Genomic DNA, 72089 nt, shown 5'->3' with positions numbered 1-72089 from the left:
GTTCCACGACTGTAAGGTAGACATCGCCATCCCCATTTTACAGAGAAAAGCACTGAGGCTAGGAGAGGTTCCCTGGCTCCGCAGAGTGCTGGAGCTGGGGACGACAGGCCTAGCTCCTGCTGCCTGCCACACCTGCAGAGGCTTCGCACGTTTTGTTTTTTTTTAAGTTTATTTTTTTTCTTTTTTTCTTTTTTTTATTGTTGGTTGTTCAAAACATTACATAGTTCTTGATATATCATCTTTCACACTTTGCTTCAAGTGGGTTATGAACTCCCATTTTTAGCCCATATACAGAATGCAGAATCACATCAATTACACATCCATTGATTTACATATTGCCATACTAGTGACTGTCATGTTCTGCTACCTTTCCTATCCTCTACTATCCCCCCTCCCCTCCCTTCCCCACCCCTCTTCTCTCTCTACCCCCTCTACATAGCAGCTCAATTCACAATAGCAAGACTGTGGAACCAACCCAGATGCCCTTCAATAGACGAATGGATTAAAAAAATGTGGCATTTATACACAATGGAGTATTACTCTGCATTAAAAAATGACAAAATCATAGAATTTGCAGGGAAATGGATGGCACTAGAGCAGATTATGCTAAGTGAAGCTAGCCAATCCCTAAAAAACAAATGCCAAATGTCTTCTTTGATATAAGGAGAGTAACTAAGAACAGAGTAGGGACGAAGAGCATGAGAAGAAGATTAACATTAAACAGAGATGAGAGGTGGGAGGGAAAGGGAGAGAAAAGGGAAATTGCATGGAAATGGAAGGAGACCCTCAGGGTTATACAAAAGAACATACAAGAGGAAATGAGGGGAAAGGGAAAAATAATACAAGGGGGAGAAATGAAGGCTTCGCACGTTTAGCAGGACTCTCTTTGTTGGTATTATTTGTAAGTTCCAGTTCTGCTGCTGGGGCCACAAAAAGAAAAAAAGAAGGGGGGGGGGGGCGGGAGGAGAGTCTATTTCCTCTTCCAAACAAAAGCCCTTCAGAAAGGCAGAGCCTGCTCCCACCGCCCAGTCTTCTTTGCAGGGACTAATAGGCCCCTGGGCATGTTAACCTCCTATCACTTCCCCTAAGGGACACTCCACCCTGGCTGGAGCCTGTCTCAGAGGTCGATCTAGAAATCCGTGCAGTGGGAATGCAGGGGTAGGGGTTATGTCTCCCTTTCCAGCCCTACGTGTCACTGCATGTGGGAGCGCACAGAGTATCAGAACCTGGAACTGGTAGGGTTGGTGCCATCAACCCAAAAGCTCTGCGTCTTATCGCCCTTCTGCCTTTCAGCGGAATCTGTCTCTAAGCCAGAGAGCGGTAACGTGGGCTCCTGCGCCCTCTTGTGGCCAGGGAGAGAAATCTACGGGAAATGAGAATCAGGTGGACCGGGAAGAATGGGAGAAAGCCACCGAAAGCCACTGATTGCCACTGATTGTCTTTGTAAAAACAAACAAAACAAAAAAACACGTCCCGCCAGCTAGCGGCCGTTTGTTTTGGTCTCTTGATGCGTTGGTGTGAGATGGCCGATATCCCTGCAGCCATCTGTAGGTAAGTCTGCTGCTATTTCTCATGTCAACCTGGAAAGAGGTAAGTGTGAGTCCTTTCCCCAAGGCCTGACTTTAGTAAAATCTCACTTAGCAGGCTTATCCCCACTGTTCTTCCAACTGTGCTGAGGCCATAAAGAGAAAGTGTGTGTGTAAACACCTGGGCCCAAGCATCCTAAGTAAAGATATGCTCCCTTCCACCTCTGCTCCATCAGTGAGGACAGTAAAGAATATGAGAGCAAGGAAGGGTACACCTGGGGCAGTAGTGGGCAATAGCTAAGAGCATAGCGAGATCTGTGCACCCAGGGTTGCTGAAATACCCACCACTGGTCCCACTTCCCTGCTTTATGCAAATGTTATCTGGGAGCAGTTCTTTCTCTACCAAAGCTCACTGGGGTATTGATGAAGGAGGTGTCATAGGTCCCTCCCTTCCTAATAGTCATTGAGTTCTAACATACAATTTTCACCAGATGGATTTCAGCCACCTAGTAGACTCCTGAGGGACTGAGCTACAGGATTGCTGTGCTTCTATAGTGAACAACGAAATAGAAAAAGAACTAGCATCAAGTACCCTGCAGTGCTGAACAGATACAGTGCTGACACCATGATTTTCTTCCTTCATTGGCTTCAACAAATCAAGAATGAATACAGAATGTGGAGTTTTTAATTGCTGTCCTTTAGTAGCCTTATAGGTAAGGGAGCCTGTGTGTAGGAATCAGACTCAAAAATTGTAGTTGTCTCAGCTCTCAGACAGGATTATAGAGGGACAGCTATCCCTGATTAAACCTCTTCGGTTTATCAATGTGTCATGAGCCACTGAGTTATAGTCTTGGTTGTAGTAGCTGGGAGAAGAACATGGCCATCATAAAGATGGCCCAGAATGGCTGCCTTGGTCATCTGTGTGCTCATCTCCTTGGTTAGACCCTTCACACCTGTCTGCCATTTCCAAAAGTCCATTCTCTGACTGATATTGTCACTGTCTATGGAACCAATGGTGGTAAATGAAGCTGGAATGGCCCACAGCTCTGCTGGAATACCTTCCCTCTTGCAAAATCCCCCAAAGTGATCACCAGCTTACACAACTTGCTGCTGTTTTGGCTAGTGCCATCTCTCCTGCCTGGATCTCCAGGCTCTCTGAGCACCCACGAGCTGGCTGTGCTAGGAGGATCCATTTACTGGTGTGTGTGGAGGGGAGAAGGAGGAACAAGAGGAGGAAAAAAGAGTGAAGTAAGGGTGACTAGACCAAAAAAGACAAGAAATGGGGAGGAGGAGAGTAACAAGGAAGAGAAGAAAAGGAATGATGTGAGAAACACAGCTATAAAATTATTCCAAATATTTTCATCTGTTACCATTCAAATATTCTCAACTGTTCTTTGATTGACAGTTCAGAGATTTTTCTTTTTCTTTTCAGTGATGGGGATGGAAGCCAGGGCCTCAAGCATGCTAGGCAAGCACTCTACCACCCAGCTACATCCCCAGCCCTGGGAGATCTTTTTGAAACCAATGCTTTTTGGAGAAGGAAAGAAGGTCGAGCACCACAAACGTTTTTATTGAGAGCTGTGGTATTAGTTTCAGATAAGCTATATCAGGTTTGTCTTTGTTGTGTTAAAGTTATATCTGCAGATGGAGATCCCAGGGCAAAATGACCAGCACTGCTGCCTGTTCACATTCCACTTGTTCAGGAAAACAAAGAATGATTCTTGCAATAGGAGTTTGTGACACCATGATCTGGGGAAATCTTGGGGACATGAGACATACTAACCTGACAGGCTGGCAGATTGTCTAGCAGTTTGTCTTTTTACATGCATTGAAAAAGCTTCATCTTCAATCTTGATCGCAGTACACAAATGATTAGATTTCTTATTTATAGGGAATACTAATAAATTAGATTTTCTAGTCTGACTAAAAGACCAATATTTTAATATTTAAAATAGCATAATCCCTCCATGTCCACACCTAGGATATCCCATTTCTCCTTCAGCAATAGGAACACGAAATGAACTTTGCCCCATACTTTAGACACAAGAGGCAGAGGCTTTGCTGAGTATGTTTTCCATCTCATTCAAAATCAGAGCCCAGAAAGCCCAGCCTTGCACACAGATACACACTCAGAGACGGCACACACAAAGGCCAGAATCGGCTGCAGGAGGCAGATAACAAGGCAGGTGCAGGCAAGCAGAGGCTGCCACAGCCTGGGAAGGAGACGCCAGCCCCTCGAAGCCCTTGATAACAGAATCCCCATCCCTGCTGCTTGTGGGAGGCCATGTTAATGCAGCTTAAGGGTTATTTTCTCCTTTAAAGAATAGGTCGAGTTTTAAAACCCCATCTTCTTCCAGCCGACAAGCTCATGCTTTGCCAAGCTCTGTTAAACACTGACTCATTGGAAAGGAACAGCCCTTTCCAAAGAGGAAATTGGATGTATATTTGTGTAAACCTCCTTTAAGAGGTTTGCATAAACCCCTTGTGATTACATGGCCTGGAGATTTGTTCCTGGCTTTGTGGATCCTCCAGCAAGAGCTTTCTTTCATGGTTATCTCAGCTCATTCTTAAAACTCGTGTAAGCTTTTGTATCTGGAGTTCTCAGCCTAAACCAGAAACTGCATCTGCTCAAAGGCTAACTGGCTCAGAGATGGAGGCCAAGGTCATATTTCAAGGGGAGTAAAAAAGGGAAGCTTGGGTGTACATTGTAAAAGCAAAATGACTGGTGTGGGGAGCAGTTTTGCCTGAAGAGCTTAGATTTCCTTAATCCAAATAACTTGTGCTTTCAACCACCCACCCCGACACAATCTGTGACATGAAGGCTGTGACTACATAATGAATAAACCACCACCCAGAAAGTTAGAAAGAAATCAATCAAAGGTGTTTGGTGATATGGATAGAAGTTTATGTTGCTTCTTTTTTCCCTCCAAAATGACTTCAGCCAAATAAGTTGGTGTGTGAAGACAGCCAGAGATAGCCTTCGTTTTCCTCTATTACCAGTCACTCTTTTGCAAAGAGCATTTGCAAATCCAAATGCTCTTTGTATTTTTGTTGTTTGTTTGTTTGTTTGTTTTTTGTTTTTAATCAGCCCCACTTGAATCTTTTCTGGTAAAACCTACTTAGTCCCTACCTGCCACCATTGAGTTGTCACATTTGCACTTAATACATGAGATATGTCATTAGAGTAGAGCACTATAATAAACAGAATATCACTTTTGAAGTCAGAGATGTGTCTGTCTTTGTTTCCTAGCTCTGCTATTTGTCAGCTGCATGATCTATCTGCTCCTCAGTCTCTAGGTCTGTAAACTGGGCCCAGTAGGAATGAGAAATATTTGAAGCCCAGGGCTGCTGTGTTGACTCAATGAAACAATACAGTAAATACTTTTAAGGTACCCAGAACAGAGCCAGCCTTTCATAAATGTTTTTATGAACAGATGATGAAAAGAATTCCCTGGGAGCCCTTTCAAAGGAGGAAAAGTTGAGGATAAAGAGAAGAGCTGTAATGAAAGGTTGATTCACCATCATAAAAAGACTGGGCTGAGTTATATTACCACCAGACTGAGAATCAATCTTAATAAATATAATTTCTCTGTGCCATTATCTTGCTCCTGGACCAAATAATGATCAGACAGCAACATGCAATCTTGTCCATCACCACACTTCCCAAATAAATCAACCCTGCATGATATGTGTGTGTGTGAAGATATTCACTTCCCAAATAAATCAACCAAAAGCATGATTTCACAATTTACACAACTAACACCAAATCATGTCTCATGATCCTCAGAATTCACATATGTTCCTGGACCATCACATCAAGTTCATCACAGCTCTCTTCTGCCATTCCACAGATCCCAGAACAGTCACACACAGCAGGCACAGAGAAGAAGCATTTGGAGATGGGCAAGTTGTCTAGACAGAAGCTAGACAGAAGTTGGACCAATCTGACAGTTGGTGACCACTCATTATACCATTTATTCTGTGTCTTTTCTCACAAATGTAATAAATCTCTTCTTGTGTTGGTGGCATGCAGTTGGAATAATCAGCCTTCTGAACTCTGTTCCATATCTACACTCACTCTCTAGTTGATTTCATCTATCTGTGGGTTTCTGTATCACCTACATCTAACATTTCCCAATTTATATTTCCAACCTAGCCCTCTCCTCTGGCTACAGCTATCCAACTCCTTGTTTGACATCTTCATTTGTCTGCCTAAGAGCTGTCTCAAACTTCACAGTTCCAGAAATGAACCTCCCAACTCTCCACCACCATCACCGCTCCAAACCTTCTGGAAGAAAATGGCAATTTGGTTAATCCTGAGAGTCACTCTTCATTCCTCTATTTTTCATATATATCATATTTGTTCTATCAGTAAATCCTATAAACTGTCATCTCAAAATGAATCCTATCTGACATATTCTTGTGATCCTCCAAATATCACTCTGGCCTAGGCTCCCATCATCTTTCATCTATATTATTACAATAGACACTTAAGTAGTCTCATGTGTCAGTATTGTCCAGTCCTAATAAAAAATATCTCCCCACCTAGCATGAAAAGTTCATCTCTAAAGATGTGAGACAAACATTGTATACAATCAGAGAAATAAAAAGTTGTGCTCCATTTGTATACAATGAAATGAAATACATTCTGCTGTCTTGTGTAACTAATTAGAACAAATAAAATAAATAAATAAAGACACTTGCTATTAATTGTAATAAATAAATAAATAAGAGGTAAGACAGATCATGTTTTTCCTCTGCTTAATACCCTCCATTGGCTTCCTATGACATTTGGAATGAAAAAACCCAAATTTTGCTATATGAATGTAAGCATTTCTTGAGCAAATTTGTAATATGGAACATTCATTCTAATTTTTTAGAGAAAGAAAATCAGGATCTAAGGAGACATTCGTCTAATTGGTAGTCAACCAATGTAACTTTTCTGTATTTGGAAAACTTCCCATATGATGCAAAACCATCTTCACAAAGTTAGAAGCTGGGACTCAATTTTCCAGTTTCTCCTACAACTAGAATAGAGCCATGTGCCCAAGGCTGTGCTCATTAGTTGCAGCTTTGCAAGATTTTTATTTACAACATAAATTGTCAGGAAGTAGGCATTGGCTGAGTCCATTCATAGAACTGAAAGGTAGAAAGAGTGGTGGTGGTGAGCTTCCAGAGACATCAGCACTGACATCCCACCTGGAGTGTTCACATGCCAGGTCCTGGCGGAGGCGAGATGGATTCCAGCAAGGCAAATGGGTGTTGTTCGGCCCCTGTGCCCTCCGGGGCCCTTTCTCTATTCAATTTGGAGACTCTTTGATCTACCTAATATGTTTTATACATTTTGCTTAAACCAGCTCAGATGACTTTCGTTTATTGCCATGACTGATCACACACCAAACACTACTCAGCATGTCAAAAAAAAAAAAAGATTGCCAATACTTTCATAAAGAGACACATTCTTGGGCCAAACAGACATAAACTTGTCATCATTAATATCTGATCTTACCTTTCAAGTTAGGTATCAAACAACAAGTGATTTCAGGTATCAAGTAGCATAAGTTAGGCCCATTGGTTTTCTTTATAAATTCCTATTATAAATTAAAATTTGTAAAGTATTGTACAAGAAAAATGAAAACAGAAGTTGGCTTTTCATGAGAGATTGTATGTTAAATCCTCATATGTAAAGTTTTCCAATGAAAATGTGAATGCTGTCTTGTGTCCTTGGTGAGGAAATCTGCCCAGAGGAAAGGTTGCTTGTCCAGGACCAGAGAGCTGTTCATTGGCTTCTCCAGGGCTTGAGTCCAGGTCTCGACTCCCAAGTCCACGCCTTCTGAGTTTCAAGATGATGTCTTGATTGAAAACGGGACTAGAACTTACATACCAGTGTTCACAAGAGCCAAAGGTGAAAGCAACCCAAATCAATAGATGAATGGATAAACAACCTATAGCATATACATAAATGGATTATTATTAAGGCACAAAAGCATCGAGGTTCTGACACACGTCATAACATTGATGTACCTCGAAAACACCACACTAAGTAAAATAAGCCAGAAACAAAATGGCAAATGTGTAATTCCTCTTTGACAAAACATCTAAAATAGGCAAAATATTAAAAAACAGAAAGTAGATTAGAGGTTTCAGGGATTGGAGGAGAGATATGGGGGTAAGTTATCATTTCAAGGGTATGGAGTTCGAAGTGATAAAAAAAATTTGGAATTAATGTCAATAGTTGTACAAAATTGTAAATATAATTAATATCCTGAATTGTACACTTAAAAATGATTAAAATGTCAAATATCATTATGTGTATGTATATATTGCTGCAATGTAAAAATTAATAATATCCAAAATATTGAAGTGTACACTTTATTTTTTTAAATTTTTTGTAATTGTAGATGGACAGAATGCCTTTATTTTATTTGTTTATCTTCGTGTGGTGCTGAGGATCAAACCCAGTGCCACACACACACAGCATGTGTTCTGCCACTGAGCTACAGCCCCAGCCCTGAAGCGTACACTTTAAAGGGGTAAATTGTATGTGAGCTTAAACACATATAAGTTTGTGAACTATATCTCAATAAAGCCATTTTAAAATAAAATATTCTGGATAAAATAGAACAATTTTCTAAAGTATCAAAACAGAAAAATATGTTGACTCATCCGTTCTCGCTTATTAGAGACATTTATCAGTTCATTAAGAAAAATGAAAAATAATCTCATTTTGAACAATACAATTCACCCATTAAAACAAGGTTGCAAAAAGCTAGAATGGACTGTTCTTAGGTGGATGGAATAATTGGTTTGTTTAAAGGTCCTACAGTGGTGCCAAATGTCCTGCACTTTTAAACTTGTGGAATAGTGGCGACATGGTGTTCTGCTCCGTGGTGGTCCTGGGGATATTGAGATTTCAATCCCAACTCTACCATTTATTTAATGTACTGCATTGTGTCTTGTCACTTGTATCACTGTTCAGTTACAGCATCTTGAGCACGTAAATGTCAGTCTCCACAGAACCCAGGGCTTTACTCTGATTCTATTCCCATGATTTGGTCCTTCTGAGATTAATAATTTACTCTTATTTGTTTAGTTTCCAATATCAACAACTCTAATTCTTCACTAGCTATCTATAAGTCAACTCTGAATAGTATTCTTCATAAGATCAAATGGCACATATACTATAAGACCTGTTATTGCTCTGGAGCTACTCCTTTGAATCTCTTCCCTGGTTCCTGTTCCAATGGTTGTCCTCAGCCTGCTGCATGGGTGCCCTCTGGGGCGTTCCTTTGTTGCTCTCATGGTTTGAGTTCCAGGATCAAGAGTCATCTAGATTATATATTTATATATGCCTAGGTCTATCCCTTTTTTGGTTTTGGTTTGGTTTGATACAGGGAATTGAACCCAGGGGCACTTAACTACTGAGCCAAATCCTCAGCCCTTTTTAAATTTTGAGACAGGGTCTTGGTAAGTTGCTTAGGACCTCCCCAAATTGCTGAGGCTGGCTTTGAACTTGCAATTCTCCTGCCTCAGCCTCCTGAGCCATAGGTCTACCCCCCAAAGACTCATTGCAACATAGCCTTACATAGCTTCCTAGGCAGTAATTTTTGCAAGGTAAGTAAATTTTGGAAATGTACATTTTTGTAAAGTCTTATTCTGCCTTCATCTTTTAATGACATAGCTTTATTGAGATATAATTCACACACCATAAAATTTTCCCATTTAAAGTATACAATTAAATGTTTTTAGAGTATTTACAAAGTTTTGCAACCATCACCAAAATCTATTTTTAGAACATTTTGTGACTCCAAAAAGAAACCCTATATCCATCAGCATCACTCCTTATTTTTCACCTTACCCTACCTCAGTCACCATGAATTTATTTTTCTAGAAATTTCATCTGACAGCAATCATATAATATATGGTCTTTCTTCCTTTAGAGAGGTTATTGAGGTTAATATATTTTTCTAGATTTATTAGCATTTTATCTTCCTTTATTGACAACATTCTATTATATGGCTATAACATTCTGATTATCCATTATTGGTTAAACATTTGGATTGTTTATACTCTTTTGTTATTCTTAATAATATCTATGAATATCTACATACTGATTTCTACAGTGACTCTAAATTTAAGATTTTTGAGGAAATTTTAGATTGATTTCCAAAATAGATGGAGAATGGTTCATTTTTGTAACATAAAAGTCACTGAAACCTATGGAAAGAGCAGACGTGAAAAGAAAGAGAGTAAGCTACATGATAGTTCTTCAATGAGCAGGAGTGACCAGCAGCTAGCTGGACAGTGAATCTATGCAGCACAGCAGGGTAGAGTGGGCTGGTGCTTCAGAAGAACTGTGATGTTGTTGGAAAAAGAGAGAGAGAGAGAGAGGCCACAAGGAACCACGGGACAACTGCTACCTCCAATTCCAGTTCTACAGAGGGCATGAGAGAAAATAATGAGCTAACAGGACTGTAGCCCAGTGACTGTGGGGAAAGCAATGTCCCCTGGTTGAAGCTGGTTTCAAGTAGAGCAAGAAAGCAAACTTTTTATCATTCAGATAAAAAGGTTAAGGACATGGGAGTTTTGCTAATGGTAAATGGTGAAATCCACAGGGCAGAGCAGAAGCGTTGGGTGTGAGGTTTTTCAAATCAGTGGAGACACAGAAAGGTCTGGAGATACAGGTCCAGGTAACCTGGGATGAGCCTGAGACACTGACCTCTGGTGGCAGCATTCAGAGTAGCAGGGCAGAATGGAAGTGGCCGTGAGAGCCTGTTAGCAGAAATCCAGTGATCAGTCCTAATTTTAGCCTTCGTCTTAGAGGTGTTATTTGGCAGCTCTTAGTAGTAAAGAGAGAAATATTCAGAGTAGGAAACCTTATTGTCTCATCAGGAGCACAGAGCTCTGTGTTCCTTCCCATCACCGTAAATCCTGCCGAGCAGGGAGCCAAGACCGTATGCCTGGCATTGCTCTGTGGGCTTCCAGCTTCCAGAAGGCTGATGCCATTGTTTTATCTGATTCTTTGAGTGTTACTTATGGAGTATTTTAGGGTCATTTGTTTACCATGATGTTCTGAAATTGTAAAGTAATGTGCCTCCATGTAGATCTTTTTGACCCTTGATACTCAGTGAGCCTATAGTGTGTGTGTGTGTGTGTAGGTGTGTAAATCTTTATCATAGGGAATTTTCATTGTGATTAAAAAAGATGCATTTGAAAACTGCTGGAAGATCTGTGTGCCTGGGTAGAAGGGAATGGAGAGTGTCACTCCAGACTTTGATTAAACCCTCCTCATTTCAACATGGCTCCCCACTCTCACAACAGCTCTGCCAGGCGGTCTCAACTTTGGAGGCTTTATGATTCAGCTTCTCCACAGGACACACATGCTACTTCTTGGCAGAGTAAAGAAGGGATAGCTACCTGATGGCAAAGGACACTAGAAAGGTGTGGTTACATAGAAGTAGAAAGAACACGACATTCTTTTTAGCTTCATGCCTCACCGCCCCCATCCTTGGCAGTTGATCCTTCAATTTCTACCTCTTTCCAAGGTGCTGCAGTATGAATTGAATTTCTTTTTGCTGTCATTTCCCTTCTGCAGGTGCTGGTGTTCAGCCCTTGCCTCTGTTAATACCTTTCTTGTTTTTCCCTCCACAGACCAGTTATCTATTGTCATGTTGAACAAACCGTTCCAAAACTTGGTAGTTTAGAACAAAAACAACCATTTTCTTTTCTCTCATGGGTTCTATGGGCCAAAATTTCTGGAAGCACTCAGGTAGGGTCTTTCATGCAGTTTTAGTCCAACAGTGCTAGAGCAGAAACGTTGGGGAAAGCCAGGCATCTCTCTCCACGCATCTTAGGACTTCTCCATGTGCTCTCTCCACATGGGTCACCTTTGGTGGCCCAAGATGGTAAAGCCTCTCTCATGGTGGCTAATGTTCTAAGAGCTAAGCAGAAGCTACAGGCCTCCTGTGACCCAGCTTCAGACGTCACCAAATGCTACTTCACCTACCAGCTTTTAATTTGTTCTACCATTTACCAGATTCCAGGGGAGGAGGCATGGATACTCCACCTCTTACTCAGGAGAGTTAGGTAGTTCCCAGCATGATTGAACTTCTGCATGCCCTTTAGAATTATTTTTTACTTTTTGTGGGTTTTTTTTTCAAGAAGAAGAGGTTAGAAACAGCTGTCATTCAGAGCATGAATGTAAGCTGCCAGCCTTTGAAACAGCAGGTAAACTAGTTACAGTTGGAATTAATTAGCATTTAGAAAACATGAATGCTGTATTACACCAATGTGAGGAAATTCCTGTTGTTCCTTGCAAATTGCTTCATCTATTAAAATTAGTTTGTGTACAAAGACAAAAACATAGCCAGACGCTTCAACATTCTAAAATCAGTCCCCTGTTTTGTCTAAAATACTATATTCATACACATAAGCTGAAGTGTAGAATTTTTAAAATGCCAGAGTTTATTGCATTCAGGAGCATAAAATAATTTCAAATTCAGATGGGCCATTCAGTGTTAACTTTCTCATGATCATCACCAGCACCACCACATACAATGACTCTGAAGAGGTTTGGATCATTTTTTTTTTCTTTTTATCTTTTATTTGAAGATTATTTCCAACTTAGAATAAAGTTGTAAGATAAAAATAATACATAGAACATACTTATACTCTTTATTACCATTTTGACTAATTTGCCATTTGTTTTATCATTTGAGTGTACTCTCTCTTTCTCTCTCTCTCCTCATATGTATACAGCTAGGTAGACAGTATGCATCCATATATAATATCCATATCTATGTACATATATCTATATATGTGCATGATATTTTTTCTAAATCAAATGAGAATAAAATTGCATAACGTTGTATATATAACACATGCACCTCTCTCTCAAATCCTTCATGAAACAGACAGACACATACACACAATGTCCTTTATAATGTTTTTCCATGTGACATCTGTTTAGTTTTCTTTAAACTGGAACATTTCCCCAGCCTTTCTTTCTCTTTAAACCATTTACATTTGAAGACTAAAGCCAAACCCCTCTCCATTGTTTTTTTTTTAAATAAAACTTCCTCATTTCAAGTGTATCTGATATTCCCTCAAATGTAGATTAAGTTTATATAGTCTAGACCATAATACTGCATCAGTAATGTTGGATCATTTTCTGGGTATTAAAATCAAAGGCCTAGGAATGTGCCCCTCATTGATGACATTTATTTTATTGCACAGCCCAGGGGTTGCCTACTGTCTACAATGTGAAAAGCAATTAGTGGAGAGACACTTTAAGATTATGCAAATACCCTGCTCATCACCTTGTCCCCTTAGATTTAGCATGAATTAAAGATTCTTGCTTGAACCATTCATGATTCTTGCCTGAACCAGTCTTTATTCTCATAATGTTGTAAAATGATGAATTTTGGAGTCCATCCCTCCCTCCCATTAGCATTCTACTGGAAGCAAGAGCACTTCCTTATCTTCATATATGTCTGAGCACATACATACACATGTAAATATACATAAGCTATATATATATATATATATATATATTAGAAATCATGAGACAAAACTGATACCTCTAATTCTAGCCCTTCTCCAGAGGGCTTTCATGAATTCCTTTGTTTTTATATTTCCATATCACTTCTTTCACAGTGAGAATCTTGGTTTACCTCCAAATCAAGGCTTGATCCTATAATACCTTTAAAATATTTCAAGAAGTGCTTTGCCCATACCTCTGCAAAACAAAACAAAAAAACGAATCTACTAATTGGAGTTTAAAATTGGTTTTGCATTTCCCCTCCCACTCGACCCTATGCAAGACTGATGATACACAATCAACTATTGTGTTCTTGCATTACTTAAGTGAATTATTTTCCCCCTTCAGCATGATTATTTTATTCATTTGAAATAAGGTGACACCTTCATTTACCCTTTTTTACTCCTTGTCATCTATTATCTGCTATCTTCTCCTTTTTCATGTCTATTTTTATAACTTTGCTCTCACATTAGTGGAGTTTGGGGAGATATTAAGATAGATAGGTGGATAGATAATTATCTACCAAATTAACTGAACCTAGGTAATTTTTAAACATGTAAATCAAATTAAATTTGTATTTGTCAGAATAAGCTTAGTTGTGCTCCAACAATTCCAACATTTCAAACTTAGAGTCTTGTTTGTTTTTTCTCAGTCACTGTACATGTGCCGTGTGGATCAGCTAGGTCATTACAGTGACTCAGAGATTGAGAATGATGGAGAAACCAGGACAACACATACTTTGACAAGTGACAATCTAGGGAAAATGAAATGTGATAAATAAGACACTGATTCCCAAAGCTTTTACTTGAGTGGGACACATGTCACTCCTCACATTCCGCTAGCCACTTTGAACTTAAAAGTAGATTGGAAAGTATAATCCTACCATGTGACCAGAGGACAGTCAAAACATTCACGAACAGAACTCTGGGCTACAGCAATATTCCTGGTCCCAAGCCCTCCAATGTCCACCTGTCACTCCTAAAATAAAATCTGCATTCCTTACTATGGCCAAGATCTCTGCACAAGATGATCTTGCCCACTGCTGGGGATTCACCTAGCACTCTCTCCCTTGGCCTACACTCTAGCTGTTTTTCTAACTTACAAATGTTTACCACAACAGGAACACTTTGCAGGGCTTCCCCCACCTGGAATGCTTTCTCCAAGTCTTTAGTATAGCTTTATGCCTCTGTGTATTTAGGCCTTCATTCAGATACCATTTCCTCAAAGGGGCTGTCCCTGGGAATGTAGCCGCCCCCTCCCAACCCTCCCCCACACAGAGATTGCTGCCTTTTTCTGTTTACTTATTCTACATAATTGTCTTTCATAGCAATTTTCACTGCCCTAAAAAAATTTTTTTCACATATTCATCTGTTATCTTTTAATTTGCTTTTTCCCTCCAGAATCAAGGTAGTTTGTTATGGTATCTGTATAATTCACCACTGAAGCCCCAGGGCCTAAAACAATGTCTAGCACAGAGGAGGCTCTCAAGAAATACATGTTGAATGCATGATGGATGCTTCCCACACTCGTTTCCATACCACAAGCCCCACCTGGACAGGTGCTGAGGGTTTGGTGAGCTTACACCTAGAGTACGTGCCTGGACTCTGACAGTCACAAATGGTTTGACCTTCTTCACCTATTACATTTTATCTCACCTGTACTCTCCCATCAAGAAGAACAGCTGAGCAGGCTATAGGAGCACTGTGCCTGAACCTTCTAGGTTTTCTCTAACTCTACACTCTTATTCCTGTCAACCCTCTGAGTATACAAACTTCTGAGTTTTACTCTCTGCAAGGTAAAGTAGACTTTGGTTCAAGTAGACTTTGAACCCTTTTTTTGTGCTGGGTTCAAAGTCTACTTGAACCTCTCTGTAGGTGAACATTTGTTTGCTTATTCTACTGCATGAATGCACTTAATCATTTCTATGAAATGCCATTTTGTGTACATATATCAAAATATCACACCCTATAAAAGATACTATTATGATTTGTCTATCAAAGTAATATTAATACAAATTTTAAATAAAATAAAATGAAAGTTAATAAATACATACTTTTTAAAAGCAGGAGGGACCATGTCATGTTCACTACTATATTCCAAGTGCCTCTGTGCATTGGATGTGGCCTGATGTACCGTTGTGGCTCAACAGATTTACTGGATGAATGAACACATGAAGGAAGGGGTAGATCCTGACTTATATTTGGTATATATAGACTGAGAATCTATTTTCCTAATACTTTTGCAAGATATTGAGGACTCAGAAAATAAGCTGTCTCCAGTCTAGAGTTGTTCCTGATTCCCACTGTTTTTGCCTTCTCTCATTCTGCCTGAGTTGCTAAGCAGCAGTCTCCCACATCAGGAAGGATCTTCCTAATACCCCTCTCAGCTGTCCTCACTGCCTCCAACACCAGTTAGTGGATGCCTGGTAACTTCACCTGGCATTCTGCAAGTTGGCATCTGGATTCCCCACCCCTAACAAGTCCCATGCCTCCTCTTGAATCTGCCATTGCTAAGCACCAGCTGATGATTGCCCAGACAGAAGCCATCTGCTGGTTATTAAGGAAAGTTAAATAAGCAAAGGAGCTCCAGGGAAGTTTGGGGGGAGTCGGGGAAGACACCATATGCACAGAGAAATGGCAATTGGTTTGCCCCTGTAACACGGGGTTCATTATGGTGATGGTAGGCATGCTTCCTTCAGGATTACTCAGTTTATTGGCTCATGAGAGACTTTCTGAGAAAGCCTGCCCTCATGCTCCTGCCCCACAGAACTTCATTACTTCTGTCAAGACATCACTACTATCCATGTCAGGACATCTGAGTCACAGACTCACTGGGGACCAGGGTGATCTTGGTTAAAGGTGCCAGTTCAATTCAGACCATATACTATTTACTGAAGTTTGTATTGGATAATCAATGTGAGCAAAATAGACAGTGTCACTCTTTTTATGGTGATTATAATAGAGTGGTCAAAGCCATAGTTTGGGTGGTTAAAAAGGAAAGCAAAGAAGGAAATCCAATCAAAAGTGTTTCTCAGAGGGCAGGAAGGGTCAAAATCAAGAATGTCAGAATCAACACTTAAAAGCTGAGCCAAAGCTCTGATAATAAGCTAAAGAATCAAAGTTAGCTTGAAATGGAATGGGGAAATAGCAAGTCAGGAAAGAAGCCAGAAAGGTTCTGGGTAACAAGACTAATATTCTTGGAGCTTCCTTTTAATGAGCTTACATTTCCTTGTGCTGAATGTTTTTGTTTTGTTGTTGTTGTTGTTGTTGTTTGTTTCAGATACAAGGCAGACTAGTTCATAGGACTGACTATTCCTTTAGTATTTGTCAATTGACTACCAGGCACTGTATCTTACAGCATGTGATCTGAGATAGAGGCATAAAGATGACCAAAGCTCAGTTGTAGGGTTCTTATAGGCAGATGTGAAAGATAAGGAGCACGTACACTAAGGTATTGAGACACACAAAGAAGGTTCTGTTTTAATTATCGTGTTATGTTTTGGTTTGGTTTGGTGTTTGCTTTTTTGCTTTATTTTCTTCATGTTAAGAACCTTAAGAGAAATGCTTTGGAAGGTTGAGTTGGAGGACTATTCATTTTGAACTTAACTAATAGGAAATGTGGCATTTTCTTAGGCCTTGGTGCTATGAAGTAGTTTTTCACCTGAAAGTCATAGGGCAGACAATAGCAGCACTGGAACTGAGGCCCTGAGGCAGGACACACAGACGTTTAGTCAGGGAAATATTAGCAATAAAAAAGAGGAAGTGGCAAAGCAAGATAGTATAGTGGAGAGAACCCACCTGGGGCAACTGAAATGAGCAGGGTCAGCTGTTGACCCTGCTACTTAGCAGTTGGGCAAGTAACTTAGCCAGTTTCCTTGTTTGTGGGGATCATTTTCAAAAGCAGCCATCACAGTGGCTCCTGGACTCCTTACAAAGCGATGGCTCTATTCCTTTCTTCAAGAGGAGGAATCCAGTTCCCTCCTGCAGTTTGGGCTGGTCACTTGCTTTGAGCAATAGAATGTGGCAGCGATGCAGTACCAGTCCAGGCTCCTGTGTTAGGAAGCCTCACAGCTTCCACTCCCTTCTGCCCTCTAAGAAACCAGCTGCAGAGAGAGACACTCCAGCTAGACACCTCAATGGTGGACAGCCACGTGGACAGAGAGGTAGTTGGAGGAGAACTGAGGAGCAGCAGCAGACAGCCAGCACCAAGGAGACCCACTTGGATCTCCCCATCTCAGATGAGCCACGAGATTGTACATCACAGACCTGAGATGAGCACTCTTGCCAAGCTCTACCCCAAATCCTGACCTGTTGGATTGGGAAAAGTGAAATGACTGTTATTTTAAATCAATAAGTTTGGGGTGATTTAGATGCTGGCTACAGCTGGTGAATAACCCAAGTATCAAGTTCATTCTATAAACATCACTACCACAAGTAGTGGCAGAGTTTGGTTAGCACAACAGAAAAACTCCATGTGTATCCAAGTGTAAGGGACTTACATACCCCTGGAGAGGCTTGGTGGGCAAACGTCAGGGAAGCCAAAACTGAAGACAGCCTGGGGAATGGACCTGGGCTCTAAGGAGCTCATCATGGGCTGACGAACCATCCAGAACTCTGAGAAGCTCCTGCTAGTGGTGCGGGTATGTAACAGCAAAGCAAATGGTTTTGAGAGTTGCAGGGGACCCTTTGGGAATTCTGTATCTGCCCTTCTGCTTCCCAAATGTCCTCCTAGTGCTGCTATTGGCAAGTTGTAACTCAAAACCATATGGAAATGGAATCCTGGGAAATGCAGTCCATGGTACCTTAGAGCCCTTAGAGCTAGGGATGCTGAGTTGACAACAGACCATTCAGCCAAGGTGCAATTCATTGATTATTAGAATCAACTCTTAATTAAGACTTTGAATTGGACCACATCCCTTTCCATCCCAGAAAATCAAGTAAAATCAGATGTTACAGAATAATAACAGGGTTTAAAAAAATACAAAATATCTAACACCGTCAGCGGGGTATTTCCTTCCTTTTTCACCTGAAAATCATGGGCAGACAATAGCAGCAGTGGAACTGAGGCCCTGAGGCAGGACACCCCCAGTGACTGGGACCATTAAAAAGAAGACCCCTGCAAAGGAAGAACAAAAAAAGGCTTCCAGACACAGGACATCATGGTCTTGACTGAAGCCTGCCCCTCTAGTGAGTGGAGGTGACAAGGGCTTATTCCTGGTGGAATTGTGCAGGAGACTTAATGGTGGTCATTGGCATTCACTTATTCACTCCACAAATAACCATGAACGAGGAGGGTGTCAAGGAGATACAGTTTCTTTCATCAGGACAAGTAGGAAATTTAGACAAATAAACCAAAAATCCATAATACACTTTAAAAAAATAGTTGAGGGGAATGTAAATGTTATCTCAGCCAGGCATAGTAGCGCACACCTATAATCCCAGTGGCTTAGGAGGCTGAGGCAGGAGGATCTCGAGTTCAAAGCCAGACTCAGTGAAACCCTGTCTCTAAATAAAATACAAAATAGGGCTGAGAATGTGGCTCAGTGGTAGAGTGGCCTGGATTCAATCCCCAATACCCTCCCCCCCAAAAAAGATATTATCTAAGCACTAACTAAGGAAACAATTGATTCTAGGGGCCAGTGTTAAGATTTGGAAAACCTCAAAGACAAATCGATTTTATAGTCATACTTTTGAAATGTGTCTAGACATCCGTAGCAGACATGGGTTGGAGGACATTCCATGCATCTGCAGAGGCATAGAAATGGGGCTTCCATGGACCCACAAGTTGTCCCATAGGTCTGAGGTCAAATATGTCAGGAATGGATATGACAGTGTTCAGAGACAGGGTGGAAGGTAGTTAGGGCCAGGCTTTGAAGACTTTTTAGAGTTTGGATTCTGTTCTTTAAGTAATAGTTTCCAATGTGGATTTGTATTTGCACCAAGAGTTGTACAAGACTCCCCAAAGGAATGCTGACAACGTTTTTGATAATGATAACTTTGGCACAACAGCCATTAAAATGAGTATACAGATAACCTGAAAGTGGAACACAGTATTGAACCACAAGCTTCAAAAATATGAAGTACATCCAATCACTTTGCTTTCACCAAAAAAAAAAAAAAAAATGACCATTCATACAATAAGGATTTTCAGACTATTAATAAAATATTTAAATATGTTTTATTTTTATTTTAGTTTTTGTATATTTTTAACATATATAATACATAGTAGTACAAGTACCTAAATAAATCTATATTGTGAACGCCTGCTGAAAAGTATTTTACCAATAGATGTACATAGTCAAGCCATGGATAGCCATTGTAAAGTTTTCATGTAAAGTAGTAACCTATTGATACTGGTTTTTGAACAACCTATTCTCACAACTACTTGAATAATAACAGAAGAATAAAAGAACAGAAACAAGAAATGCATTTCAGTAGTCAATTTGGAAAAAAGGGTGAGCAAACTGGTTGTTTTCAGTTGTTCAGAACTCTTGGGATAAAATGTAATTTAGAATATTTGAAAGCAAGGGGTACCAGCTTTCTAGTGCGTTAGACATTTCTAGGGTTTTCAGTTTTTAAACTGTACACATGCAAAGCCAAAAGAAGTGCTATATTTCTCCCCAAAATAACTCAGGCTCTTGGTAGTAGAGATACAGAGACACACAAAAGATTTTAGATGGGTTTTCAAAGCTTATGTAGATTTCTTCAATTATAGAAGGAGGCGAAAGGCATTCCAGACCATGAGATCATGCAGAAGCCAAAAGGATGAGCACACTTAGAGTGTACAGGAAGAAATAATGCCCTCAGGATAAGAAGATAAGCAGGCCCCAGACCACAAAGGACTAGGAATACTGTGCTTTCTAAAGAATTTGCACCTTATATTGTATCCTTATCAGTTTAATCAATGAATGTTTCCCACAAACAAATGCCAGAGCCAGAGTCTTGTCAGTATCCATGTATCTGGGGACATAGTGGTTGGAAGGAAACAAGAATACTGTCTAGCCAGTTCTCCCAGCAGCTAAGGAAGTTGGTTTACTTATGTAGTTGCAAATTATCACCACATAGGGGCGATAGCAACCCATTGAATCCCAGAAGCTCTTAGGCTCTGCTCAGAACTTCAACCTATTTACATCTGAGCTGTCATTCACTGAACTGGATTGCTGTTCTGTGTTGCCTATCTTTGGGAGAAAGGACTTTTTATAGAAAATAATGGTGTTTTATAGATTTCCACTAAATAGTCCTTGAGATTCCCCAGATCAACTTCTACTCTGTTTTTGTTGTTGTTGTTTTGTTTTGTTTTTAGTTTTCAAACAACACGGATGACATTGGAAGGGCAACTACTGACAGACCCTGTGAACACCATTTCTTTTACAAAATTCAGCACACCATGTAGCCTAACCCCATGCCCTCCATTTTACAGATAAGAAAAATAAGCCCTAAGGAGGGGCATGGCAAGAAAAAAACTAGTATAGTTAGGAAAAGTAGCTAGAGAGTTGGAACCGCATAGTGACCAGGAAACTGACTGCTAGGTTAGAATCCTGTCTGCACCACTTGATTCATGAATAATTTGGGAGCAAGACCTTTTACCTCTGTGCCTCAGTTTCCCATCTCACCTTTCTCAAACTAGTTTCAAAAAATGCTTTTAAAATGTTTCAAAGCTTGCCAGTAATCAATAAGAACCACACTCATTAGATGTTATCATTATAATTTCAAAGATTATATTTTTATATTTAGAAATTGTGCTGGTGCTATTGTAAATATAAAGGTTTTTTGTTACGTGTAAACTATTCCATTTTACCTTAAGAAATCTACTCCTTTATCTTTTTAAATATTTGACATACTTACCTTAATGTCTCTTTCAGATTGTTCTGTCACCCCCTTCCCCCTCCCCCCATTGCTTCCTACAGTGCAAATTTTTCTTGTTTTTTTTTTCTTTTAATTCACTGACTCAAGCAACAAATATTACTTGGTTTTACTACATGCTAATTATTGACAATACAACAGTGAACCAGAGCAGATATCCTGCCCTGCTGGAGTTAACCCACTAGAGGGGAGAAGAGGAAGAGAGAAGGATTAGAACAAGTGATATACTGCATGGGAATTTCTGCTCTAGAGGAAAACTGGAGCAGGAAGGGGAGGAATTGAGGTTTACACAGGGTGACTGTAGAAATCCTCACTGAGAGATACTTTTTGAGCAAAGAGCCAAAGGAGAGCAGGCAGCAAGTCATATAGATGTCTTGGGGTGGAACTTTATAGGCAAAGGAGAGCAGGTGCAAAGACCCTGAATCAGATGTGAGCCTGGCACACTGGAGGCGGAAACATGACTATAGGAGACTGAAAAAGGATGAGAGCACAGAAAAGATCGGAGAGATTGCAAAAGCTTATGAGGCCTTTCAGGATTGGGACTTTTACTAAGAGAAGAGAGGCCAGTAGGCAGCCATCTGAACGATTTATGACATGATCTGATTTTGTTTTTAATAACTGCTCTGGCAGGGATGTGCATGATGTTCACAGGGCAACCACAGAAGCAGGTAGACCTGGATTTTGCAACAATACAGCCGAGAGGTCAGGGTGAGTTGTGAAAGTATGTTAGCTGTGGAGATGTGAGAAATGATTGGACTCTGAGTGTTTCAAAGGTAGACTCAACTGGATTTGCTGATTTACTTTTAAAGCATAAGAAATAAAGGAAACAAGGATGATTCACATGTTCTTAGTCTGGGAAGTTAGAAGGATGGTCTTCTCATCTCTGGGATGTGGAAGACTGAGAGGAGCAGGTTTGATATGATCCTAGCTAAGTTACCACCAGAACTTTTTGTTATAATTGTCTAGGCCAGATGATTCCCACAATTACAATGAAAATTAAAATTAAAAGAAGAGCCATAGGGGCTGGCGATATACTTCAGTTGGTACAGTTCTTGCCTTGCATGCACAAGGCCCTGGGTTCAATCCTCAGCACCAATCAATCAATCAATCAATCAATAAAAATAAAAATAGAATAGCCAGGAAAAATGTGAAAAAAGAAAAGGTAGGGAGTAGGGGAACTTGGTCTGAAATCTATTGAAGGTAATAATTAAGCTTCTGAAATTTCAAAAATGTAGATTAACAGAACCACAAGAGGGCCCAATATCATAATATAATTAGATAGATAATAGACGATAGAGGATTTTACTAATAAAGTTTGCATTTCAGTTCAATAGGAAGGTAGATTAGTTAGCAAATGGGATAGCTATGGGGGAAATGAAGTTAGATCTCTGTCTATTTCTTTCTCATAGCAAAATAAGCATCAGATGGTCAAAACTATGAAAGCAAAAATTCAACCAGAAACGAATTCAAAGAAAATGTAGACATGATACAAGCTGTGAAACAAATTGAGAATTATGACTACATTTTTTAAAACAAACACTTCTACATGATAAAAAATACTATAATTGAAATCAAAAGATAAGGGGAAAGATGAGAGAAATCCTAGCAACATAACTGCTATACAGACACCCCCTTCCCTTAATGTGTGGGCATGCATGAGTTGACAAGAGCCAACTACCCTATAGAAAAAAAAAATCTGGGTGAAAAAATGATTTAGGGGAAAAAATGCAAGCAGCTTTTTAAAAAAACATCACAACATCGCTGTTGTGATCTAAAATAATGCGATTAAAAAATTGAAGTCAAGAGCCGCCTCCCGCGCCTGCAAGGTGGGCAGACCTGCGACCCACCAGCGGAGCAGGCCCTGCGGCCAGCCAATGTGGTAAACACATTGCCCCAATTGGAGAAGGGGCGGAGCAGAGCTGCAAGGTGGGCAGACCTGCAGAGCAGGCCCAGCGGCCCGCCACATGGTGGACACTTTGCCCCAATTGGAGGAGGGGCGGAGCAGAGCTGCCGCCCCCCCTGCAAGGTGGGCAGACCTGTGACCAACCGGCGGAGCAGGCCCAGCAGCCTGCCAGCATGGTAGACACATCGCCCCAATTGGAGGAGGTGCACAGCCGCCGCCCGCCCCTGCAAGGGAGACTTTTCAACTATACAAGAGCAATATAAATATATAGGGGAAAATTCAATAACACAACAGTTTCACCAAGCAGAAAGAAACACAAGCAGTATGAAAAGACAAGGAAGGAAAGGACCACAAGCAATGCAGGTCAACTCAACATTAGAAGAGGAAATAGCTGCAGCAGATGGAATGTCAGATAAAGAATTCAGGATTTACATGCTTCAGATGATCTGGAGTCTTAAGGAAGACATTAGACAGCAAAATAAGACAATGAAAGATTACTTCAACAATGAATTACATAAACAAATCCAAGAAGCAAAAGATCAACTATTTAGGGAGATAGAGGTTATAAAAAACAAACAGAAATCCTAGAAATGCAGGAAGCAATTAACCAACTTAAAAACTCAAATGAGAATACTACCAGCAGAGTAGAACACTTAGAAGATAGAACATCAGACAATGAAGACAAAGTATTTCAACTTGAAAAGAACATAGACAGTTCAGCGAGACTGTTAAGAAACCATGAGCAGAACATCCAAGAAATTTGGGATAACATAAAGAGACCAAACTTAAGAGTCATTGGGATACAGGGAGGTATAGAGGTCCAAACCAAAGGAATGAGCAATCTGTTCAATGAAATAATACAAGAAAACTTCCCAGACTTGAAGAATGAGACAGAATCCCAAATCCTAGAAGCCTACAGGACACCGAATGTGCAAAATCATAAGAGATCCACACCTAGACACATTATAATGAAGATGCCCAACATACAGAATAAGGAGAGAATTTTAAAAGCTTCAAGAGAAAGGAAGCAGATTACATTTAGGGGTAAACCAATCAGGATAACAGCTGATCTTTCAACACAGACTCTGAAAGCTAGAAGATCCTGGAACAACATATTTCAAACGCTGAAAGAAAATGGGTTCCAACCAAGAATTGTGTATCCAGCGAAATTAAGCTTCAGGATGGAAGATGAAATTAAAACCTTTCACGATAAACAAAAGTTAAAAGAATTTGCAGCTAGAAAACCATCTCTTCAAAACATCCTCGGCAAAACATTACAGGAAGAGGAAATGGAAAATAACAATGAAAACCAACAGTGGGAGGTAGTACATTAAAGGGGAAAAATAATCAAAGAGGAAAAACAAACCATGTTAAGTAACATAAATAAACAAATACGGCTGGAAGAACAATCCATATCTCAATAATAACCCTAAATATTAATGGCTTAAACTCAACAATTAAGAGACACAGGCTAGTAGAATGGATCAAAAAAAGATCCAACAATATGCTGCCTACAGGAGACGCATTTGATAGGAAAAGACATACATAGACTGAAGGTGAAAGGTTGGGAAAAATCATATCACTCATATGGACTTCGGAAACAAGCAGGAGTGTCCATACTCATATCAAATAAAATAGATTTCAAGCCCAAGTTAATCAAAAGGGATAAAGAGGGACACTACATACTGCTCAAGGGAACCATACACCAACAAAACATAACAATCATAAATATATATGCTCCAAACAATGATGCAGCTATGTTCATCAAACAAACTCTTCACAAGTTCAAGAGTCTAATAGACCACCATACAATAATTATGGGAGACTTCAACACACCTCTCTCACCACTGGACAGATCTTCCAAACAAAAGCTGAATAAAGAAACTATAGAACTCAATAATACAATTAATAACCTAGACTTAATTGACATATATAGAATATACCACCCAAAATCAAGCAGTTACACTTTTTTCTCAGCAGCACATGGATCCTTCTCAAAAATAGATCATATATTATGTCACAGGGCAACTCTTAGACATTATAAAGGAGTAGAGATAATACCATGCATCTTATCTGATCATAATGGAATGAAACTGGAAATCAACGATAAAAGAAGGAAGGAAAAATCATGTATCACTTGGAGAATGAACAATAGGTTACTGAATGATCAATGGGTTATAGAAGACATCAAGTAGGAAATTAAAAAATTCTTAGAGATAAGTGAAAACACAGACACAACATATCGGAATCTATGGGACACTATGAAAGCAGTTCTAAGAGGAAAATTCATTACCTGGAGTTCATTCCCTAAAAAAAGAAAAAACAAACAATTAAATGATCTCACACTTCATCTCAAAATCCTTGAAAAAGAAGAGCAAAACAACAGCAAAAGAAGTAGAAGGCAGGAAATAATTAAAATCAGAGCTGAAATTAATGAAATAGAAACAATTGAAAAAATTGACAAAACTAAAAGTTGGTTCTTAGAAAAAATAAATAGGATCAACAGACCCTTAGCTATGCTAATGAAGAGAAGAAGAGAGAGAATTCAAATTACTAGCACACGGGATGAAAAAGGCAATATCACAACAGACACTTCAGAAATACAGAAGATAATTAGAAATTATTTTGAATCCTTATACTCCAATAAAATAGAAGATAGTGAAGGCATCGATAAATTTCTTAAGTCATATGATCTACCCAGATTGAGTCAGGAGGATATAGACAACCTAAACAGACCAATATCAATTGAGGAAATAGAAGAAGCCATCAAAAGACTACCAACTAAGAAAAGCCCAGGACCGGATGGGTATACAGCAGAGTTTTACAAAACCTTTAAAGAAGAACTAATACCAATACTTTTCAAGCTACTTCAGGAAATAGAAGAAGAGGGAGAACTTCCAAATTCATTCTATGAGGCCAACATCACCCTGATACCTAAACCAGACAAAGACACTTCAAAGAAAGAAAACTACAGACCAATATCTCTAATGAACCTAGATGCAAAAATCCTCAATAAAATTCTGGCCACTCGGATACAAAAACATATCAAAAAAATTGTGCACCATGATCAAGTAGGATTCATCCCTGGGATGCAAGGCTGGTTCAATATACGGAAATCAATAAATGTTATTCACCACATCAATAGACTTAAAGATAAGAACCATATGATCATCTCGATAGACGCAGAAAAAGCATTCGACAAAGTACAGCATCCCTTCATGTTCAAAACTCTAGAAAAACTAGGGATAACAGGAACATACCTCAATATTGTAAAAGCTATCTATGCTAAGCCTCAGGCTAGCATCATTCTGAATGGAGAAAAATTGAAGGCATTCCCTCTAAAATCTGGAACAAGACAGGGATGCCCTCTCTCACCACTTCTGTTCAACATAGTTCTCGAAACACTGGCCAGAGCAATTAGACAGATGAAAGAAATTAAAGGCATAAAAATAGGAAAAGAAGAACTTAAATTATCACTATTTGCAATTGACATGATCCTATACCTAGCAGACCCAAAAGGGTCTACAAAGAAACTATTAGAGCTAATAAATGAATTCAGCAAAGTGGCAGGATATAAAATCAACATGCATAAACCAAAGGCATTCCTGTATATCAGCAACAAATCTTCTGAAATGGAAATGAGGACAACCACTCCATTCACAACATCCTCAAAAAAAAAAATATAAAACACTTGGGAATCAACCTAACAAAAGAGGTGAAAGACTTATACAATGAAAACTACAGAACCCTAAGGAGAGAAATAGAAGAAGATCTTAGAAGATGGAAAAATATACCCTGTTCATGTATAGGCAGAACCAACATCATCAAAATGGCGATATTACTCAAAGTTCTCTATAGGTTTAATGCAATGCCAATCAAAATCCCAACAGCATTTCTTGAAGAAATAGACAAAGCATTCATGAAATTCATATGGAAAAATAAAAGACCCAGAATAGCAAAAACAACTCTAAGCAGGAAGTGTGAATCAGGCGGTATAGCGATACCAGACTTCAAACTAGAATACAGAGCAATACTAACAAAAACAGCATGGTACTGGTACCAAAACAAGCAGGTGGACCAATGGTACAGAATAGAGGACACAGAAACCAATCCACAAAACTACAACTATCTTATATTTGATAAAGGGGCTAAAAGCATGCAATGGAGGAAGGATAGCATCTTCAACAAATGGTGCTGGGAAAACTGGAAATCCATATGCAACAAAATGAAACTGAATCCCTTTCTCTCGCCATGCACAAAAGTTAACTCAAAATGGATCAAGGAGCTTGATATCAAATCAGAGACACGCCATCTGATAGAAGAAAAAGTTGGCTACGATCTACATACTGTGGGGTTGGGCTCCAAATTCCTCAATAGGACACCCATAGCACAAGAGTTAATAACTAGAATTAACAAATGGGACTTACTCAAACTAAAAAGTTTTTTCTCAGCAAAAGAAACAATAAGAGAGGTAAATAGGGAGCCTACATCCTGGGAACAAATCTTTACTCCTCACACTTCAGATAGAGCCTTAATATCCAGAGTATACAAAGAACTCAAAAAATTAAACAATAAGAAAACAAATAACCCAATCAACAATGGGCCAAGGACCTGAACAGACACTTCTCAGAGGAGGACATACAATCAATCAACAAGTACATGAAAAAATGCTCACCATCTCCAGCTGTCAGAGAAATGCAAATCAAAACCACCCTAAGATACCATCTCACTCCAGTAAGATTGGCAGCCATTATGAAGTCAAACAACAACAAGTGCTGGCGAGGATGTGGGGAAAAGGGTACACTTGTACATTGCTGGTGGGACTGCAAATTGGTGCAGCCAATTTGGAAAGCAGTATGGAGTTCCTGGGAAAGCTGGGAATGGAGCCACCATTTGACCCAGCTATTCCCCTTCTTGGTCTATTCCCTAAAGACCTAAAAATAGCATACTACAGGGACACTGCTACATCGATGTTCATAGCAGCACAATTCACAATAGAAAGACTGTGGAACCAACCCAGATGCCCTTCAATAGAGGAATGGATAAAAAAAAATGTGGCATTTATACACAATGGAGTATTACTCTGCATTAAAAAATGACAAAATCAGAGAATTTGCAGGGAAATGGATGGCATTAGAGCAGATTATGCTAAGTGAAGCTAGCCAATCCCTAAAAAACAAATGCCAAATGTCTTCTTTGATATAAGGAGAGTAACTAAGAACAGAGTAGGGAGGAAGAGCATGAGAAGAAGATTAACATTAAACAGGGATGAGAGGTGGGCGGGAAAGGGAGAGAGAAGGGAAATTGCATGGAAATGGAAGGAGACCCTCAGGGTTATACAAAATTACATACAAGAGGAAGTGAGGGGAAAGGGAAAAAAAACAAGGGGGAGAAATGAATTACAGTAGAAGGGGTAGAGAGAGAAGAGGGGAGGGGAGGGGAGGGGAGGGGAGGGGGGATAGTAGAGGATAGGAAAGGCAGCAGAATACAACAGACACTAGTATGGCAATATGTAAATCAATGGATGTGCAACTGATGTGATTCTGCAATCTGTATACGGGGTAAAAATGGGAGTTCATAACCCACTTGAATCAAAGTATGAAATATGATATGACAAGAACTATGTAACGTTTTAAACAACCAACAATTAAAATTTTTAAAAAAAGACTAAAAAAAATTGAAGTCAAGGCCATCATTTTTCACCTGTTCACCTGGCAAAAATGATCACAAGCTTGGAATCAGCAAACAGGGGAACAGATATCCTGGTGAGCAGGCAGCAGGGACTCTGGGCAGAGAAATTGAGTCAAATTTATCAGTACATTAAAAAAAGAAAGAAAGAAAAGAAAATGCCCTTCCACCTAAATGTTCTACTTTTATGAATTTGTCCTGAAAACATACAAGAATTTTTGAGAATGTAAATACAACACCTCCTCTGGAACATTGTTTGTAATATTGGACAACTAAACACGACATCAGTGCTCACCGGATGAGGTATTATCTGTAGTCATTTACAAAAACAGAGCCAGTCTACACCTACTTAAATGATTGCTGAGACATTTTACTTATTGAAAATGGCTTGGTTTAGAACCATGGCGTTAGCAAGAAACAATATGTACCTTCAAAGAAAAACACCCCAAATCTGAACGCAGCTGGAACTCCATTAAGTTCTCAGTGGCCATCTCCTCTCCAGCTTCCATACACTCAATGCAGCACAGTCAGCCTTCTCTCTGGCCTCGAGCTGGGTACTTGGAGATCACCAGGACACCAGGACTTCCACATTGACAACTCCAACTGTCTTTTCTCTGGTCTTATCTGCCTCTGCCTCCACAAATCCAACTCTCCAACCCCTCCATCCTAATTAGAAATCTGTTCTTTTATGTCCTTTGTGATGCAAGACTTTCCTTTTTTATCTCCTACACCTTGAGGGGGGGAAAAAGTCTTATTATCTTTATTTTACCATTTTTGCAGGCTCTCCTGCCGGCCCCAGTCATGCTATGTACTTGCTCAGATTTGCTAAAAATGATCTGCTTCCTTGCTATATTTTCAATTCAGTACATACTTTCCAGGACTTGACCTTTAAGCTGTCAGCTTCTGAGAACTCTTTTGAATCTCTGCATAGCCCCAAGACATATTCCTGTCCCTCCATCCCTAACTTCTCATTCTCAATCCATGCAACATAACGCATGTTAGTCACCAGGGGTGGGAATGTCTGTCCTCTTGATACCTATGAAGATCTCCCTCCTTGTTTTCCATTGGACTAGTCTTTATTTCAGAACTCTGGTTGGCTCCTTCTCCTCTTTTTGATTTATGGAAAGCAGGCTGTGCCCTGCTCTAAGCTATGTCATGATGAATAGAAGAGCTAGTTTTCAGGGTGTGCCTAAGCCTGAGTTACTCCATTTTACAAAGCAGTAGTTTGCCCTGAGTTACTTTATTTTGAGATTAAGTGCTAAGGCAGAATGACTCTACCTTTTGTTTGTACAAGTCAACAACCACCATCTGCCTAGCACAACCATAAGGTACAAATTGATAAATATATCAACTGTATAATAAAAATGATACCTGTGAATTACTGAATTAATTTTGAAGCACGTGGATACAAGGGTGTGTCAACCCCATATGAGAAAAGCCAGGGCTATGAGCTTATTAAATACATCAGATCTCAGAATGAAACAAAGCCCTCACCTGAGTCCTGTAAAAAGAGGAGCACTCCAAGACTGGATAGGGCGGTACACACCAACCCAATCTGATGTAGGGTCTATGTGTGACACCATAACCAGACACAAGATCAGCAGGCAATGTACTTCCAACTTTGTTCCTGGGTTTTAGCTCAGCTCCATCTCCCTGCTTGATGTGGTCCATTCAGAAACTGCCTGCAATTCAGATCCCTGCTTCGAAAAAAGCTCTATGCTCTGATAGCTCTACACCTGAATTAAGTTCTTCAGCTGGATTATAGTCCTATCTGATACCAACAGTGACTCTTTCTCAGCTTTTCTGTAAAAAAAAATATATATATATATATATATATATATATACACACACACACACATGATACAAATATATATATATATATTTAATTGCATATTATATATATTTATATTTAATGTGTAAACTGTGATTGGGTGACTTGAGTGTTATACATAGTAGTGGTTAAGACTGGAATAAAAGAACTTGTGATTGCCCAGTTTATGACTTCCAGTTGACCCACAAGTACTCATTGAATAGCAACTGATGAAAATAATGTAGCTTATGAATTCGCTGTTATTCAGTAAATTATGACACTATGAAAAGACAGAATATGTTTGGTCTATGTTAATGGCATAGCTTACTCAGGACAGACTTCTAGGCTTTGTTATATCCAAGACTCCCCTAGGATGTCTTTATTCCTCTACGCATCCTCTTCCTAGGTGATAACCACTTCCCAAAACACCAGACATTAAGGTTTACTTATCTGTTCAACATGTCCACTTGGATAGTTAATATATCTAACAAGTGCATCAAATTTAACGTCTCCAAAAAAATTATTTATTTTCCACCCAAACCTGTTCTTCCTTCATTTTTCCTCATTTTGACAAACAGCAGAACCCAAAATTGAAATATTACCCAATTTTTACTTAGTTGTTAAAGTTTAGTTCACCTTTCAATTTCTCCATTTGTAAAATGGGATTCTAGTAGTGCCTACCCCAGGGTATGGTTAAGCAGACTGAGTTATCATGTGCCCACAAAGCCAACTCTCAAAAGATATTATCATCCTTTCAATCATTTCTTTTTTATTTGTCTCTTCTCATTAAGCAGCTTATTTCAACAACTCTACTTTAAATTCCATCTGTTCTCCTTGGTCTCTAACATCACTGATCTAAGCCACTGTCATATATCAGCCTGTCCACTATGAGGACCTCCTAACCAGTCTCCCTGACTTCCTCTCTTCTAGTTACAATCCACAGTCTTCAAGGAAGATGGGGAGAGTTAAATGAAAAAAAAAACAGTTAGATTATCTCAATCTTTGATTAGAAAAAAAAAGACTTTCAGTGACTTCTAATCAAACCAAATAAAACTCAAATTCAGAAAAATACTACATGGACTTACTCATACATGGAGTCTAAATAAAGTTGATCTCCTAGAAATCAAGAGCATAATGGTGGCTACCGGATGCTGGCAGAGCAGTGGCATGGAAGGGAGAGGGAGAGGTTGATCAAAGTACTTCAGTGAGTAATAGATATACTCATTCTAATTTGAAAAATCCCTTGCCCTACTGATCTCTGCCCTCCAACTGCCAAATATCACCTGGTCCTCCCTCACCTTCACCCATTCAGCCTGGTCATGTGACCATGCCAAGAGTCCTCCCATTTTAGGTCTTCACACTATCTAGTTCTTCCATGAGGAATTCTTCCCTCTTCCCTCAACTGTGATGGGCATTTCTGGATACTTCTTAGCATTCAGATATAAATTACTGTTCCTGTACAGGGAGATACTTCTAGGCCACCAAATTTCAAAGGGCCACCAGTCTCTATCTGTCACATTACTCTATTTTTCTAAATAGTGCTTAGGACTATCTGATAGTTCTTTGTTTGTTTGTTTGTTTGTTGGTACCAGATATTGAACAGACAGATACTTAAGCATCGAACCACATCCCCAGCCTGTTTTATCTTTTATTTTGAGACAGGGTCTTGGTAAGTTGCTTAGGGCCTCACTAAGTTGCTGAGGCTGGCTTTGAACTCATGGTCCACCTGCCTCAGCCACCCAAGCTTCTGGGATTACAGATGTGAGCCCCCATGCCTGACTGATTGTTTTTTAATAGTTCTTTATGAGCTGCCTCCAACCAGAGTGAAAGGTTCACAAAAGCTGGGGCTTTGACTCCTTCCCTGCTGTATCTTCAGTGTCTAGAAGAGAGCTTGAGTGATACTCAGTAAGTGGTGTAAGGGCAATGAGTGAACAAATTCTCTTCTTATCAGCTACAGCCACACTGGCCCCAATGAACCAGGGCAAAGTCAAAAGAACCTTAGCACTTCCTCAGGAGTTCTGAAATGAGTTGCCACTGCAGCCTTTTTATCTGAACAATATGGTAAAACACAACAAACACTGATACCAGTCCTCTAGCAGCACCCACCCATTAGCCTGCTTTTCTATTTTATCCATTTCCATTCTTCTTGTTTTGATTCTTGTCACTTTCTAATATTTTTCACATTGTATGATGTAATATGGACATATGTGTATGTGTATATAATGTATGTGTGTATAGTAGTATGTTATATATGCATATAGTCATCAATTGATTTTCAAATATTGTGGCCATGCATATTTAGGAGAAATTCCACTTGTTCATCATATGTAATTTTTTGTATATGTTGTTGCAATAGACCTGTTACTACTGTGTTGAAGACTTTTGTATCTATATCCATGAAAGGTATTCGTCTTGGGTTTCCCTTTCTTATCTCTTCTTTTGTATTAGAGTAATGTTAGTATCATAAAGTAAGTTAGAAAAAGTTCCCTCTGTTCCTATTTTATGGAAGAGATTATAGAAAATGGGTATATTTTCTTTAAACATTTGGTAGAATACACCAGTGAAAACATCTGAGTCTGGTGCCTCCTGTTTTGGAAGTTATTAATTATTGATTTACTTTCTTTTAAAAAATGAACCAGTTCACATTATCTATTTTTTCTTGTAAGTTTAGACAAATGATATCTTTTTTAATATTTATTTTTTTAGTTGTAGTTGGACACGATACCTTTATTTTATTTATTTTTACATGGTGCTGAGGGTTGAACCCAGGGCCTCACACATGCTAAGTGAGTACTCTACTGCTGAACTACAACCCCAGTCCCTAGACAAATGATATCTTTGAAAGATTGTTCTATTTCATTCAAGTTATCACATTTATAGACATAGACCTGTTTATAATATTTCTTTATTATTTATATGACCATGGAATCAATAGGATGGTCCTTCATTCAGTTGTGGTATTAGTAATTTGTCTTCTCTCTTTTTCTTGGTTATCCCAGCTAAAGATTATCAAAATTATTGATCTTTTCAAAGAACCAGCTATTGACTTTGTTGATTTTCTTCACCATTTTCCTATTTTCAGTTGCATTGATTGCTACTCTAATTGTTATTCTTTCTTTCTTCTACTTGCCTTAGGTTTTTGTTGCTCTCATTTTATTGCTCTATTTTCTCCTGAGAGCTTATCAAATTGTGAATTATAACTCTGTCAGTTTGTTGAATATCAATTATACTTCAATAACACTATTTTTAAAAAGACTGGCATGTCATATATAAATTGGAAAAGGGAAAGAGTTTGCTTCATGACCGGGCCCCTGACTCTAACTAGTTTCAAAACCAAGTAAGACACGTTGGTGAGGATTTTTTCCCATAGATATCTACATCACCATGGAAACACCCTCCTCTATCCCCAGAAGGTGACAGTGTAATGACTGACATTATAGAATAATTGAGATTAGTGAATAAAATGGCCAATCCACACTAGATTCTCATCTATGACTACCTTGGAGACAACAGGAGCTCTCAGGGAACTTTAGGAAGATGGACTAATCTTGGATCTAGGAACTCCCGTTCTTTGAAGCTTACTCATGCAACCTCCAAGAAAAACAGGGACTTACCTATTTTTGCTCACCACTGTGTCTCATTTGCTAGTCCAGGATCTGTCACATCGTAGAAATATGGGATATGATCAGGTAGTTAAGTACCCCTGGGTTTAATCCCTGGTACTCCCCCCAAAATAGAGTCTGGGTAAAGAAAATGCTATATATAAACACAATGGAATTTTATAGAAGACACAGAGGTAACCCACATAAATACAGTTATTTCATACTAGAAAAAGGCATCATAAACATATATTGAAGAAAAGAGAGCCTCTTCAAGAAGTGGTGCTGGGAAAACTGGAAATCCCTATGTAGTAGAATGAAACTGAGCCCCTATCTCTCACCCTGCACAAAACTCAACTCAGAGTGGATCAAGGAGGCATTAGACAGATTTACCCTGTGCTTACTAGAAGAAAAAATAGGCCCAACTCTCCATCATATTGGCTTAGGAAATGACTTCTTCAATAATACTCCTAAAGTGCAAGAAATAAAATAAAGAATCAATTAAACTAAAAAACTTTTTCACTGCAAAGGAAAATATCAAGAACGTGAACAGACAGCCTACAGAATGGGAGAAAATCTTTGCCACCAGCATAACTCAGATTCAGCATCTATCTCCAGGATATACAAAGAACTCAAAAAAATAAATAAATAAGACACCAAACAAATAAATAAAGAAGACAAATAACCCAATCAATAAATGGGCAAAGGAACTGAATGGGCACTTCATAGAAGAAGAAATACAAATGGTCAATACTATGTTAAAAAAAGTTCAACATCTCTAGCCATTAGAGAAATACAAATTAAAACTACACTGACATTCCATCTCACTCCAGTCAGAATTCTGATTATCAAGAATACAAGTAACAATAAATGTTGGTAAGGATATGGGGAGAAAGGTACTCTCAAACATTGCTGTTGCAGCGGCTACGGAAAGCAGTTTGGAGATGCAGTATGGAGATTCCTCAGAAAACTTGGAATGCAACCACGATTTGATCAGTTTTCTCACCCCTTGGTCTATACCCAAAGGACTTAAAATCAGCATCCTACATTGATCCGGTCACATCATTGTTTATAGCAGCTCAATTCACAATAGCCAAGCTATGGAACTAGTGTAGGTGTCCTTCAACAGATGAACAGATAAAGAAAATGTGATATATATACACAATGGAATATTGCTCAGCCATAAAGAAGAATTAAATTATGGCATTTGCTGGTAAATGGATGGAGCTGGAGAATATCATGCTAAGTGAAATAAGCCAGTCCCAAAAAAACAAAGGCCAAATGTTCTCTTTGATATGTGGATGCTAACCCACAACAAGGGAGTGTGAGGAGGGGAAGAATAGAAACCCGTTGGATTAGAAAGGGGGGAATAAAGGGAAGAGAGCAAGTCAGGGTAACACCACATCATGTACAACCACAAGAATAGAATCCTGAATAGAATAAGTTATACTCCATGTACGTATAATTTGCCAAAATACACTCTACTACCATGTATATCTAAAAAGAACAAATTAAATTTAAAAATTAAATTTAAAAAAAATGAAATTATGTCATTTGCAGGAAAACAGATGGAACTTGAGAGCATCATGTTAAGTGAAATAAGCCAAACTTAGAAAGTCAAGATTTGTGTGTTTCCTTTCATAGGTGGAAACTAGAGAGAATAAAGGGGGGAAGGGGGAGTCTCGTAAAAATAGAAGGGAAAACAGCAGAGTACAGGAAGGCAACCCAGAGGGAGAAAAAGAGGGAAAGTGGAGGTACTGGGGAACAAAATTGACCAAATTATATTTTATATTTTGTGCATTTATAAATAAATGATAATGAATTCCACTATTATAATAATAATGCACCATAAAAATGCACAAATAACAAAAAAGAAAAAAAAAGAATATTGTCCAAGAGTGATTCAGTGAGCAAGGTCAGAGATTTATTGCCTGTTCACAAACAGGCAAGGGCCCAGGAGATAAGAGACCAAAAAGGAACACAATAAACTGGGTGGTGACCAAAGGTCAATTGGTGCCCAAGTAATCCTATCCTTCACTTTCCTGAGAGTAAGCCACACTCTACCCTGTCCCAATATACTTGAGTTTATTGATATATTAAACTAAAAAAGTAAAAGATTCATTACATTTAACCTGGGGAAAAAAAGGAACATGAAGGTAACACTTGTTAAATAAAATAAAAAGTGGACATAGGAGGCAGAGGGTAAAAAGTAGGGAGTCTTTAAGGACTGATTGTTCTATTATTTTCAACAATGCCCTGGGGAACAAATTGTAGGACAGTCTGACCCAGTTAAGTTCCCAGCCCTTCTCACGTCAGTCCTTGAATTTTGTTTGTCCTCCAGAAGGCTCTTTTTAGCTGTCTTTTCCCCAGATTGACCCTGGAAAACTTCTAGCTAGCCAGCAGTTTAGCGATTGTTTTCATGGAGATACCAGTCTCCTCTTAATTGCTTGCCACACCCATCTCTGTTGTGTATGGCATTCAGGATCTTTGAGGTTAATCTTTCCCAGAGTTGGAACTTTGTGCTATAAACCAGCTGGGATGAAGCCAATCTGGCCCAGTATTCTCATCCTTTTGAGAAAAAAATTCCTGCCCTACAAGTGGGGGCCAGAAGGAGAAGGATATTCCCAGACTTCTCTGTCACTCTTGCCTAGAATAGAGCTTTTGTAGCATGGAGTTTGGGGGAAGAGTATGAGAAGAACTGATAGCCTTTCCCCCTCAGAGAGATACTGTGTCTATCAACTGGGATTTAGGGACAGTGCTCTTGGTTTCACATGCCTAGAACAGAGCTTCTGGCCCACTGACCTGGGACTTGAAAAGGAAAATGATTTAGACTCTGGCTGCTTTTTACCAAGATTTAGTAGATTAAAAAAATAAATTTCTTAATTTGTTCTATGCCCTTAAATTAATGTTCAAAAACTTAAAGTGGTTGGGATTTTATAAATAATTTTTTTAGATATTATGATTTTTCCATAAGAAGAGGGTCAGGAGAGCTCCTCAGGGTGACATTATGCATTATGCAGTTATTCCCCTGTAGCATTATTTGTAATGCAAAAAAAAAAATTAAAAAAGGAAGAAATGAATAACAAACTTAAATACCCATTGATATGGAAATAATAAGTAAAGAAATTGTGAGGTAGTAATGGAAGATTGCCTGGGTTTTCCCCTGATTGACTCTGGAAAACTTCTATTCAAATTGAATGAATTAATTTCATATGTAAAGCATTCAGGATAATATTACATAATACAGAGCTTAATTTAAAAAAAAAACAATTTTAGAAAATTTCTTCCAACATATGTAAATATAGAAATATCATATGGGTATATAGTTACTGTATTAAAACAGGAAATTTTGGACTGGGAGAATACAAAGTAAGCTCTAACTACCACCCCACCTTCTTCTCCATATTGGAAAGATAGGAAATTCTCCTTTATTTTTTAAGAAAAAAAGAATAGAATGTGTATTTTTACATTTAGTACACGATTAGTATTCCAGAATCATGCTGCAGGTTTTGAATATCTCACAAATGGTGAGACACAGGTAGGCACCATTGGATGACATGGAAGGTTGGTTCCTGGAATCCTAACACTCTTGGGGCTTCTGAGGGATCTTCACAGGGCAGACCAAAAAGAATCAGGACTAAGACATTCCTAAACAAATGTTAATTAAGCTCCTACTGTGGATGATACTCAGTGCTAAGAGCTTTGATGTAATGCTTTTGAATCTTCAGAACACTTTCAAATACAGGACCTTCTTAGATGTGTTTTAGACCTGTAGATTGTCTTATTCACCCCATGTTCTTAGTACTTAACGTTAGTACTTACTGTTTCCTCAACTGCAAGATGGAACTAACAAGATCATTTCCTGCATAATTCTATCGAAGCAAAGTGATTTATGTAAAGAGTTAAGTGTGCTTTATGGCGTATATTAAGAAGCCAAGAAATGTTGGATGCTGCTGTCACTTCTGTTTACTAGATATAGTTCTGGTCACAGGGTGAGAGGGTGTTTGGAAAACAGCAGCTCAAATGTTTGTGGCGCTCTCTGAGATGCATAACCTGAGAGAATCATAACCTAAGAATCTCAACGGTCTCCAAGAAAGGAGAACTTTCTAAATCGAAAAGAAACCGGTCCTAGCCAAGTATTTTTCAATTATGTTGCAGCCCAAGAATCTCAGCTCCAGGCATTTTCACTGCCAAGAACTGGGCTGGGTAAAAGGCAGAGGGAGTCAGGGGGCGTGGCTTGACTTGGCGGAGCACTGGAGAAGAGCCGGAAGGAGGGGCCCTGGGAAGGAGGGGCCCTGGGAAGGAGGGGCCTGGCGGAAGGCAGGGCGGAAGGCAGGGCGGAAGGCAGGGCGGAAGGCAGGGCGGAAGGCAGGGCGGAGGCGGGGCGGAAGGCAGGGCGGAAGGCAGGGCGGAAGGCAGGGCGGAGGCGGGGCGGAGGGCGGGGCGCAGGGCGGGGCGTAGGAGCAAGGGGCTACACTGACAGCAGGAGACAACTGGAGCAGAATATTTGCATTCTAGAAGAGCCCGCAGCTTTCTGAGCCATGCTCGCGGAGGTGGTCTCTCTGGCGACCGCCTTCTGGGCAGGGCTCCAGGCCCGGACTTTGCTAGTGGGTGCTGTCGTCTTTCTGTTGTTTGCTGTCTTCAAAAGGCGGCGCCCAAAGAACTACCCACCAGGGCCCTGGCCTCTACCCGTGTTTGGCAACTTATTTGAAGTTAACATGGAGAATTCGCACTTGGATGCTCAAAAGGTAGGAAGGGGCGAAGGTGCCCGACTGCGTCCATATGCTAACCCTGACTTGCAGGACAAGGGACATTCTGGGGACCTGGGGCAAGAGGATGGGTGGCTGGGCAGCTAGTGCTGCTAACCTGCTAAATCCCACTTTGAGCTTTGTTTACCTTACCAGACATGTGGCATCATTCTACCTACCTGCCCTTTCTAGTGGTGCAGGAGAATTAAATGTTTACTTTTTAAATGTGCTACCTAGGTTACCTTTCTTCTTAACTCATTTGTTTTCTTCTTAAACATTATTGAAATTCTTTTTTTCTTGTAATGTCCTTTATCCCTGGTAATTTTCTTTTACCTAACTTTATTTGATATAATATAGCCATATCAGCTGTCTTTTGATTATTATGTGAGTAGTATTTGCTTATTTACTGTCTTACTTTTAACCCGCTTTATAATCATATTTGAAATGAATTCTTGTAGAAAACATATACTTGGTTGATTTTTTAAAAAATTATGCCTATCTCTATCCTTAAATAGGTCAAGGTAGGACATTTCTATTTAATTTATTCATTGCTGTGTTAGTGTTTAAGTCTACCATTTATTTATTTTTTTCCAGGGTTGTTTGTTTGTTGCTCTGTTTTTCATTCTTGTTTCCCCTTTCGTGTCTTTCTGTGAGCTACTTGGAACTTCTCTTATAAGTCAATTTTTATTCATCTGTAGTGTTTTGAAGCATATTTCTTTTTAAATGTGGTTGCTCTAAATATTATGAGCTACATTAGTAGCTTAACGGAATCCACCAATGCAAGAATTTTCCACTTCAAGTGAAAGACAGACATAACAATTTTGGACCCTTGAACTTCACACTGTATAATTGTCTTAAACATTATATGTACATGCACTGAGAACCACAATATTATAATTTTGCTTTTAAATGTCAGATGCAATTTTAAAAAAGCAAGAACAGTCTATTGTACTTATCCATTTATTTATACAATTTGTTGCTTTTTCTTCGTTTCTCTGGTTCCAAGTTTATAATTTCCTTTATGATGTGAAGAACTTTCCTTAGCTATTCTTTCAGAGCTGGGTTGCTGGCAAATAATTCTCTTAACTTTCTTTCATCTCAAAATATGTTTATTTCACCTTCCTTTCTGAAGTCTATTTTCACTGGACCTAGAATTCTAGGTTGGGAGTTTCTTGGAAGAACAGGTTTTCTTGGAAAATAGAGGCAGAAGGGAGGTACCCCAGGAATAAGAAAACTTCTGCCTTTCTTCAGAGGTAGAAGTCAAAGGTCTTCCCACATCTGTACCATAGGGAAGAATAATTCCTTATCACTGTAGGAGAAGGTGGAGATTAGAACTATGTCCTTTAGAGACTCTTTACTGGAGTTCAGGGGTGAAATCACAATTCTGCGGAGATATGACATAAGGAGAGGGTGAAAGATGAGGTTGTACCATGCTTTCCACTGCAGCTACACCCTTCAGGGGCAAGGAAGGCCACATCTTCATGATGTTTGCCTCCAGGACAGAGAATTAGGAGACTCAAATGTTTCTGTCCTGTTGGGCTCCTCTTTTCCTAGTCTTTTGGCTAAAGGTAGTAGGATTATCTTGGAGTTTTGTCTGTGATAATTGTTCTAGATTAAGAAGTTTGATCTATGTCCTTCTTTTTCTATTAGGATAGATGGGACTAGAGAAGTTAAATGATTATCCTAATGTCACAAAACTGGCTAATGAAGAGCTGTAATCCCAACTACTCATAAGAAGGATTGCAAGTTTGAGGCCAACCTGGGCAATTTCAGTGAGACTCTGTCTCAAAATAAAATATAAAAAGGGATGGAGATGTGGCACAGTGGTAGAGTTCCTCTGGGATTAATTCTGAGTACCACAAAATCAACCCAAAACTCTAGTCAGTTGATGAAACTGAGACTGGGATCTTATTCCCAGTCCAATGATTTTTTTAATCACAATTTAGTTTTTATTTTATTTAGGTTTGCATTTTTATATTTCTGATGTAAAGCAAATAAAATTAAATGGCATAATTTAGTAATAATACTATTAAATTTATCTTCATGAAATTGGGAAACAATAAGTATTAAGGTCTTTTTTTCCACATTTTTATTGATAGATTATATAGTTTTGTATATAATAGAACCTGAGAGGTCTTGTGTCAGAATTTTTAAGTTCCTCTTCGTTTAACCTTCATGATAGGTTTAAATTTTAGGTACCATCTGGTGGCATTTCCATTTTACCACTGAGAAAACTGAGAACAAATGTAATGTGATTTTCCCAGGTTATTCAGAGGATAATGGCAAAGCAAGGTCTTGAATCCAAGAATATTTGACTTAAAACTTATTGTCTCCTATGCTACTGGATTCTGCATGATGTTAGTAGAGAATAATTGACTTTTCATGACATAGTTTTAAGCTATTTATTTGTACATGTATTTCTTCAACAAACATTTATTAAGTAATTACCATGCCAGGCAGAGCCCAAGACAGTGTCTGATGAAGAGAGTTTTACAAACTCCTGTAACCCAAATGGATACTAGGAAATGGGATCACTGTGGATGGGAAATCCTGAAGACAACCTTTTGTGGAATGTTGGAATTAATTGGATTGAATTTTAAAGGAATTTCGGGCAGGTGAATGGATTAAAATGATAGGATATTTTAAATGGGGATGTGGCATGAACTAAAACACAGTGAGGAGACCATGAAGAAACTGGCCTGTTTGTGTGGCATGTGGGGAACTTTGCTTTCCCTCCCCCTCACACTTTGTAAATTTTCTCCATCACTGCTAGATGACTTATTATAGGAACCTGTATTTAAATGAAAGAAAGTCTTATTGGGCTAAGTGGAAGAACTGTACATAAGATGGGTCAATTTATTAGTTAGCAGGCACAGCAAGCTGCTTTTAACAAAGAGACCCAAAATACAATGGCGGCAACAGGATTGAAATTTCTTTCTCTCTTACAAAAGAGTTCAGATATAGGCAGGAAGTCCAGGATAGAGAGGCTGTTCTGTACCACATATCATCCAAAATCTCCAGTTCCTTCTATGCTGTTGCTCTGGTCCTTCACCAACACTATCATGTGCGAGTTCTGGCTCATGAGAAGGGGAAATGGAGGTGGTGAGCACGCAGCTTTCACTTAAGGCTTTCACCCAGGAGATGCACACATAACCGCTACTCACATCCCACTGGTTACACCTAGAGAGGCTGAGAGGTATAATTACGATGCCAGCTAAAACCTAGGCAGCTCCATCACTGAGAGGAACAGAAAGAAAATATCTTTATCCTTTCAATGAAGGATGAGTCCTACTGAGGGGACTGTAAAGAGCCCAACCTTTATTTCCACTAGCTATGTGCTAAATCTTTGTGCCTCTTTTTTTCTGAAAACTAGGTATACTATGTGGGATTATTATAAGTATAAAATAAGTTTATGAATATCAAGTGATTGCCAGGATGCCTAGCATGTAGATGTGCTTATTTCTGTATTTCTATATTTTTTATTCTTCCCTTTTCTGAAATAGCTTATAGAAAAGCTAGTTGTTGGTTACAGGCTGGGCATCATTTATCTGTCCTGGTTGCTGGATGAGTCCCATCAGCCCCCTCTCTGGTCTCTGTCCCTCCATTCCTTAGATGCTGCCATTATCAGAGCCCTCTTCCTTAATTATACCCCCTGAAAAATTAGTAGTAATAGTTTCATTATTAATTTTATTATTATGGTTACTTATCACAATAATCCTAAAGATAGGAACTAGTAATATTCCCTATTTTATAGAATTAGAAACCAAAACACAGAAAAGTTAAATAATTTATCCCCAAATTACACATGAAATAAGAAGCAGACCTGCATTCAAACAGGTTGTGTGACTCCTAAGTCCAGACTCTTAGCGCACTTCACCTCTCCTACTCAGATATTTCCAGGCTCTGTTATCTGTTACCAAGTAAGATCCAAATATTTCACTCCTGTGTCTAAAGATTACCACATCAGCACTGTCACCCATCTTCCTTGGCACCTGAGAAGAAACTCTTTTCTCTGTGTGCTTCTATACTTTCCCACACCAAACAACTTAAGGATGGAATAGTAACAATAAGAACTTATCTGTATGCTCTGTTAGATTGTGAGCTTCTTGAAGTTAAGGACTTATTGAATCCCCCAGTGCTGGGCCTAGACCTTCAGCATAGGTCATGCTCTTCAATGAACCTTTCACTCCAGTCAGACAGAGTGAGTCCTTTCTTCCCAGACACCCACATTTTCTGCCTTTGCATTTGTATGTGCAGTGCCCACAACGGAAAGTGTCTCTGTCTTCATAATGAATGCCCTTTTGCTGATATCCTTGCCTTCATTTAAGATCTGGCTCAAATACAATTTTCAATATCTGGCTCAAGTATTCTCTGATATCTGTGGTGGAAATTCATCTCTTCCTGCAATACTTCACACCCCTTTCTGCCAGCATTACAGCATATTCATGTGCTATGCATTGCACTTTTTTTCTGTACAGTGGCTCTTTCTCAAGAGGTAACCTGTGAGACCATTATGCTTAGCAAGACTATATACAGTCATGCACAACTGTATTTAGTTGTACAAGGTTTTACTGGAAAGCAGATCCATGACATATACTAGATTTTCAAAGATTCCATACTCAAAAAAATAAGAACCACTATTATAAAACTTCATTTCTTGTTTCTCTAGGTTTCTCTTTTTCTTTATGGGATAAAAATGCTTTTCAGTTATAAAGGCAACACATACACACTAAGAGAATATTGTGTGTGTGTGTTTGTCTGTGTGTGTGTGTGTGTGTGTATTCATACATTACTTAAGGTAATGTCTATCTCATTCCTCCAACTTTTTTACACCCCTTTCCCCCTCCCTCCCCCTCCCTCCCCTTTTCTCTATCTAGAGTTTGTCTAATCTTCCCATACTCCCGCTCCCAACCCCACTATGAATCAGCCCTCCTTATATTAGAGAAAACACTCAGCATTTGGTTTTTTGGGATTGGCTAACTTCACTTAGCGTTATATTCTCCAACTCCATCCATTTACCTGCAAATGTCATGATTTTGTTCTATTGTATTGCTTAGTAATATTCCGTTGTGTATATATCCCACATTTTGTTTATCCATTCAACTACTGAAGGACATCTAGGTTGGTTCCACAGTTTAGCTATTGTGAATTGTGCTGCAATAAACATTGATGTGGCCGTGTCCCTGTAGTATGCGGTTTTTAAGTCCTTTGAGTATAGACCAAGGAGTGGGATAGCTGGGTCTAAGGTGGTTCCATTCCCAGTTTTCCAAGGAATCTCCATACTGCTTTCCATATTGGCTGCACTATTTTGCAGTCCCACCAGCAATGTATGAGTGTGCCTTTTCCCCCACATCCTTGCCAACACTTATTGTTATTTGTATTCTTTTTAGCTGCCATTCTGAATATTATTCAGAGAAATAAGACCTAAAGCACTGAACACAATGGCTAACATTTATTGATTACTTACAACATCAAGTTCTTTAGTGTTTATGTATTATATAATTTAACACTCATAGAAACTCTATGGGATAGATACAATTATTGCCCTCTATAGGACATTAGATTATATTTCTATATTTGTACATAATAAAGATAAAATTATATTAGTGACTTTTTACTAGGGGTTCTATGTATCAATAGGAAAAATGTTGAACACCCCATACAAAAATGTTTGAAAGTTATAAACAGATGATTGAAAAATACAACATGTAGATAGAAGGAAAAATGTTATATCTGAGAAAAATACAAAAGCAGCATGCATTTTTGGATGATACACACACACACACACACACACACACACACACCACGTGCACACATGTATGGCTCAGTGCTAGTGGCAATTTAAAAATAAAACCTCTTATCTTCTGCTGCTTGAAGTGTGAATTGGTACCCTGGTCCTTTTCTTTCTCTTCCCGTCTTTTAGTGTCTTTGTTCTGCTGTCTCTTATAAGAACTTGGATTAAGTTAGAATCTTTTGGTCATAGTAGTTCAATCTCTTGTCTCACTAACCTTTCACTTTAATTTTGTTTATTGTAAACATTCGTTTAACTACACTTTGTTTTGTAAGCTTAATCCTACAGTTGGAGTTTTTATTCCCACTATTGAATTTCCTGTCCCCATTCTTTTTGTTTGCCTTTTATAACTTCTAAGTCAATCCTTTTTCTATTTTCATTTCTCATCTTAAGCCTATTTGAGTCTTCTGAACCATCTCATAAATTTTAACCTCTTTTCTTCCGTTACTCTCTGTTTAAATTTTTTTTAAATGACTTGTTTGATGATATCTATTGAAAAGTTCGCTCTGCCTTATGAAATCTCAGGTGCACTCTGGATCATTCAATCAATATTGAGTTGGTTGAGAGACTGGGTACATTTAAGAATTGCTGAACGCTGCAATAATCAGTTCTAGAGCTCCAGGAGGTTATTTAACCTATCCATGTTTACATACTTGATAATGCTATAAAAGGTTTGATCCAGTTCTGATGAACAAAAATACACATGGGCAGAGAACTTGTAAAGATGGAATGCTGTAGTTCATTTCAGTAAATAGTGTTGAAGGTCTGAATCCTTCCAAATAAAAGTTAGATTCTAGATTTATGTATTCCCCATTACGAGTCACTGAACTTGAGATTTTCAGCTAAATAAAAAGAAAAAAATCTTAATTGAAGTTCTAAATTAGTCAGTGAATTCTTATAAGGCTTAAAAACGTTGTACAGGCTTTCATCAAGATGAAATAACAAATTTTACATGTGTGAACCATTACTACCATTTCTTAGAAGAAATGACTTGTAAGTTTTGGGTTTTCCCTTGCTAGCAAGACAGGGAGATTAACCCAGGACTCTGGATCAAAAGAAAAATGGAAGAACTAAGCTCAGGCTTTGTCTTTAAGGTGAATACAGGATGGTGGGATGAGACTGCATCCATTGAGTCTGCTCTGATGGAACCAATGTTAGGGCTCTAAGACCATCATGGTGGAATGTTAAGTGTGTGGGGATGGAGATGGGGAAGGAGGCCACAGATAATTGCAGGAATTGATTCTTTCTGTCTGGTACCACTGCTACAGCTTGACCCTATCCAGGCAGACAAAAAGCAGAGGGCGGGTCTACTTAGGGATCATTCTTGAATAGAAAGGTTGAAAAGAATTTTGAATAATGATCATATGCTATTGTCCAACCCATAGTTGCACAATTAATCCCAATCTAATATCTCTTTCCCTATCATCCCTTACCCCACATCTCTCACCCTCCCTTTCCTTCTCACTTTCATTTTCTTATTCCCACTAAACTTTAAGTTCCTAGAGCCATCCCAAATTCATATCTCTAGCCTCAAATCTTACAAAATGTTTGGCAAGTTCCCTCTACTACTAAATAGCTTTGTCACTGTGTTATATCACTTCAGCTACCACCATTTTTTTTCTGCTACTAGATGAAGAAAGTCCTTACTACACAGAGTGACCATTAGATTAGTGAGATAAAGCATGAAAGATGCCCACCATGGCACCCAGGGAACACAGCTGTTTCTGACCACAAGCACCTTCCTCCTGCATTTTAGTGTACTCCTGTCCTCACTGTCACCCTGTGGGTGCACCCACATTCCTTGGCACACAGAACTCATTCATTCCATGGAGACTCTCTGGGTGGCTGTGTGCCTGGAACCAGAAAACAAAGTGCCTTTCATATCACTGCTCTCATTCTTCCTTACAGAACTTTAGAAGGGAGAATTAATTTTCTTTTTTATAACAGGGAAGCCAAGCCTCAGAAAAATGAAGGAACTTTCCCAAGAGCCCACAGTTGGTGAACCCCAGAGCCAAGATCCTCCCATAGCTCCAGAGCTGGAACAGTCTCTCCATATGGGGCCTGCACCCTGTAAAGCACTTCCTGTTATCTGGCACATGCTGAGGAAGAGGCTTTCTCCTCTGGTTACTGATATTTTGATTTATCTTAGTAAAAGTGCCACAGGAAAGCAGGGAGCTGAAACTCCAAACTTTGGTTCTTGTGTTCTGATGAAAGAAAATTTAAAGTCAGACACCAAAAGTCAGATAAGAGAACTTTATTAGAAGTGAAAGTGAGGTGAAAAGAAAAAAAAAAAAAGTAAAAGAAAAGTGAGGGATAAGCAAAAAGCACTCTCAAGGGAGAGAATGGGCCATCTCCAATAAAGAATGACAAAGGAAACAATGCTATCCCCAATTTCATTCCTATTTGATGTTTACCAGGAGAACTGAGGACCACCTTCTGTACTCTTTGCCAATCAGGTGTTCAACTCTTCCTTTACATCAGGTGGTGGAGTTTTAGACCTTAGTTGGTCCTCTCCAGAAATTTCATGGTGGCCATTTTATTTCAGGGGGGCTTCATCTATAAGTCAATCCTATGTTAATGTCAGCACTGGGGTGAATTGCTGGTCAGAAGTTACCTTAGTGCACCTGCACTACTAAAGGGATCTTTCTCCCTAGATAAATGGAGGTACTTTTAGGAGATACTTTTAGCCATAATTCCTAGCTTCATGTCAACATCAATGGACTCTATCAAGAGTTAGTACCATTAATCCTTTTCTCTTGACATATTTCCTGATAAGCTCATTTCACTTCTGTTTTTTTTTCTACGAATTATCACATTTTGTTGTCTTCTTCACTTTTGAAATAAAGAAGACACTAATGTTAGTTAAAGCTACAACCTAACAAAAGAAAAAAAAAAGATTTAACTTCTTAAATTCCATATTTGCTACACCAGACTTACATTAAACATACCCAACATAAACCTTATAGACAAAATAATATAATATGAAGACACAAAAATGTATATAGGAAAAACAAAGTCTTAAGGACTATTTAATATCTTTAGATAGAGAAAGATTATTTATATAAATTAATGAAAGTTGTTAAAATACTAAAATTAAAAACCCACTAAATTGAAAATGGATACTGATAACCCAGAAAATCATATTAAAAAATAAGATTCCCTCTCCCCATAAGAAAAAGAAAAAGAAAAAAAAAGCATACCCAGCAAATTTTGGAGTTCAGATGTGCTGTATTTTCTGCTTTCGCTAAACTCTAGGATGCCTCAGGTTAGGGACCTTGTTTATTTTAGTTAGTCATATCTTTATGCCTTCTTTTAGTGACACATGGTAGATGCTCACTCTATTCATACTGGTTGAATATATGAATATATGTTCATAAGGAAACTTCCAAACCTCCGTGAACTAAATTTGAGTTTAGCTGAGGAAAAAAAGTTCAGAACTATTCCTATCACACACACTTCCCTCAATGTGAGCCCTTTAGCTTCACACATGCCCTGTGTCCCCAGACACACAGACAAGTGCATGTTTAACTGTGACTATAACTGTTTTTCAGTTGGTGAAGAAATATGGGAATGTTCTTGGCCTGCATTTTGGTAATGTGTCTTCAGTGCTCGTAACTGGACTGCCCTTAATCAAAGAAGTTCTTTCTCAGACAGACCAGTCCTTCGTGCACCGCCCTGTAACCCCTCTCCGAGAACGTATCTTTAGGGAAAATGGTAAGTTTATTGATGACAATAAGGTGTGCATTTGAAATGCTATGGTCTCTTCACCATGCCTCTATGCCTATAATTTTCTGACACTTCCAGAAGTTAACCTCATTATGAAATAAATGCCTTCCATTATAAGAAGCCAAATGCCCACATTTCCTGGTTGAAAACATCTCCTTCTAAAGATTTGTCTGAGTGGTTCCTGATAGAGATTTTGGAGAAACCACATGTCCTGCACAAACTCTGGATGCTTTGATAATGAAGTAATCATATCACCTAATTATAACAGAGGAGGAAACAGTTTGTGAAGAAGCTTCAGACCTAATCTTCAAAGAACTCTGCCATTTCAAGATTTGATAGAAGATGAAACGGAACAGGATATAAGAAGTTTCTGGAAGGGATTAAGAAGAAAATATGGAAGTGAATACCCTGAATTCCACCAGATATGAGTGTGCAAGAAAAATGCATCTCATGCTGCTGCTAAAAGACCAAGTGAAACGAGGTTGAAAGATAGCCCTGGACTGACTGCAAGGAGGGACATTTCACTGGGTTGGTGGAGCTGTGATGGCAAAACCAGACCTGGTTGTGAAATGAATTATAAAAAATGTTATGGTAAGAGGGACTGAGGCTGTGGCTCAGTGGTAGAGCGCTTGCCTAGCACATGTGAGGCACTGGGCTCAATTCTCATCACACATCTATCTAAAAAATTATTTTTAAAAAATGTTTTGGTAAGAAAACTATGCCTGGGGAAGGTTCAGTTGCCCTCCCCTCTCTCAGACTTTCTCTTGGAAGCCTAATTAACCATGGGTTGAATAACCTTTTGAATTGTAAATAACTACCCTAGGGATCTGACTACCCCCTCTTGAAAGAGCCCTTTCTTCCTACCTGTTTCTGTGAGCATGTTAGAGACCCTGCACAGGGCCTTTAGCAGAGTAGATTAGGAAAAATTTTAAGAGAAAAAAGCCCCAATGATAGGACAGGTCTAAGATGACATGAAATCATGAATAAATGTTGTGAGAAACTGTGGATCAGGGCTCAGAATTTGGAGTTTTGTTTTCCTCCAGGCCCACCAGCATAAAATAGAGTTTGGAGTTCTCCTCTCTGAGTATTGCTTGCTGCTTCTCCCCCAGTCTTGTTTCCCACAACAGAGCCAAAGCCAGGCATCACAAGAAGTTGAGGAGTAGCCATGGGGAAGTGGAAGGGCGCATGGCATTGCCTGTGTAGTGAAAAGGATGGTGGTCTTTTGCACACAACAGGATGTTTTTCCCCTTTCTCCTATGCTGTTCTTTCTGTGTGGAATACTCACTGGTCTCTTGCTTTGTTGAATGATTCCTTCATCTTTTAAGGTCACACTTAGGACCTCTCCTTTATAGGACTTATCTCTGAGTGCATTCTTGGTACTTAGCTTGCCATAACTACTGAGCTGTACTTATGTGGCTACTGATTAAAGCATGAGTTTTAGAATCAGGGAGACTTGAATTTAAATACCTGGTTAACTGATTACTATATGACCTTGCAAAATTTACTTTATCCCTTATTCCCATTCAGTAAAATTCAGGGGAGGGCAGAGGAGGGAGGGCAATAAGTGTATCTATCCCATAGAGCTTCTATGAGTGTTAAATTACGTAATACATAAAAACACTAAATAACTGATGTTGTAAGTAATCAATAAATGTTAGCCATTGTGTTCATTGCTTTAGGTCTTATTACTCTGAATAATATTCAGGTGTCTTAATGTCCCTCCTCTTTTCCATCTGATACACATTTCCATACAATTTGCCAGATATTTGCATAGTAGAATCAGAATACCATAATATTGGCTTTTCCCCCCTAGGATTGATCATGTCTAATGGCCAAATATGGAAGGAACAAAGAAGGTTCACCCTGACAACATTAAAGAACTTTGGTTTAGGAAGGAAGAGCCTGGAGGAACGCATCCAGGAGGAGGCCTACCACCTTGTTGAGGCAATCAAAGAGGAGAATGGTGAGCATTTCACAAGAGCATTTACAGGAGCCTATGGCCTATGCATTCACTGGATAGATACTTTTTAAGTGCCTAAGTGCTTGCCCTATGACCAGCACTGTCCTAGGCTCTGAGGATACAGTAGGAAACAAATACCATGACACTTCTCTCAAGGAGTGCTAGAATTCAGTGCGCAAAGACAAACATTAAACATATTATGATATTTAAGTCCTGGTTATCAGTTCAACCTCCCTGGCATTGACTGTATCCTTGCTGTATCACAGACCCCATATAGGGGGCTGTGGCCAGCACCTCCTCTAGGATTCTCTAGTAGGTATATCTGTGTCAGCTAGAATAGACTCCTGTAGAAAACAGGAAGAAACCAATGATTTTGAAGAACTCTCTACCTTTCTCTACCTCCAGGACAGCCTTTCAACCCTCACTTCAAGATCAACAATGCAGTTTCAAACATCATTTGCTCCATCACCTTTGGGGAGCGCTTTGAATACCAGGATGCTCAGTTCCAGGAGCTGCTGAAGTTACTGGATGAGGTCACGATTCTGGAGGCTTCGAGATTCTGTCAAGTAAGCAGTCATCTTCTTTATGCTGGTTAAGGCCATTGGGGCTGATCTCATATACACATAGCTGCTGCTGCTTCTTCTTCTTCTTCTTCTTCTTCTTCTTCTTCTTCTTCTTCTTCCTCTTCTTTTTAATTGAAATGTAATATTTTTAAATTAATTTAACAAAAACTTACTTGAAATCAGCTTTTTGACTTTAGTGTTTTTAATAATGTTGAAAATTTATCAAATGCAAAAAACATTTCTAAGATTCCTATAGAGTACAAAATTATACAAGACATACACTTACGTACTTGTTTTTTTCTTTTTCAAAAGAACATATTGCCATTGCCCTTGCCTTTGAATCTCTCCTCTCCATGTTACTTTTAAAATATCCATTTCCTTCCTGTCTCAAGCACCCTTCTGAGTGCAATTTCTCTCCTGGTGTTTTGTTTTAAGATTCGCCCGTTTTGGTTGCTCTTCCTCTTTTTTTTTTTTTTTTTTTTTTTAATGCAGACTAGCTTTGTCTTGTATGAACATGCCCCTGTTTGTTAACCTGTTTGCTATTTTTGGACAAATTTTTGGACAAAACCTTTTCCATCTTTTATGTTATGAATAGAGCTGCCACCAATATTCTTTTACTAGTGTTCATGGACACAGTCATTTGTCTTGAATATATATCTGGGCATAAAACATAACTAAAGATTTCAGAACTAGTTACACTATTTACATAACCATCAGCACTTGATCCTAAATATATAGTATATAGTATATACTATATACTATATTCTACTTCTCTAGGCCCTTATATTTTAGATGTTTTCTTTTTAAACAGCATAAAAATGAATATAAATTTTGTACCAAATTTGACAATATTTTTCTTTTTATTGGAGCACTTAGTTTCTTTTTTCAAATTTACTGACAAATGAAAACTAATTCATGATCACTTTGTGGCTTCTATTTTCCTTCTGTTTTGACTCATTATTATTAAATTTATTTTTTCCTATATTCATTTAGAAGATTAAGATTTTTTCTATTTCTTTAGTCTTTGCCTTAAAATTATTATTATTATATTAGTCTTTACCCTAAAATTTTTAATATGCACAATTAACTGCCTGCATCTGAGATTAATACCTTTGTGCACTGCCGAAATAATACGTGATCTTCAGAACACACCTCTTGTCACTCCTTTAGGTCACTGTCATCACGTATTTTAGTTTCTTCTTTTTTTAACTGGAGAGTACATGATCAATATTGATTCATGCAATGTCTGCTTATATTTACCTATATATTTATCAGTTTCTATTTTTATCATCCTATTTTGGATGTTAAAGCCCCCTCCTGAATTTCATTTAGTGGAGATCAATTGATGGTAAATTCTTTTGGATTCAAAAAGATCTTTACACTGTGATTTCCTCTATCTTGGTCTTGTGATTTCTATCAAGACAATGATCATGAGCCAAGACAACCCTTTCCTAGGAGAGCCCTGACCAGCAGGAGAGTTAGGTTTAGGTCTGATCAGGTAAGACACAGTACAGAAGCTCATGAAATAACAGAAGCAAGATACTATTCCTAAATCCTGAGAGTGAGAGGGCCCACAAGGACTGATGGGAGATCTGGGAATGGGAGGGTCTCAACTAATGGGTGGAGAGAGAGAGAGGCAGAGAGACAGAACCTGTGAGACCAAGCCTTCATTAAAGGCCTTGGTGGTCTCTCAGGCTTTCCCTGGGGGTGGTCAATTTCTAGCTTAAAGAAAACACTCTTGGGCTTAAGATAGAAACATATTTAAATAACTCCACTATTAACCATTATGTTTATTTCATGGTCAGCAGCTATGGGATGTGTTGCCATGGGGCCGGTAATATGAAGAATAAGCAAACTAACTGTATTATTATCACAAAGGAAGGAGAAGTTTAACTAGGCCAAAGGCTATGGTACAATGAGGTTTTAAGTGGCTCATGTCAAATTGAATGGGTGCCAAGGCAGCAAGTGTATTAAACAAACTTATGATACTTTATTTTGCTTAAATTAAATATTTAAAGAAGTTTGACTTGGGCGGGGGATATGGCTCAAGTTGTAGTGCGCTCGTTAGCATGCGTGAGGCATGGGGTTTGATTCTCAGCACCACATAAAAATTTAAAAAAAGAGAGAGATATTGTATCCACCTAAAACTGTAAAATAAATATTTTTTAAAGAGAGAGAGAGAGAGAATTTTTTAATATTTATTTTTCAGTGGACACAACATCTTTATTTTATGTGGTGCTGAGGATCAAACCCAGTTTCCCACGCATTCCAGGTGAGCGCGTTACTGCTTGAGCGACAACGCCAGCACCTGAAAAATAAATATTAAAAAACAATTTGACTCTTTTCTCTTTGCATACTGAAAATATTCTTTCAGCATCATCTAGGTTTGCACTGGTGCCAGGGAGAGTCAGCTACAAATGTGATTGCTATTTCTTCAAAACTACTTTTTCCTTTTCTCTGGAAGCATTTTATATGGATGCATTAATCCTCTGTGGTTGGACTGTCCAGTGGAAAGTGGCAGGGAGGGATAGAAAGGAGGTGGTGAGGTTGCAGGGACCAACTCTGTAGGGCTTATAGGCCAGAGAAATTATGCCAGACTTTATCAAGGATAGTGGAAAGCCATTGGAGGATTGAAAGGTAAGGAATCAAACTGTTAAATGATACCCCAGCAGCTCTGTGGAAAATAGGCTGGGAACAGGGTAAAGAGTGGAATAAGGAAATTGCTGAAAGCTATGGCAACATTTGGGTAGGAGACAGTGGTGGTTTCTTGTGGGAGGACTGGTGAGAAGTGTGTGGAGGGTTGAATGCCTGCCAGAGTGAATAGAGAGAAAGGAAAAGTCCAGGATGACTCCTCAGCTTAAGCATAAGCAAATAAAAGAGATGGAAAGAGAAGACTGTCCCCAAAAGTGCAAAAGTGGCCCCATGCTATCTCCATGATCATTCTGTTTTTTGCCATTAGTTCTATAATGTCTTTCCATGGATAATGAAATTCCTCCCTGGACCTCATCAAACTGTCTTCAGCAACTGGGAAAAGCTGAAATTGTTTGTTTCTCATGAAGTTGAAAAACACAGGAAAGACTGGAATCCTGATGAGTCAAGAGACTTTATTGATGCTTACCTCAAGGAAATTGTGAAGGTGAGGAAAACGAATTTGTCTCCTCTGATTTTTTTTTTCTTAAAGAACAAATAGCTGTATATTAGTTTCCAATAGCAGCTGTAACAAGTTACCACAAATTCAGTGGCTTAAGATGGTACAGATGTGTTGTTTGTTCTCTTACTGTTCTGAATGACAAAAGTCCAGTTCTGAATGACAGAAGTCAAACTGCAGTTTCACTGGGCTAAAGTCAAGGTGTTGGCCAGCTTAGATCCTATGAAGTCTCTTAAGAATTGGTTTCCATGGCTTGCCCAGCTTCCAGAGGCTTTGGTTTGTGGTTCCTTCCTCCATTTTTAGCACAAGGGTAGCATCACCTCTCCTCTCTTGTCTCCCTGCTTCCATCTTTACACTTTCTCTCTCTGACTTTGATCTTCTTCCCTCCATCTTGTAAGGATAATACAGGACAATATTCCTAACTCAAAACCCTTAGGTTTAATCACATCTGCAAAGTCAGTTTTGCTATGTGTTGTCATCTTTTGGGATCAGGGTTCGATCATGGTTCAATTTTATATGGATGCCTTAATCCTTGATTAATCCCTGGGGTGTCATTTAATCTTAACCCTATTCCACTCTTAACCCTATTCCCAGCCTATTTTCCACAGAGCTGCTGGGGTATCATTTAACAGTTTGATTCCTTACCTTTCATTCCTCCAATGGCTTTCCACTATCCTTGATAAAGTCTGGCATAATTTCTCTGGCCTATAAGCCCTACAGAGTTGGTCCCTGCAACCTCATCATAGGTGAGTAAAAATTACTCAGGAGGCTGAGGCACTTTGAAATAAAGACAGAGGTTTAATGGCATTTGGTTTTAGGCCCTGAAAATGCCCCAATACTCCCTTTTCATCCCCATCACCTTCCCCTACCTGTACCTGAAGGAGCTAGATACAAAAGGGAAAAGAGAAATTGAGCTTCAAAGCTCTGTTTTAGATGTTCTGGCCAGTAACCTACTCGTCCTCTCAGCTGTCACTGCAGAGAACACATGTAAAGCTGAACTGGATACCAGATTTTAACCTTAAGGTCTGAGTGGGGCTTCTACTCCCTCCTCTTCTCACCCACTTTCCAACTTTTCTGACAAGAATCAGGAAAAAAACCCTAAGTGGATACAGGCCTTGAACGTGGCGGTCCTCTGGCTAATGTACAACACTGAATCAATGTTATAATCTTTGACTCATCAGATCATGTATTCCTATATCTGGAGGGGGCAGAATGGTGAATTTCTTTCCATCTTAGCTCTTATTTACCTTATTGGCAAAATATTCATAAAATTAATATTAATTTTCTCCTTAGAGGAGGAGACTTTATTTGCTAGATGGTGTTCAGGTATGTGACCATTGACATTAACAGCAATGTTGAAAAACAAGCTTTCAAGAAGAAGGTAGAAAAGATGATGGAGTGTTATAAGGAATAGTTGATGGAATCTATGAGGTTTAAACTACAAAAGCTGTATGGGGAGATATGATAAATGTGCAATTCAGTTTATACTTTCTGGTATCGGCACAAATATTCATTGAGTATTTGCTATATCCCTTTTTCATGTCACATAAATTATAATGCCATCTTAAGGCATGCTTCTTACTCCCATTTGATAAAGCAGGAAATGGAAGTACAGAGATGTTAAATAACTTATCCTAGGTCATATAGCTAAGCTGATCTAATGAATGATGGGGTTGATATTGGAAGCCAAGTCTGTCTCATTCATAGCCCATTCTCTTTCCACTGTACTATTAGCTTCTCCGGAATTACAGGCATAAAAAAAAAGTGGTTGTTTTGATTTTTATCCAATACCATCTAAAAAGTTTCCAGCACTTCCAGTTACCTACCCCTTCTCTCAGGCCCCATTGCAGACAAAGTTAATGATATTGCTGCCTTCTGAAGAGAGACTTTCCCCTTAGGAGAAAGTCATTTCTTCTGAGGACTTTTCCTTCCAAGTTCTTTCCTTTGAATGAAACCCTAGTGTTTTTTGGCAACCACAAGTCCTCTGAATAAACCAACAAATAACTGTCTTCTAGTACACAGACAAGAATGCTTCAAGTTTCAATGAAGAGAACCTCATCTGCAGCACCCTGGACCTCTTCTTTGCTGGAACTGAGACAACTTCTACAACGCTGCGCTGGGGTCTGCTTTATATGGCCCTCTACCCAGAAGTCCAAGGTGAGAGTGGCAGCGAATGTGCCTGGCCCAGGACACATGGTGCCTCCTGGCCACATGGCTCAGGATTAGGAGAAGCTGGCTGGGTGAGCAGGGAAAGATAGAAATTGTTGAGAGGTGGTGCAGTCTTGAGCATGCACACATTCCTCGCTTTTTACAGAGGAATATGAGGAGTCCAGGTAGGATAAGTGTTAAACTCCATGTGTGCATGAAGCTCTAGGTCTAGGGGAAAACAATGAGGCCAATTGACTTTGTAATGGGGTCCAGCAAAGAGTTACAATCTCATATGAGTATTTATTCTTCCATTCTTTTCAGCAATCCCTTCCTCTTTTCCCCTGATAATGCCCAGACACATTTTTGGTACTGTTTTCTTTTTCTTTTTCTTTTTTCCAGTGTTGAGCTTCAAAACCAGGGCCACATGCATGCAAGGCAAGGTGTCTGCCACCCCACAAAGCCACATCCCCAGCCTGTCTAGCCTCGTTAGTCTGGTAATAATGCCCTCTGATGTGCCATTTTCTGCCTGTCGTGCCTCAGCAGCACCCATCCTGCATTGGTGGTTTCACTGAATTCGGTGTCATTTTCTTGACACTGTCCTAAGTGTCTGAATCACAATATCTGGTCTTCCCTCTGTCAAGAACATGCTTTCTGAGTTTCTCCACATGCTGAATCCCCAACTCTTCTGAAAGAATTCTTCCAATACTACTACCTAAGATGTTTCTTCATTCCTGGTCATCTCTAGAGATGAGCCGGGCACCTCTATTACCATGCTTAGAGCACATTATATATATAAATTCCCCCAAAGACTGTCATTCCTTCAAGGACAATGGCTATTCCCAACATTTTTATTTCTCCAGGTTCTAGAACAGTTTGGGCAGGTGGAGGGTGGAAACAGTCATGGCATGTTTTCTAGAATTGTGGGTAACAATTTATTAATGAGGCATAAGATCAATTGAGTAGATCAAGGTCAATGCCCCCACTCCCCCAAAATAAAAATAGAGAAGACTGAAGTGCTTGCCATCTATTAAGGATATATTTGTTAATAAAACTTTACTTCTCTCACATAATAATTTACAAATGCACGCTTCATATATGTGTGTGTATGCATGTGTATGTGTGTGTGTATATATTTATATATATACATACATACATACATAGATACATATAGCCACACTTGGTCCCAGAAAAATCTAGGAAAAGTAGCTTTTAGCTGGACAGTGAGGTAGCCAGCTCAAATGTCTATGACTGTAGAAAATGAGGCAAATATATTTGAAGACAGCTGCAGTTTCCATGAGCTGAGCCATGCCGATCCTGATCCTGTTTAATGCTTACTTAAATGAGTTCATGTAATTCTCAAAACATCTTTCACATGAAAGTTGACTTAGCCTCACTAATCAGATGAAGAAATTGAGGCTCCAAGGATCTGAGTACATTGCAGCAATAATTTTGTAGAGCAGGAGTCTGCTATTCACTATCTACTCCCATGCTACCCTTGAGAAGTGAGAGTCTTCAGATCTGCTAGGATTCAAATACTTGTGTCTTCCTCACCAAATCCCTGTGCGGAAACCTAATTATCAGAGTGGTGGTATTGGGAGGTGATGAGTCTTCATGATTGGCATTAGTGCCCCTATGAAACATTCCCAGCAAGCTGCCTTGCTCCTTGCAACATGTGAGGACACAGCAACTAGATGCCACCTCTGAACCAGAAAGTGGGTTCTCCCCAGGAACCACATATGCTGGTGCTTTGGTCTTAGACAGCCCAGGCTTCCGATCTATGAGAAAAAAATTTCTGTGGTTTTTAAGCCACTCCATTTATGGCACTTTATCATAGAAGCCTGAATAAGAAAACACCCTACTATGAGCTTAGCCACATTGATCCTGGGCATTTCATTCCTGAGACTCAAGGAAAGTGACTGAGTTGACAATTTTCTGATTAAGTCCATTGAAGGGTTAAGGAACATTTTATTTCTTTGCATCCTGGCCACTATTTGAAATGACATAGGTGAGATCTAATAGAAAAATCCTACATCTTTAGAAGAAAGTATAAAAGTTTCAAAAATAATAGAATCTCCCTCTTCTCTTCCAGAAAAAGTGCATGCTGAGATTGACAGAGTGGTAGGCCAGTGGCAGCAGCCAAGCATGGATGCCAGAGAGTTCATGCCCTACACCAATGCTGTCATCCATGAGGTGCAGAGAATGGGCAACATCATCCCTCTGAATGTCCCCAGGGAAGTGGTGGTTGATACCACTTTGGCTGGATACTACCTGCCAAAGGTAAGGAAGCACACCCAGCCTCAGACTTCAAGCCTGTCTTTGAGACCATCACAGAACTTGCATTTGTATTTGAAAAGTCACATATATTCCTATCCCAAGCATCACCTAGATGGGGAGATACATTATACTTGATATAATACTAACTTTTTCTCCATGGATTTTACCAGACATAGGTAATATGGGGAATAGAGGATGAAACATTCCTAATTCAAATGTGTTTAATCAAGACTAGTTTGTTGGTGTGTGTGTTTGTTTTGTTTTGCTTGCTGTGGAACTTCTCAGTGTTCTCACTCTGTGATGTGCACTGTGGCTCATGGTGGCACACAGATGGCAGCAAAAGTCTCTGTCAGATTTTGCCATAGAGCCCTGTTCTTTACCTTGGAGAGCATCTCTCAAAACTGGAGACCAGCCAGACTTTGGAAAATGTGGAAGGACATTTGAGATTACCTGGTCCCAAACCACATTAATGCTTATGTTTCTAATATCACGTCCCCACAGGTATTTTTACAGCTTTTACCTACAGCACCATGATGGGGAACTCTCCATTTCATAAAAGAAGCCACTCCAGTGTGTGCAATGTTCATAATTAGAACGGGAGAACAAGAAACGAATATTTACTCAGCCATGTAGCCTCTTTCAAAATATCTTAGTTCTCAGGACAACTATTATTCCCATCTTATAGATTGGGAAGTTGAGTCTCAGGGAAATTAAGCTTGCATGAGATCTCAACTACGAAGTGACAATAGCTGGATCTAGAACCAGAGCTGTTCTAATTATTTGTATGACGTGATGCTCCCTCCACAGGACTCTTTTGCTTTGACTTAAACAAAAACAAAAACAAAACCAAAAAACTCCTTTTAAGTTTTCCCTACTGGTCTCTGTTAAATCCCTTGGCGTCACTAACAGAATTCAGATCACACTCCACCCACCACTTTTAAGATCTCTGCAGAGGGTTCTCCTGGGTCCCCCAGGGTTCTTTCTCTATCATGCACACTTACAGTTCCTTCCTTGCTACTGGATCTATTCTAGTTTGTCCAAGTCCCTCCACATATGTTGTAATTGGGAACAATCTCCAGAGTTAGAATCAAAAGAGAATCCCAGTGACTCCTTGGTGACTGTCACTGCAGAGCCAGGAAATGCAGCTTCTACAAGAACTATTTCTTCCTGATGAAACTTCTCATGGATGAAGGCTGAGGCCTGAGTTTCCCACCAGGTGCTGTTTGCATTTTTCTAGCCATTCATTTAACTCCAGAGAATCAGCCAATCTCACAAGACTTTTTCTAACACTGGTTTTTCACATCAACTTTAATAATCCTCCTGGCCTCTGAGAAATATAATTGATTACATGCAATGGAGGCTAGGAACCATGGCTTTGACATCAGATAGACCTAGTTCACGTGACTCTACCTTGCCCCACCACAACGTGGCTCTGAGCACATTATTTAACCACTCACAGCTGCAATTTCTTCATCTACAAAATGCATTTGAGCCCACCCTACAAGATCCGTGTGAAGTAAAATGGGATCCTACATGCTGAGCCTCTTACTCAAAGTAACAGTTATTTGGCAAATATTCATTAAGTATCTGAATCTTTAGATCTAGTAAAATAACCCTGAGCAAAATAGTCATGCTTACAAAATATACCAACCATGCTAACTGTCCCAAGGAAAATACTCACTGCCTCTGTAAAAATGCTTCCAGCATCTCCCAGGGGGAGTGAGGAACAGGTGCTGGAAGGAACTGGGAGGCTTGCCTCTGAAGGAAGTAATGCTGGAGCTGAGGATTAAAGGATTGCTGGGAGTTGGTTAATGGCAAAGTGGGGGAAGAGAACATTTCCTGGCAAGGTGAGCAGTATTTAAAAAGTCATTGAAATGAATGGAAACTTGACCTGTGTTACAGGTCACTGTAGTGGGAGCTCAAGAAGAATAGGAGAAGCCCTGAGAGGTTAGGGAATGGATCTGTGACTAGGAGTGTGGGAAGCTATTGAATACCAAGTTTGAGGTCTGAGTGGGTGGGGGCTGTCATAGATTTAAGCCATATTCAAAGCACACTCTGCTTTCAGGGTGTGGAGCAAATTGAAAAGGGCAACAGGGGATGTGGGGCATAAGTAGGAAGTGATTACAAGAATCTGGATGAGCAAGAATTCAAATCACACTCCACCCACCACTTTTAAGATCTCTGCAGAGGTGGTGGTGGACAGTCCCTAATGGAGGTGAGGGAATCAGGGGGCATTTAAAGAAGTGTCAAGCATGACTGATGGGTTGGATGAGGTAGTGAGAGAAGGCTCACTCTAGTGACTCCAGGGTTTCTTGTCATATACCTCGATGGACAGGGATTCTTTTCCCTGGATATCTGCTTGTGCTACTCAAATAGCTTTTGGGACTGGGCACAGCTTTCTACACACTGGAGGGAAGAAAATGCAGAAGCAGAGTGAAAGATGCATTTTCTCCCCCTTTGTAGAGCTGCCCTCCTTATCACTTCACTGACTAGCTGGGTTGATTTAATTACTGTGCGGACCGTCCAGCTGTCACATAATTCTCTCATGGATGCTTACAGGCCCCTTCCCCAGACCTACACTGACTTGTTTCTGCAGAGGAGCTTTATTATGCACTCAAGAGTAGCCAAAATTCCAGGGTAAAATTCTCAGAAGACAATTCCAATTCATCCTTCTAAGTTGTCCCACTCAAAGAGAAGCATCCTAGAAGGTTGAGCTCAGCAGGTGTTGGGTTGGGAGGGTGGGGAAGCTCAGAATGTGCTCAGGCCCCAGCATGGGGTGCTGAGAACCACCTACCTTTGCCTAGATGTGCGATGTGGGTCAAGTCCTGCCTGACTCTTCACTGCCTTCTCTAGGGGACCATGATCCTGACCAATTTGACCGCTTTGCACAAGGACCCCAAAGAGTGGGCCACCCCTGACACATTCAACCCTGAGCATTTTCTGGAGAATGGACAGTTTAAGAAAAGAGAATCCTTCATGCCTTTCTCAATGGGTGAGTTTGGATGAATAGGAGTCTGGGAGGGCAGTGTTCCTCCCTCAGCCCTTCCCTCCTCTCCTGTCCTCAATCCTTTGCTCTAGTTGGGGAGTCTCCAGAGGGTCCGGCCTAGGGTGACTCCATCTCACTATTGTTTGAAGTTCAACATCCTCTGGTCCAGGCCTTGCCGCAGTCTGGCTGGGCACACAATCACGAGCCACCACACAGCTTGTAGATTCAAAGAGCAACTCTTTATTCCCTAACTCACACCAGCCGTCTACAATCACGTTCTGGGGAAATCCACATTCTCTGCCCAAATCCACTCCCACTGGGCTTCTATCTCCCAAAAATATACTGTCTTAATCCTTTGAGAACTCAAGGGGAACTCAGGCAGCAGGATACGCCCTATTCCCAGCAGGAATAATCTTAAACCTTAAACCTGGAACCTAAACTGGGAATGCCCTAAACCTGATTATCTTAAACCGGGAACACCCTAATCCGCCCTGGTCCTTGAGCAAGGTCACCTACATTCAATGTCACTGCAACATGGGGTACGCTGGCAAGGAAATTGTCATACCTACTTGGCTAATAGCTCCCAGCAAGGCCTTGCCTCAGACTGTCTTTACTTCCCAAGCCCTCCCTGGCTGCTGGTGGAGATTTCAGCCTCCCTTTGTTCTGTTTACCAGAGTGCTGAGGACAGAGACTCAAACCTTGACTCTTGGTCACAAAGTTGGATATCTTCCTTTTTTATAAAGTTTTTAATTGTCACAATTTCTTTTTAGGGGTTTTCCTCTCCCAAAGAAATAGATCTTGTACTGATGGGGAGGCAGCAAAGGAGAGAAGCTATTGATTCACTGTCATGGGTAGTAGACAGTGACTCTAAATGCTCCCTGCTTGGCTAGGTTGGGCTCTGCTCTGTAAGCTCTTCCTGAAAAGGTCCTTTTGTCCTTTGCAAGTTTAGTTTCCTTTTCAAAATGTAGTTAATACATCTGTATGATACGCAGCTGGAAAAGTGGATATAATGAAACAAACAATGAAACCCCCCATCTCTCTGTCCCCTCCCCCACTCCTTTGTTTTCTAGCCAGCCAGTTCCAAAAGAATATTTCAAACCTATAGCATTGTAAAATCAATAATAAAATGTCTTAGTCCAGATAATGAGTTTGATATGTTATATAAAGTATTTCAAATAATTTCTCAATTCCTTTAAATAAATATCTCAATTTTGTAGAATATTCAGTCCATTTCATAATGATGAATGAAACAGAAGTCAAAACAGATCCCCTCAGAGAGCATAAGTCGTTCGGCAACCTTAGAAGGTTCAAATTTATCACCACTTTAGAGTTATGAAACTGAGGCCCAAACACATGTGATAATGAAGTCATAAAACTCATGTAGCAGACCTAAGGCTGAATAAATGTCAACCAGATTTATCAAAAGCTAAAACTTATGTTCCTCCTAACACCGTCTTCTGAAAAATAACTAAATGCTACAGAGAAAACACACTGTAGAATACATGATAATTTGCTTATTATTCATTTAAAATATGCATTGACTTTAGAGACAGTATCTTTTGACTACTGGTAACAGTAAAAACTTAGAAAGGGAAGAACTCTCTTTCTTTCATGGCCCTGAGTTTCCAAATCCTTTGCTTTCCCACTATGCTGCACTGCCCTAGGTGTGTCTGGGTTGATCTGATTAGAACTTCTTTGTCTTTGCTCATCTGGGTCTACCATCACCTTTGCTCACATTGGACAAGTCACCTCTAATGTGAAGAGGTGGTATAAGATGTAGGAATGTCTGCCAGTCTTCCTGTCTGCTGTAGTTTCAAACTTTGCATTACAGCACAAAGTTTCAAGTGTATGTTTCAATTACTGTGACACTTCTTGCTTTTTGCATCTTGGATTCATAAAATGTTGCAATGCTAGAAATCTGACCCTTTAGCATTACACAATTGTTTCACCTGCTGTTTACTGCAACTGTGATGAGAGGAATCATAATAGAGATGGCTTTAAGAGGAAGGCGGATTCTCTTGGCTTTCTGATACCCAGATAGATTCTTTCCCTTCATATTGCAAAAGCCTCTTACTCATAGCTGCTTCATGTCTTCGTCTGTTTTAAAACAGTCTTCCTTTTGTGTTAGCAAAAGGGTAAAAAGAGCAGCACACAGGACTCACTGGTGCTTTGCTACCAAGAATTATATTACACTCTCTTAATCACAGGCTTCATTTGCAAGTGTATTATCTCAAGCAATCCTTACTTACACAGGAAATGGACTGGTATCTTATTTCTTTTTTTTCATATTTTTTTTGGTTGTTCAAAACATTACAAAGCTCTTGACATATCATATGTATCTTATTTCTTAATATAAGCAAACTAAAACTGAGAGAGTTGTTTCTTTCCGAGATCAGATGCCCCCCAAATTGACAGGCTAGGGCCTAAGACCCAAGTTTTTATACTTTCAATTTAGTGCTCTCTCCAGTACAACTAGAATGTAACTTACTTTTCCATTTTAAGAGTCATTGAGTTTTATACCACATGTATCAGCTAGTATTTTGCTGCAAAACAAACAATCTAAAACTCTTGGGACTTTATAAGCTTGTGTTATTGCTCACAGGTCTACAGGTAAGGTATGTGGCTTTGCTGTCTTGACTGGACTGTCTTATATGTTTGGTAGGTCAAGTGTGTGAAGACTGATTTCAGCTGGGACAACAGTGTTCTTTTCTCTCACATTTTCTCGCATTCTCTAGCAAGCTAGCCTGGCTTTTTCACATGGTGGTGATTAGGTCCCGAGAGAGAATAGAACCACGTTGTTGCCCATTAGGGTCCAGGCTGGAAACTGTCAAGCCTTGATTCCCTCTACATTCTAATGGCTGATGCAAGTCACAAGGCCAGCCTCAGTTAAACAGAAGGAGGAATTGCTAAAAGATTGATTAGATGAGCTATGAAGTCATGTTGTAAATAATGTAGAACTGAGGCAGGGGAGAAATGGAGGTGTTTTGTTCTCAGCATCTCTCTTTTTGATAGAAGAATAAAATTCAGAGGGTGCAGGCAATTTGCCTGGGGATTCCCACAGAAGATGTGGCAGAATGAGGATCAGTTGAATTTAATAGGAGCTAGAAACCTGGAAATATCCAGAGACTCAACATGGTTAAAACTCCTCTGTCGGTTTTTTTCTACCAGTCTTTCATCTTAGACATACAGTTTTCTTTCCCACTCTGAAGGAGTTTAAGCTTGCAATGAGCTGAACACCATAGAGGAAGTGAGTTGGCAGAGAAAACTTGCTCACCTTATGGTGGCTGGGGAACCAAGAGAGGAAGGGGCTTAGGGTCTCAATATTGCCTTCAAGGGCACACACCTCCAATGATCTCCCAGTAGACCCGCCTTCTAAAGTTTCTACCATCTCCCAGTGGCACCACAGGCTGACAGACAAGCCTTTATCACATGGCCTTCAGAGGACATTTAAGATCTACACTTAACATTCTGTCCCTGGCCTCCAAAAGCTCATGTCCATCTCACAATGCAAAACACATTCAGTTCATCTAAGAGTCCCTCAAATATTAACTTTTCTAGCATTGCTAGATAGTCCAAGTCCGACGTCTTTTCTGAGACTCATACAAACTATTAGCTGTGAGCCACTGAAAAAAAGGTAAAAAAGAAAAACAACAACAACAAAAAATTGCATGCTTCCTAGATTCCTAGCTTCCCAGCCCAGGAGAAACATTCTCATTGCATTTAAGTTTCTGAGTTGAGTGACCATGGCTCTAACTATAATGTCTGGCATATGGAGAAAAGCATGTGGAGTTCCTGAAGATTGCTAGTGCTCTACTCCCAAGTTTGTTTCTTAAAGTACTGGTGCAGGCCACATCTTCTAGACCCCTCCCCACCCAGTGTGGAGGAGAAGGTCTTGCAATGCAACTCCACTGCAGCAGCCAAGTCTCTCTGAGCCTCTGAATCCCTGCATCCACATTAAACCAAGTCAATTTAGACATTTCCAGCTCATTCACAATGAGCCATCTTTTGATCCATATTTCAGCCAACCAACCAAATACGCTGTTAGCACCCCCCTTTTTAAAAATATTTATTTTTTAGTTTTAGGTGGACACGATATCTTTTTTTTCTAATGTGGTGCTGAGAATTGAACCCAGTGCTTCATGCATGCTAGGCGAACGCGCTACCACTTGAGCCACATCCCCAGCTCCATTAGCACCCCTTTTTAACTCTGCAAATAAATCAAGGGCAGAAGCTCTGCTTAATGGGTTTATATCAATAAATTCAGCCTGAACCAACTTTATGTTCCTTCCACCATTAGCCCACATCATTAAAATCCATTTTCACACATGTGCTCAAGACCTCTGCTTGTATGAATTAGAAAATTTGAGAAGTTCATTTGCACTGTAGTGCACCTCCCCAGGAGTCTCACAGTGCCCCTTGCCTTTAGGGGTCTGTTGATACTGAAGTCTGATTACTAGTCTAGAGGCAAAAATGGGTGGTTGGGATGGGTCCTGAGGAATACCAGCATTGTCCACTTAATAACTGTGTCAGGGAAGGTCACTTCTGTTTCCTTGGGCAATGCTGGGTTAGTCCCTTCAGGCAGAGGTGGAAAGGCCGGTAGCAGAGGGGAAGAGTTGGGGGTGCTGCTGTCACTGAGGATGGGGAGGCCACTTCCTCTGGCAAAATCAACTCATCATAACTTAGGAGTTCAATGCCACCGACCTCAACAGAGTCTGCCCACAGGTCCCCATTCCAATTTTTAGTATTCCATTGTTTCCATGTAGTGCTTTCATTTTAACTGCAGATACCCTTCCAGGTTGAGACTTAAATTTGTACTATAATCCAGCCAATTGCATGTTGAGGGGTTGGGTTTTGGCAACTTCAGCCCTTTATCTGCCAGAGAAAAGATTCTCCTTCAGGGCATACTTGGAAGAGTTCAGGTTACTTAATGTAAATTTGGCACTGGGAAATTGAATCCCTGAATCACATTGTTTTCCTTTACTATTATGTCCACTGATGCTAGGGACAACCAGCCAACATCATTATATTCCTTGGTTTTCTTAAAAATATTTATAAGCATCATGTATAGAATCGCTGGATTCCCTATCTGGCACATTGAATGTGTTTCCTTTTTGTTTATGAAATAATTTACACCATAGACTATCAATACTCTCTTCAGGAGAGTCTTTAGATACTTTAGGTTTAGACAAATTAGAGAGCCACTTCCAGATACCATAAAACCAATTAAGGAAATTCATCATTACACTTCTGTGTCTTTAGAGCTCCTTCTGGTACCCAAATCTGTATTAAGGCTCTCTAGAGAAACAGAATCAGTTAGAAAAGAAGATTTATTAGATGGGCTTACATGGTCAGAGGATAGTCTCATAGTAGTCATTTGCAAGTTGGAGAACTGGGGAAATCAGTAACTAATCAGTCCAAGAAGCCGAAAATCTCACAATGGGAGGGACCAATGACCCAACCCCCGGAGGAGGCTGAAGGCCTGGAAGCCCTCTGGAGAGTCTCTGGTGTGAGTCCACTTTCAAAGGCTGTAGAAGCTGGTGTCTGGTGTCCGCAGGTGATAGTATCAGCAAAATTCCCAGCTGCTCAAGAAGAATCGAGCTGGCAAGTTCAGGCAAGCTTTCCCCATCTTCCTCTATCTGTTCCTTCTGGGCCCCCAGCCACGGGACAGTGCCACCTACATTCAAAGCAGGTCTGCTCCTCTCATTTTACTGAGCTATGTGCCAACTATCTCTGGAAACATTTCACATACACACCCAGAATTGTGCTTCACCAGCTTTTTCGGTTTCTCAGTCTACTTAGGTTGATCACCAAAATTACCCATCACACAGACCTAAGCTATGAAATCAAAAAGTCCTAGATTTCATCCTTTTAAAACAAATTCATACCTGTTATCCACCTGGGACCTTTGCCCTGCCATTTGACACAGGAGACAAATGTTTCACATGTTTTGCAAGTGAGATAGGTTTAGCTTTGTGAGAATGGTTCCTTTAGTCACTCAGTGGTCGCTGATGGAACCAGTTCTTTAACTGTGGTTTTTTTCTTTAATTGTCCAATTTTGTCAAGATACATGGATTCTTCTAGGAGAATCTTGGCAATTTATAATACAACTGTTTTGGTATCAATCATACTATTTCTGATAGGTGGTAAGATAAAATGTGAGGAAGAGAGATGAATTAGACTCAGGCTGAAGGGAAACAGGCACAAAATAATATAATAATGATATAATTGGGGGCCATTTATATTTACTAAGCACTTCTGCACATGTGATCTAATTTTATTTCCTCAATAACCTGCATTTGTCCGGTAAGTGAGGACAAAATGAAGGCCTTAACATATTTAACAAATTTTCAAGAAAATTTAATTACAAAGGAAAAAGACAAGTAGTAAAAATCAGCTTATAGGATTAACAGCAGTGAATTATTCCCATTATGGCTCCCAGTGGAATTGCCTCTAGGATAAAGAGGAAATATCAAAATGTTAACAGAGGTAGGGACTGATTTATGGTATTTCAAACACCCTTTATTATTCTTGGTATTTTTATTTTTGTGTTTGTGTTCATTCCCCTCTTGGGTGAATATGTATTAGGAAGAAAGTAAGCTATTAAAAGTGCACATAGAAAAGATGGTGGTAGCTACTGGTTTGGAGCATTGCAGCCTATGTTGATTGAAGAGGATGTTCACTCAGGGAAGTGAGCAGGAGAAGCCTAGAGCAGGTATTAGATTGGAATTGGAGGTTGCCTATATGAACTCAGATATTCAGTAGATAAATAAATACAGAAATGGATATGGACAAAAATATGTGTGTGTATACACATAATTCGGTAAATACTCATGTTATATACCCACATATATTCCCCTGCACTGTCCACTGAGATGACCTAGAACAACAACATCCAGAAAGCAACAAGCATGTCTAATGCCCAGACCTTGAATCTTGATTTCTGCATATCATTATCCAATAAAAGCAACCAGAACACCTGGAAGAATGGCTCATTCCAGGGCTGGGGAAGGGTAAATATTAAATCAACTTGGAACATGATGTTGTCCTAAAAAGTCAGGAAATGTCAACTTGCATGGGCATCAGATGGCCAAATCAGGAATATTCTGAGCATCAACACAAGTTAACAATGAGCAACAGATTATACCCCTTTGAATAAAAAGAGAAACCCATGAACCCATACTGATATAATTAAATGAGTGGATAAATAAATGGGGAGGATAACAAGCATTTGAATGCTGGTAAGTGTAGAAGGAATGAGAGAATTTTAAAGTCATTATGTGGCAGCCACCTGTAATAAATAATTTGGCCAAGAAATGACAATGGAAATTAATGAATGAAAAAAAGTTAATGAGGACTGGTTTACTCATGGAATCCTAAAATATTTTTAGGTCCATAAGAAAAAAAGTAATTTCACAGGGGGAGATTTAATAGATACTACCTTAATCAAGCTATCACAAATAATGACAGGAATCAAAATCACGTACCACCTGATAGGATGGAATGAGAAGACAGCACCACTTCTTTGATACTCCTACCAATGCTGCAGAACTTCACAACCTGAATCTGTTTATGAGGAAGCGTGAGAGACATTTCCAATATAATCTTTAAAATGCCAAAGCCATGACACTTATGTAAAGAATGAGGAGTTATTCCAGACTTAAGGACTCTAAGCACAAGGGACATCAAAATGCAATACCTGATGTTGAACTGGACCCTTTTACAATAAAGGACATTATTGGAACAATTGGAAAAACCTGAATGGGATCTGAGACTAAAGTGCTGGTCATGCATCTGTATTAATTTCCTGCCGCTGACAGTTTGGTGGTGCTGGGGATTGAACTCAGGGCCTCACATATGCTAGGCAAGCACTTTCACCACTGAGTCACATCCCCAGCCCCCACTGACAGTTATTTTAGAGAATGTTCTTGCTTATAAGAATTACACACTAAATTTTTTCATGGGTGATATGGATGATTTACTTTCAAGATATTCAGGAGAAATTTTTGTTGTTTTTTTGGTAAGTTTTCTATACATTTAAAAACATATCAAAATAAAAAGCACATTATGATAAGTATCACAGTAAAAGAATTATATGCATAGAATTGTATGGAAAACGACGTGAGTAACACTACCACCAAAAAATTTTACTTAAAAATTGACTTTTAAATTGCATTCTACTATGTTTCGAGAATTAATCAGATTCCTTTAATGATGTGCTATTGTATACCTATAGTGTTTATTATTATCCAGGAGACATTTTACAACACTCGGTTATGCTATATAGTTTGTCAGCATATTCGGCTTATTTGGATTCAGTGCATAGCCCAATCATTGTGTAAAATAAAGTTTTTTATCTTAAACACACATGCAAATCTTCACTATTGCCTAGAGAGATTATTTGTCCCCATCACATGGCTAGGAAGTGAGAGGAACTGACCTTGATCTGTGTCCTTCTGCCTGCAGTTCTCCACACATAACAGGGTGTAAGACCTGGCCAAGGCAGTGCAGAGTCAGCCAAGGAGAGAGGAGGTTCCAGTCCTGGGCTCCATGTTGAAAGCAAAGGCCTTCCTTTATCAAGACCCACTCTAGGGAGCAGAACCAGGCAGTGCCAATATAGAGGGCCATCCACCCTCTAGAGAGACATTGGGCATAAGAGAAAGGTGATTTAAATGCTCTGAAGTTTATTTAGTTATATTCTGGACTTTCTTTTAAGAACTGAAATTCAATACACGGTTTTGTTGTCTGATTTTGCCATTATTTGTTAAATCGGTTTTGAAAGCCTTTTAGGCTAGACATCTGCTTTCTTGGCCAGCCTTTCCTCCCACTTCTGCTTTGTTGTAACCAAAGGAAAGCCTGAATAAACCCTCCAGCTTCACTTGCTTTCAGTTGACTTTAAAATATGCTCATTTTGGAGGTCACGCAGCTGAGCCATGTATTTTTAGTCTCCCACCAGCTTTGCTACAGACAGCGCCTGTGACTGGTGGTCATGATGATTCTGGTTGCCTGGGCTGCTTTGCAAGGACTTTAAGGCCACAATTGTGAAAAGTACAAACTCTTCCTTTGGACCTGAGGATATCTGATGGGTGATGAAATTTGGGATAGAAAAGCTTGGCATCTCTGCCTTCACTCTGCATCTGCCTCCTTTGCTACCTTAACCATTGAGTCAGATTTACAGTTGAGTCACATGTTAGGGAGTGTGTGTCTGGAATTGGTGTTGCAAAGTTGATTAGTCCCAACTTTACCTAATCTGTCTCTTCCCCTTTCAAGGCTGAAGACAACAAGATAAGAGTAACTAAGATATTATTGAAATTTACAGACATCAGGATCACCAATCACCACCTCTTACAGGCCACCAGAGTGGAACCTAGAAGTCCCCAGTGGTCAGTCCTTCCCTTTCCTTGGCTGTCTTTGTTTCCCCCTCCCCTGGGGATTAAAGTTGCTTACACCTAGGCTGGGTTGAGATGGTCTTGTCAGCATGGCCTCCATCTTCTGGACTGGCTTGCTTGCTTTCCAAATCTTTTTCCTTGTGTCAACAGCTCACCCTTGAGTGAGTGGCAACTACATGAACCTGGGTACAGTTATCCATACACTGTGTTACCCTGGGGAATGGCTTTACCATGCATCTTTATTCACAGACAAAAATTCAAGAGGCAGAATGATAAGGAGAAGAGATTTCTTCAGGTTTAAGGAACCTGGTATTTTTGGCTGTTTTTTTTTTTTTTTTTCTGGTTTCATTTCTCCATCTTCTGGGTGCTCAGGGGTGAGGAAAGCTTTCATGAGAGAGACGTTCATAAGAAAAGTGAAACACAGGAAAGTAAAAATACAAACGCAGATTTAGTGATCCAGAGAACCTATCAGTCTCAGCTCCTTGGAGGTATTTCCTCAGTAGTTTTTATTCTCATTTGAGGAAATTCAGAAACTAAAGGAATTTGGATCTTTAATTTCAAAAGGAATTCTGTTTCAAATTCTGCAGAAAAGCAAGTTATCAGGATGTTGCCCTTCATTTCAGAGGAAGTCAGTTTCACTTCACCTTCACCCCAGAACTGCCTGACACTGCCCCCACCCCCAAAGCAAATGTGGTCCTAGACTCTGCATTCTGTTCTTTGGTGAACCCAGAGCATGGTCAGACTTAAATAAGGTGCTGGGCATAAAGTCCAGGTCTGGTCAGGAGGGAGAGGCAAGTAGCCCCTGTTTGGAACCATATCAGCTGAGAAGATAACTCCTCTTCTGTATTTGTCTTTCAGGAAAACGCGGATGCCTTGGAGAACAGTTGGCTAAGACTGAGCTATTTATTTTTTTCACTTCCCTTTTACAAAAATTTACCTTCAAGCCCCCAAACAATGAGAAGTTGAGCCTGGAGTTCAGAATGGGCCTCACTGTCTCCCCTGTCAGCCACCACATCTGCCCTATCCCTAGGGGATGATGCTGTTGGTGAAGGAAAAGGAAAGACAGGGGAAAAAAAAAAAAACCACAGGTGCTTTGGAGCTGCTGGTGCCTGCTCAGATGTTTGGAAACAGAATGAAGGTGATGCCAAGGAAAGAGGAAAGAATCTGGACTAAAAGGAAGCTGGATCCAAACCCTGGTTCTGCCATGTCCCCCAATATAGCCCTGGAATAATCACTTGTGTGTTCATTGATTTACCTTCTCATCCAGGAGGTGAAAAATTATTTCCCTTCAAAAAAAAAAAAAGGTCCTGTAAGAATTAAAGGAAACAATGGATTCTAAGTGATTCCTACACCATAAAAACATATCCTAAGAATAATGACTACAGTCGTGCCTACTTCCCGCCTCCTTCCTTGGCCATGTATTTGCTTCTAG

General features: G+C 39.6%; 1 protein-coding gene across 2 annotated transcripts; it reads left to right on the top strand.

Moving 5' to 3' along the window:
* The first annotated feature begins 38378 nt into the window (after positions 1–38378).
* Positions 38379–71742, top strand: LOC124096893 (cytochrome P450 2J2). Of its 2 annotated transcripts, XM_046450930.2 has the most exons (9): positions 38382–38675; positions 48018–48180; positions 50006–50155; positions 50558–50718; positions 53675–53851; positions 55879–56020; positions 58101–58288; positions 61139–61277; positions 71516–71742. In XM_046450930.2, the coding sequence occupies exons 1-9, from the start codon at positions 38469–38471 to the stop codon at positions 71692–71694; spliced, it is 1506 nt and encodes a 501-aa protein (XP_046306886.1). In that variant the 5' UTR covers positions 38382–38468; the 3' UTR covers positions 71695–71742. The 2 variants fall into 2 exon arrangements, with proteins under 2 accessions (XP_058437504.1, XP_046306886.1); XM_058581521.1 differs by lacking the exon at positions 61139–61277 and having other exon boundaries at positions 38379–38675.
* The last annotated feature ends 347 nt before the right edge of the window (positions 71743–72089 follow it).

The sequence above is a fragment of the Marmota monax genome, unplaced genomic scaffold (genome assembly GCF_021218885.2).
Source record: "Marmota monax isolate L192 unplaced genomic scaffold, Marmota_monax_Labrador192_F-V1.1 WCK01_AAM20220418_F8-fsc00023, whole genome shotgun sequence".
In the NCBI taxonomy this organism is placed as follows: domain Eukaryota; kingdom Metazoa; phylum Chordata; class Mammalia; order Rodentia; family Sciuridae; genus Marmota; species Marmota monax.
This window is presented reverse-complemented; position numbering and strand designations above follow the sequence as displayed.

Bases quoted from the DNA above. Each gene is read 5' to 3' on its own strand.
- LOC124096893 (XM_046450930.2), top strand. From the start codon at position 38,469: ATGCTCGCGGAGGTGGTCTCTCTGGCGACCGCCTTCTGGGCAGGGCTC. The intron at 48,181-50,005 runs GTAAGTTTATTG...TTTCCCCCCTAG, and splicing joins ACGTATCTTTAGGGAAAATG to GATTGATCATGTCTAATGGC. The intron at 50,156-50,557 runs GTGAGCATTTCA...CTCTACCTCCAG, and splicing joins GGCAATCAAAGAGGAGAATG to GACAGCCTTTCAACCCTCAC.